The sequence below is a fragment of the Benincasa hispida genome, chromosome 8, assembly GCF_027475165.1.
Source record: "Benincasa hispida cultivar pf3 chromosome 8, pf3_genome.v1.1, whole genome shotgun sequence".
Classification (NCBI taxonomy): domain Eukaryota; kingdom Viridiplantae; phylum Streptophyta; class Magnoliopsida; order Cucurbitales; family Cucurbitaceae; genus Benincasa; species Benincasa hispida.
The window spans coordinates 27,268,664-27,340,752 of NC_143485.1; the positions used below are offsets into that span (position 1 = coordinate 27,268,664).

The window sequence follows — 72,089 nt, forward strand, 5'->3', positions numbered from 1 at the left end:
GTCAATGATTGAATTAGACTAACCAACATAATTCCTCAAGATCTTTTAAATTGAAATCTTAACAAGAATTCCTTTATGCTTTCTACTATAGTCTCTTACAAAATTCATATAAATCATAGTCTTAGTTTTACTTTGTTTCTAAAAATTCAACCGCCTCCCCCAAATTAGAATTCAAGAGTCAAGTTTGCTAGTTAAAAGAGGTTCCATAAGGATTGACGTCGTGCTTCCACTATTATTACGTGTTAGTTTTAGTAGTTGTACGTATTTTACAAATTTTATTTGTTTAAGGCTAAACTTGAAACTAACGACATCATTTTTGGATCAAACAGGGAGTTACGTTAAAGTTTTGCTAAAATAAGTCCCTTAATGTGGAGTTATTTTTAATATTATATTAATACAAATAATATTAATATAATATTTATAATATGGTTAACTAACCAATAATAACCATCCTATATACATTTATAATCATATTATAATGCAACTTCCTCTTATAACCTATAGCTTTAATATGAATGAGATTCATTTTAAATTTTAATCTATAGTATAAATCCTATTTATAATATTTAAATCTCATTCAAATATTTTTCTCTCACGTATTATATAGTTTTAATTATGAATCATATTTATAATAAACTATATATTATAATGCATCAATATACATTATACATTATACATTATATTAATCATATTAATATAATTAATTACTTAAATTTCCATAAATAATTTGAATAATTCAAATTATTCAAAAAAACAATTATTCCTTGTTTTTATCCGAGTTAACAAGGGGACCTTTTGGACCTACAGATTAGAAGCTCTGATGATAGGAGATTAACCAAGTAAACTCTTTAATTAGATTAATCAACATTCATTAACTGTTGGTCACTCCTCTAAAGACCAACAACTGCATTCTTTGCCTTTTGGACCTACAGATTAGAAGCTCTAATGATAGGAGATTAACCAAGTAAACTCTTTAATTGGATTAATCAACATTCATTAACTGTTGGTCACTCCTCTAAAGACCAACAACTGCACTCTTTGCTATAATAATATTTTTATGTCCATTGGATATAACCAATCAATAATAAGTTGATCATTCACAAATTGCTCATAACTACAACGGGTCAAAATTACCGTTTTAGCCCTGTAGTTACATTTAACTCCTTAAATGCCATTGATTTTACTAATGAAAAACAGTTAGCCCAACTATAAACTAATCCCTCTTAGGCCAATGAGAAGGTGATGTCTCATTGTTCAAGATACAGAATCAACTATTAAGGGAGCAATTTATCTACTTTTCCTAACTACGAGAATGAGTGAATTCCATCTTGTGTAGATGTGTTCCCAACTCCCTACTTGGACAATCCCCAAAATGGTAGATATTTTAAGTCGACGAAATTGGCCACTTTCACTTATACAGATCAAAGGATTGCCCTCATAGACAGAAGTTCACAACTCACTCAGGATTAAGGTCAAGTTACCTATGGCCATCCTAGTGAAAAGTTAGTTTCTTCAAGCAACGGTGTTATACTAAGAAACTAATCGTTTCTTGGTCTGGAATTATATAAACTCTTTATACAGGATACCTTAACTCATATGTCTCCACATGGACAATTTGTATCATATTGTCTGTAATACTTACAACTCATTTAACAATTACAGAGTGGATCGTATCTACAGTATCACCAAGATAAGGCACCCAACCTTAACCATATACTGTAGACCTTTTAGGTTATCTCTTGAACATGATCCATCTGTACGTCAACCACATAATGTTCAAATTTCATTAAACAATCTCGAATCTTAGTTTATTGGTTTGAGTTAATATTATCTAAATGTCAAATAAAATACTTCTTATTTTATTAAATAAATAATTTCCTTAAAATGCATTAGTTTGGGTCTTAAGCTAATTTTAGGATATATTTGGATAATTTATGGATAAAGGTGCTAAAACTCTTAAATATTTTAGGGTTCAATAGAATTCAAGATGGTTATAGTTGAGGTTATGAGTTGATTAGGAATTATTTGAGTTAAATAATTGTTTAGGGAGTATGCCTGAACTTGTGATATGATTTTCAAGCCAAACAAAGATAGGTGAGGCATATAAGCACAAAGGAATAAGTCAGTGACTGTTAGTGACTTTGTCTTTCAACATAAGTATCTTCAAACAATGGGATTTTAATGATTTTTAGCTATTATGAATAAGTATGCCATGTTTTAAGCACGATAAGCTTTATTAAGCTTTTATAGCATGTTCATATATGTTTTATAATTATAAGATATGTTTGAAATGGTTAAAAAGTGTATTGATCTCTAATCTATGATTATGAAATCATGTTTATGATTTACCTAAAGCAAAAAATGATTATGTATATACTATTTTAATGTTGTGAAAAATTGTAGTTCAACCCATTGTACTTTGTACCCTATTTGTGTTTAATCTGAAAGGATTCCCAGTACTGAAGCACAAAATAAGGTACTTGGGGAGTCCAATATTGAGATTATTACAAGTCTTGAAAACACACCTTAGCACACACAAAGACTTTGGGCTATGTGTTGGGGTGCTAAGCCTTTTGAGGTGAATCTGCATGCATATATGATAATATCGATGTTGAATGTATCGAGTTTAATCTACATCAACTAAGGCTATTGACATTAAGTATATTGAGCTTGCTTTACCTCAACTCAAGTTTAGGTATGTTTAATGGAAACGTACTGGATTCTGAATGCATATAGAAAGTTTTACCATGTTTTCACCGTTTTTGATATTTTATTGCTATGCATACATGACTTATGAAACTCTTAAACTATGAGATGTTTTTCTGATTAGAGAAAGGTACTTTTTGAAAGAACTCTGATTCGAGATCCTTTGAGTAGCAGAAGTGGATCGTTCCAAATTCTATTAGAATGAACACAAACAATTACAGTCTTAAACAGAAACGAACAGATTATGCATAATTAGAAAATTACAGCATTCTTCTTAATAAATAACAAAGGGATAGAGTATGCAAACCTTTGAAGAATTATTCTTCAAGTATCCATCCACCGTTCTCCAATGCGTCCAACAAAGCACTCGAACGCAATGAACAGAACATGATCTCAACAAACATTTGAATGCACCTCGAGTCCAACTGAGTCCAACACGATCCTTGAACAGAACAGAAACACCATCACAAGTGTTGCCTTGGTATTATCGGTGTGAGAATCTAGAAGTTGTGGGCTCTGTATGATCTTGGATTGAGGAAGACAGGAAGTAGACAATCGAGTAAGTGGGAGATGAATACTGTCTATCGTATAGACGATGTACTTGATCGTTTAGAAGATGAAGCCTATCGTATAGACTTTGCTACTCCATCGTGTAGCAACGATCAAGCGAGTAACTATCATATAGTAAACTCGTAGCTCAATCGTGTATGTTCTCAATATTATCGCTTAGTAAAAACACTTTTTACTGATAGCCTTTTTGTGAGATATTCCGAATGAATCATCTTTCTAATTTTGAAAAACCATTTTCCTTTTATCTCACAGTTATCATAACTTCCAATAACCTCCCACTCAATTCGATTATTAGAGAAAAAGAATAATTAATTATCATATAATTAATATATTATAAATAAATATGATAACCAATTTGTCATATTATATTTATAACCTATAGTTTTAATATTTCATCATATGAAACATATAAACCATAGTTGTTTTTCTATTTTATGGTATTCAATATAAATCATATTTATATTAATTTCTCCTAATTAATGTATCTAATACATCATATCAATTATATCACATATAATTGGATTTCCTCTTGTTAATTTGAACACTTCAAACTAACCCAAAATCTGATTCTCAACTTGAACCATTGAGCTACCAAGGGGACCTTATGGACCTGTAGCTTGAAGCTCCAACGATACGTGAATAACTGACTAAACTTTTTAATCATGAGATCCATCATCCGTTAATTGTTGGTCACTCCACTAAAGACCGACAGCTGCACTGTTTGCACTACAGATATATTTCTGTGTCCATATGACCAATCAACAGTGCGATGACCCTTCATAAATCGCTCGTAAGTACAGCTGAGCCAATTTACCATTTTACCTCTGTAGTTACATCTAACTCCTTAAGTACCACTGATTCCTCTAATGAACAATAAGTCGTAGCCCTACTATGACTGAGTCCTCTCTTCCAAAAAGAGAGTGCGACCATTATGTTTAAAACCCAGAATCAGCCCTTAAGGGAGCAATTTATCTACTTACCCCTGCTTCAGGGAAGGAGTGAATTATGTCTTGTGTAGCTAAGTTTCTAGCTCCCTAATCAAACAAATCCCCAAAAAGGTAGGCTTGTTGAGTTGACAATCTGGCCACTCTCACTCGTACTAATCAAAGGACCGCCCTCATGAGTAAGAGTTCCCAACTCACTCAGGATTAAGGTCATGTCACCTGTGGTCATCCTCAATTATCAACGACGTTATATAAAGAGACTAATCATCTCATGGTCCGGTCTTATACAAACTCTTTGTATAGGATAACCCCGCTCGCATGTCTCCACGTGAATGGTTAGGATCAGACCATTTGTAGCACTTTACAACACTTGTAACATCTACAAAGTGGGTGTATCTGTAGTATCACCAGGATAAGATATCCCTCTTTTATCCATCTACTACAGACCATTTAGGTTATTACTTAAGGCATGATCCACTTTTATGTCTCACATACATGCTTAAGTTACATAAAATAACCACAGATCTTAGTTTATTGGATTTTAGTAAATGCTTATAAATAACATTTATTTTATTAATGAACAATATGTTTATAGAGGTGTTTACAAACTATGAGACCATCAAGAGAATTAAGACACCAATCCTAACAATCTCCCATTTATCCTAATGCCTCGGGAGGCTAATGTACAATACATAAAACATTACAATATACAATAAACTAGGACATACTCTATACCCCAGTATCATCTCCCACTTACCCTAGACAAGGTGTCGCATGTTCTATAGACCCAGACTCTCTAGACAACCTTCGAACACTTTAGCCATGAGAGCCTTTGTAAACGGGTCAGCAACATTGTGCTCTGACACGATCTTTGTGACTATCACATCACTGCGATGCACAATCTCCCTGATCAAGTGATACTTCCATTTAATATGCTTGCTCTTCGGTGACTCCGAGGTTCCTAAGAATTTGCCACAGCTCTGTTTGTTATCAAAATAGAGTGTGGTCAGCAAAGACATATTTGGAACAACTTCCAAATTGGTAAGGAACTTCCTAAGCCAAAAAGCCTCTTTAGCAACTTCACAAGCAGCTACATATTTGGCTTCCATAGTGGAGTCTACGATGCTTCCTTGCTTGATGCTTCGCCAAACTATAGTCCCTCCATTCAGAGTGAACACTGATCCTGATGTCGATTTTCGAGAATCTCTATCAGTCTGAAAGTCAGAGTCTATGTATCCTATAAGGATCAAATCCTTATCTCCATATACGAGCATATAGTCCATCGTTCTCTGAAGATACTTGAGAATCGTTTTAACCACCGTCTAGTGATCTAATCCTAGATTGGACTGGTATCAACTGACAACTCCTACTGCATAGCAAATGTCAGGTCTAGTACATAAATTGCATACATGATTCTTCCAACAGCTGATGCATAAGAAATCTGTCTCATTTTCTAAATCTCTTAAGGTGTCTTAGGATATTGCACTTTAAACAAAATAATTCCATGCCCGAAGGGTAATAAACCCCTCTTGGAATTCTGCATCAAGTACTTGATCAACATCTTGTCAATGTATGATGTCTGAGACAAGGCCAACCCTTTGTTCTTACGATCCCGAATGATCTGGATCCCTAGAACAAACTGCGCCTCACCCAAATCTTTCATTTAGAATTGGACGACTAGTCATTTCTTAATTCAGTCAGAAAATCTACATCATTACTAATGAGTAGAATATCATCCATATATAGTACCATGATTTTCTAGTTTGAGCGAGATTCTGTTAGAATTTCGAGTGAGATTTCAAGTTCAAACGAGATTTTGAATCAAGTTTGAGTGAGATTTTGATGGAAGTCCTAGCAAGATTTCAAGTTCGAGCGAGATTTTGAATCAAGTTCGAATGAGATTTCAAGCCAGAAGCGAGATTCTGATGGTTTAAACGAGATTTCAAGCTAGAAGCGAGATTCTGATGGTTTGAGCGAGATTTCAATGAGCCATCAAGAGATCAAGTTTGAGCCAGATTTCAACATGGAGCGAGATCATGTTCAAACCAAGCGAGATCTTAGTCCATCAGTGAGATCCGGCTTATCCAAGCGAGATTCTTGAATCGGTTTAAAAAGATTGACTGGTTTGACCATTTTCTTCAAACTTGACCCGGTTCATTTTCAAAATTGTTTTGATTGACCCGGTTTAGGTGGTTCACATCCGGTTCAAGCATTTTTGGGTCCGGTTTGGAGCTATTCGAGCGGTTAAGAAGCAATTTAGAGCCGTCAACTATTTTTTGTAATACATATGTCTTTGTTTACTTAAAAATGCCATAACTAAAACCGCATCAGTATATGTTTAATTTTTTATGCATGTGATGTATGTTATAATTAAATAAATCTTGTATGTACATACAGTATGTCATATAGATTTAAAATCCCACAGTAGGAAGCATGTTACATGCACCGAAAGTATGTTATAAATTGTATATATAGTATGCATGTATAGGGTTTCTTTTAATATAAATGTTATATCAAATACCTTTGATGATTGTTGTGGATGTTTAGTATGTCTAATTTTTGTAAGTTGTTATAAAATGTAATTAGATTTTAAAATCCATAACGAAGATATACAGCATGCTCACTTAAGTTAACAACTAGTTTTAGATTGTTAAAATAAATTATTACCTTATAAAATTTTGTTACAAACTCAAATTGGTTCATAAACCTATCTAAAGCTGGAGAAACTTAAGTTGATGGTTTACGTAACACCTCCTACCTAGGGATTATGACCGAAAGATTGAGCGTTGTTAACTGATTTTATGAGCTTGCGTGAGTAGTGTGAGGTTTAAAACTAGTTTAAACACTTAGACATCGTAGGGTTATATCCAAATATAAATGTTATACTTGGATAAAAATTATATGGCGTCGCTTTAAGAGATGTTTAGGCAACCGTCATCCTCTGTTCGACATGAAGCCATTAGGTAAGTCTACAGTTCTCGCATGAAAGATGGTTCCAACGTTAGAGAACATGTTCTCGATATGATGGTTCATTTTGATATTGTTGAGGCTCATGGAGCGATGATAAATGAGATAAGTCAAGTAAGTATGATATTGGAACCTCTCCCGGAGAGTTATCTGTCTTTCAGAACCAATGTTGTTATAAACAAAATTACTTATAATTTGACCACGTTGTTGAACGAGTGACAGGCATATCAGTCTATGATGAAACTTAAGGAAAAAGAAGTAAATGTTATTTCTCGACTTAAGAAGTTTTTTAAGGGGTCGACGTATGGAATAAGACCCGCTGATAACAAGAAGTCTGCACCTTCTTCTTCAAAAGATAAATCTGTACAAATGAAGAAGAAGGGTAAAAAGAATACGAAAACCACTGCTAAGAAAAAAAAATCAAGACTCCCAAATGAAACAAAGTGTGAGGTTTTATTCCATACATGTTTGGCTGAAAATGAAAGTGTTTCCATTGCAGAGAGGATAAGCATTGGAAGCATAATTGGCCAAAGTGTTTGGCTGAAAAAAAAAAAAGCGGAAAAGGTGAAACAAGGTAAATCAGATTTACTATTAGTTGAAACATGTCTAGTAGAGAATACTCACTTAACCTGGATATTAGATTCAGGCGCCACTAATCATGTTTGCACTTTTCTATAGGAAATTAGTTCTTGAAGAGAACTTTCTGAACAGGAAATGACTTTCAAGGTGGGAACGGATGAAGTCATCTCATGTAGTGGGAGATGTCAAGCTATTTTTTGGAGTCTTTCATCTTACTTAGGAATGTGTATTATGTACCTAAGATGAAAAGAAATTTAATCTCCATTTCCTGTCTGCTAGAAAATGTACATAATAACTTTTGAATCTAATGAAGTGTTTGTTTTTTCAAAAGGTGTTCATATTTGTTCTGCAAGACTTGAAAATAACTTGTACATATTAAAACCAACTGAAACAAAGGTCATTCTAAATATAGAGATGTTTAAAACGACTGAGACTCAAAATAAAAAATGGAAAATTTCTTCTAATGCCTATCTTTGGCACCTCAGACTTCGTCACATTAATCTCAACAAGATTGAGAGATTAGTAAAAAATGGTCATCTAAATCAATTAGAAGATAATTCTTTACCTCCATGTGAATCATGTCTTAAGGGAAAAATGACAAAAAGATTTTTTTGTGACAAAGTCTTCATGCCAAAGAGCCTATCGAACTTATACATTCAGACCTATGTGGTCTGATACGTGTAAAAGCACAAGGAGGCTATCAGTATTTTGTCAATTTTATTGATGATTACTCGAGATATGGCTACATTTACATAATCAGACACAAGTTTGAAACTCTTGAAAAGTTCAAAGAATTTAAGACCGAGAAAAAAAATTTGTTAAGTAAAATAAAAACACTTCGATCTGATCGAGGTGGTGAGTATATGGATTTACAATTCCAGAACTATCTAGTAGATCATGGAATTCAATCCCAACTTACAACACCTAGAACACCACAATAAAACAGTGTTGCAGAAAGGAGAAATTGAACCTTGTCAGACATGGTCTAATCAATGATGAGTTATGCTCAGTTACCTCAATCCTTTTGGGGGTTTGCAGTGTAGACTGCTGTATATATTTTAAACGTTGTTCCTTCAAAAAGTGTTTCAGAAACACCGTATGAATTATGGAAAGGACCCAAAACTAGTTTACGTCATTTCCGCATCTAGGGTTGTCCAGCACATGTGTTGGTACAAAATCATAAGAAACTGGAAACACGTTCAAAGTTATGCCTCTTTGTAGGATACCCTAAAGAAACAAAAGGAGGATTATTCTATGACCCAAGAAGACAAAGTGTTTGTATCGACAAATGCTACATTATTAAAAGAAGATCATACTAAAAATCATCTACCTCACAGTAAACTAATATTACTAGAACTAACCAAAGATGCTACAGAAACATTAACAAGAGTTGTTGATCAAATTGGTCCATCAACAACTGTTGTTGTCCCCTCACATCCGTCTCAAGAGTTGAGTATGCCTCGATATAGTAGAAGGGTTATTTAGCAACCTGAACGCTATATGGGTTCAACAGAAACTCAAAACATCATACATGATGATGGATTAGAGAATCCATTAAGCCTTTAAAAAGGCAATGGAAGATGTTGACAGGGAATAATGGATAAAAGTCATGGGCGTTGAAATGGAGTATATGTACTTCAACTCTGTCTGGGAACTTGTAGATCAACCACATGGGGTTAAACCTATAGGTTGAAAATGGATCTACAAAAGAAAACGAGACCAAAGTGGCAAGGTGCAAACCTATAAAGCCAGACTCGTGGCAAAAGGTTTTACTCAAAGAGAAGGGGTTGATTATGAAGAAACCTTTTTCTCCTGTTGCTATGATAAAATTGATTAGAATACTTCTATCCATTGCCACATATTATGACCATGAAATATGGCAAATAGATGTCAAGATAGCTTTTCTGAACAACCGTCTTGATAAAGTATTTTTATGTCTCAATTAGAAGGGTTCACGAACAAGGACAAGAGCAAAAAGTCTGTAAGCTTAAACGATCCATTTATGGGTTAAAATAAGCTTCAAAATCCTGGAATATAAGATTTGATACTGCAATCAAATCTTATGACTTTGAATAGAATGTTAACGAACCTTGTGTATACAAGAAAATAGTCAACAAGACTGTAGCATTCTTAGTTCTTTATGTTGATGATATCTTGCTCACTGGGAATGAGACAAGCTTGCTTGCTGACATAAAGAGATGGTTAGCAACACAATTCCAAATGAAAGATTTGGGTGATGCTCAATATGTTCTAGAAATACAGATCTTTTGGAATCGAAAGAATAGAACCCTAGCACTATCTCAGGCATCTTATATTGATAAAATGTTGTCAAGATATAATATGCAAAATTCCAAAGGAGGTATGTTGCCTTTTAGACATGGAATTCATTTGTCAATGGAACAGTGTCCTAAGACACCTCAAAATGTTGAGGAAATGACAAGAATTTCATACGCATCTGCAGTTGGGAGTTTGATATATGCAATGTTATGTACATGCCCTAACATATGCTTTGCAGTTGGAATGTCAGCAGGTTCCAATCCAATCTAGGACACAGTCATTGGACTGCTGTAAAAAACATCCTTAAGTATCTAAGAAGAATGAGGGACTATATGCTTGTGTATGGATCTAAGGATTTGATCCTTACAGGATACAATGATTCTGATTTTCAGACTGATGTAGACTTAAGGAAATCTACTACAAGATCAGTTTTCACTCTCAATGGAGGAGCTATAGTTTGGAGAAGCATTAAGCAAAGTTGTATCGCTGACTTCATAATGGAAGCAGAATACGTAGCCGCATGTGAAACCGCTAAAGAATTAATATGGCTACGTAAATTCTTGACTGATTTAGAAGTAGTTCTAGATATGCACCTACCTATCACACTGTATTGTGACAATAGTGGTGTTGTTGCCAACTCCAAAGAACCAAGGAGTCACAAACATGGAAAACATATTGAGAGAAAGTACCATCTCATTAGAGAGATAGTACACCGAGGAGACGTGATCGTCACGAAGATAGCCTCTGAAGACAACCTTGCTATCCATTTACAAAGGGCCTCTCGGCTAAAGTGTTCAAGGGCCACCTGGTTGGACTAGGATGCCGAGCAACATAATCTAGGGCAAGTGGGAGAATATCTATGGTATTAGAGATGTCCTAGTTTATTGTATTTTCCCTTTATGTTTCTCAACATTGTATTGTATATATTTGTTCTCACTGGAGTTTTAGTCCAAGTGGGAGATTGTTGAGAATGTCCTAGAACTCACAGTTCGTAAATTTGTGTTAAACATTCTATTTATCAATAGAATGCTATTGAGTATTTTATTCAATAAAGTTGTTGATTTTGCATTCTATTATGAAAATCCAATAAACATATCCATGACTTTAGTATGAATACTTTAACTTTATGTGGTGACATAAACAGGATCAAGTTAATATTATATAGCTTAAATGGTCTATAAGTATATGAATGAAATTGGGTATCTCATCCTGGTAACACTATTGGATGTGGCCCATTTTGTATAGGTAATACAAATGGCGTGATCCACAGATCATTCATATAGAGACATGTGAGTGGGGGCATCCTATGCAATGAGTTTGCATATAGACTGGACCACAAAATAGTCACTTTTTTTTATAATGACCGTTTACTTTTAAAACTTACTATTTCATACTTAAGAAACCTAGGATAACTCGATCTTAATCCTGAATTAGCTATGAACTCCTATTTATTCGGGATTATCCTTTGATCTGCATGGGTGAAAGTAGTCTAACAACATTGTTCAATAAGCCTTCCATTTTGGGGATAAGACTGGATGGATAGTTGGGGACATAGCCTTGCAAGATGGAATTCACTCCTACCCATTTTAGGGTTAGTAGATAGGTTGTTCTCTTAAGTGCTGATTCCAGGTATTGAACAATCGGGGCCCCACCTTCTCATGGTAGAGAAGAACATGATTCATAAATAGTATTATGAATCGAATTGTTCATTAGAGGGTCAGTGGGTACTTAAGGAACAAGATGTATTTACAGGGGTAAAACGGTAATTTTGACTCAATTGTAATTACGAATGATTTGTGAAGGATTGACTTACTGATTATGTGAAGGATCGACTTATTGATTATGGTTTATATGGACAGAAATATATCTACAATGAGGAGAGTACAACTATCGAGATATAGTGGTGTGTCTTGATAGTTAACGAATAGTAATTAATTCGATTAAAGAGTTTTAACAAACTAGTTACCGATCGTTTGAGCTCGTGATCTGTAGATCCATTAGGTCCCTCTACTAGCTCATTAATTTGGAATAACAAATTGAGTATTGATGTATGAAATTAGGGTTATGAATTTGAAATGTTCAAAATCATTTTTAGGGTTTTCGATTGATTATATATGATACAATTAAAAACGTTTAATTTAATTGAAATTAAACGAAATTAGAAAATCAATTAATATTTAAATTATGATTTAAATATAAAATTGATTTATTTGTGATATTGATATTTTATTAATTTAATATTTAGATATTAAGTTAAATATTATTTTATTAGAAAGTTTAATTAAAAAATCAATTAAAATTAAATTTATTTAAATTAATTTTATAAAATTAAGTTAAATAAAATTATTTTTGAAATCATTTTAGGTTAATGGGTTTTTCAGTTTTTGGGAAAACCCCACTAACATGTTTGATGGAATATCATCAAATTCCAATTGCGTGTTGGTGATGATCTTCAAGCTGGAGCTGGCCACTATGCAACTCTATACATTTGCATGAATTCTACCTATATAAAGAAGCTTCATGCATGAAGAAAGCTAGAGCGTTCTATGTTATACTTGCTTAAGTGATAACTTGAAAACCCCTGCATACCCCTCACTGGTTTTTCATCAATTCAACTTGATTTAGTGTTTCCACCATACGTTCCAGCTTAAGCATGGCAAAGAAGATCTCAATGGTAGTCCTTTTGAAGTTTCAAGCTCTATCTTAGTGGGTTTCAGCTGAATTTGTGAAGGATATCTTCAAAGGTAATATGTGTTTCAAACCCTCTTTTGAATAACATATGAACAGGATGCTTAAAACTCAAACTAAATGTAGTTTAAGTGCTTATTGATTCTGAAGTCTTCCGTTGCATTATATTTCATTCCTTCAGATCCTCTCCCCATCCCCAATCGGGGACCCGATTTAAATTTTCGATTTGACCTCCGTCCCCGGTCAAACTGGGGATTAGAAACCCTTACCTTTGAAGAATAATCTTCTTCACGTGGAATGCCTCCTTTTGCAAATTGATCACGATCCAATTTGATCTCCAAATGGCCACCACCACGAAAATGACCTTTGTAGTCTCTGAGATGAGAATCCAAGGAGTTGTGGGCTCTTAGGAAAATTGGAAGAAAGGGAAAGATTGAGAGGAGATTGAGTTCTGAAAAAAAAAAAAAAAAAAAAGCCCACACACTCCTGAGATTTTTTTTTCTTTTTGTATGTAGAAGAAGCCCCCCTTACCCCACCCCACTGGAAAAACCAACCACCCTCACACGTAGTGAGTTGAAATAGGGTCCCTAAAATTCAAAATTAGCACCCTCACACATAGTGAGTTGAGAGAGAGAGATTAGGGTCCTTAAAATTCAAAATTATAATTTATAAACTAATTATATATATATAACATATAACATATGGTTTTATATTGTATCATATATAATATAACCTATAGTTTTAATCCTCTCATTAATGGTATTTAATATAAATCTCATTTATATTAAATTCAGTTATATAAACCCAATTCACATAATTAATATTTGAATCATATTCAAATATTTATTTCCTCTCAAATAAACTTTATATTATAATGTATCATATACATTATAGAATTATATCGTATATAATTATGAAAAACTAATTATATCATATATAATTAATTCCCTCAATTAATTTGAACAATTTAAATTAATCCAAAATTGATTCTCATTTAATTCTGTTGAGCTAAAGAGGAGATCTCATGGACTTGTGGATTGAAGCTCTAATTGTACTTGAATAATTAATTAAACTCTTTAATTATTCAACCTTCATTAACTGTCAGTCACTGCACTAAAGACCCACAGCTGCACTCTTCGCACTATAGATATATTTTCGTGTCCATTGGATATAACCAATCAATAGCGCGATGATCCTTCACAAATTGCTCATAAGTATAGGTAGGCCAAAATTACCATTTTACCCATGTAGTTACATTTAACTCCTTAAGTACCACTCATCCCTCTACTGAACAATAAGCATAGTCCAACTATGACCAAACCCCTCTCGGGCCAAGAGAGGGTGTGGCGCCACATTATTCAGGCCTCGGAATCATCCCTTAAGAGAACAATTTATCTACTTACCCCGATATTAGGGAAAGAGTGAATTCTATCTTGTGTAGTTGTATTCCCAGCTCCAATCACACAAATCCTCAAAATGGTAGGCTTATTGAGTCGATGATCTGGCCACTCTCACCCATACAAATCAAAGAATTGCCTTCATAGGAAAGAGTTCACAACTCACTAAGGATTTAGGTCATGTTACCTATGGTCATCCTGGTGAAATGTAAGTCTCTATTATGAACGGTGTTATATAATGAAACTAGTTATTTCGTGGTCCAGTTTTATACAAACTTCTTTGTATAGAAGACCCCCGCTCATATGTCTTTACATGAATGATCAGGATCAGATTGTTTGTAGCACTTTACAACAATTGTAACATTTATAAAGCGAATCATATTCATAGTGTCACCAGGATAAGGTACCCAACCTTATCCATCTACTACAGACCATTTCGGTTATCACTTAAACATGATCCACCTGTATGTCTTTACATACATGTGTTAAGCTACATATGATAACCTTGGATGTTAGTTTATTAGTTTGTGGGTTTAATGCTACTAAATGTCAAATAAAACTTCTCATATTTTATTAAATAAATGAATTATTCGTACATTAAAATTATAAACTACATGACCCAACGAGATTTAAGGCATCAACCCCAACACTTACGACAGTTCGTACACTAGCATCGAATCATACAATTCTTTCAGTTAATCATTGTTAATCAAGTTCATTATGTAAGTACAACATTTCATATGTAATAATTTACCATCTAAAATAATAGGCTTCTAAATCTTTAGTTTTTACTTCATATATGAGATGTTCAAATAATTTGAAGTTGGATTATCAACAGTAATTGAAAAAACTTTATCAATACCTCAATCCAATAAAAAACCTTCAATTACTTTACCGATTCTTTCTCTTGTGATTAGGAACTGGACAAAAATTCAGTATTCTTTTTTGTATATTCCATTCGGAATCAACAAAATATGTCGTGATAACCATGTAATTGATGTTTTGTAAGGAAGTCCAAATATTTGTGATAAGGCTCATCTTTGACTGCTTTTCATTAAAGTTGATTTCAACAACTTTTTTTCATTCACATTCATCTGATAAAAATCTCAAGCAATTGTGGTTTCTGAAGGAATATCAAACTTAGGACATGCAGTATTACAAAATTATTTAAACCCTTTCATCTCCACAAATCTAAATGGTATCTCAAACAATACTAATATATTAGCACGTGCATCCCTAACTCTTTGTTGACTAATTAATTCATATTAGCATCATTTTCATGAGGCCAAAACTTGAGAATGGTTTGCCCTTTAGTTTGCTATCTAAATAAATATTTTTTGTATTGTTTTCTCAATTGCTTCCATAAGGTACAAGTTTCACACGAAGAAGTGTCACAAGCATAATATTATCATGAAGTTACATTTGCACTAATTACCTTCGTTGTTAAACTTTTCCATCTTTGTAAAGTGATCACATACTAAAGATGATGGTCTAGTTGGTTTTCTCTTACTAGTGATTATTGTTGCCGATGGTTTAGCACATTCCTCTAAAAGATTTATAGGTTGTGATTATTGTTGCATACCTTTCTTATTAATTTTAGTTCTAATTTCTAATATAATTCTTATAAAAGAAACAACCAAAATCATTCATATTGCTAAGCTAGACTAGGTATTTATAACTTTTACAAATTAACCTATGTGTCATACTTCATGCAATATTCATTCATTACTATATATAACTTTTATATAAAACACCACCACAATGGCTACCACCACAATACCAAGGGGACCTTATGAACCTGTAGCTTGAAGCTCCAATGGTACGTGAATAACTGGCTAAACCCTTTAGTCATGGGATCCACCATCCTTAACTGCACTCTCCTTACTACAGATATATTTTGTGTCCATATCAACCAATCAACAATGCGATAACCCTTCACAAATCGCTCGTAAGTATAGCTGGGCCAATAATCGTTATGCTCCTATAGTTACATCTAACTCCTTAAGTACCACTAATCTCTCTAATGAACATAAGTCATAGTCCTACTATGACTAAGTTCTTTCTTCCAAAAGAGAAGTTGTGGCCACTATGTTCAAGACTCGAAATCAGCCTTTAAGGGAGCAATATATCTACTTACCCCTACTTCGGGGAAGGAGTAAATTTCATCTTGTGTAATTGAGTTCCCAACTCCCAAATCAGATAAGTCTCCAAAAAGGTAGGCATGTTGAGTTGACAATCTGGCCACTCTCACCCATACTAATCAAAGGACCGCTCTCAAAGGCAGGAGTTCCCAAAACACTCATGATTGAGGTCGTGTCACCTATGGTCGTTTAGGTTAGATATAAGTCTCTAGTATCAATGGCGTTATATACAGAGTCTAGTCATCTTATGGTCTGGTATTATACAAACTCTTTGTATAGGACACCTCCGCTCGCATGTCTCCACATGAATGGTCAGGATCTACCATCTTTAGTAGTTTTGCAAACCTCTACAAAGAGGGCCGTATCCGGTCACCAGGATCAGGGATCCCACCTTAATCCTTATACTACAGATCTATTTAGGTTATCACTTAAGGCATGATCCACTTGTATATCTCATATACATGCTTAAGTTTACATAAGATAACCATGAAGCTTTATTTATTGGATATGAGTAAATACCAGAATGAACTAACAGTTATTTTATTCATAAAACAATATGTATAACTACAAGTAACAAGACTCCGGGAGAATTAGGACATCAATCCCAACACTTTCATGCACCTAGAATTTACAAATTTGATGAGCATTATGATCATTAGGCAATACTCATGGGAATTTTTTAACGTTTAAATGAGTATTGGAGATTGATAGAAAATGGACCTCCTATCACAATAGAAGGTGTGGTTCTCACACATGCACAATATAAGAACATTGATGATCAATGGTCCAAAGATTTGAAAACCAAAAATTATTTATTTCAAGCTTTGGATCACTCAATTTTAGAGACAATTCTAAATAAAGATATATCCAAGAGTATATGCGATTCCAAAGTAGAAGTATCAAGGGACGAATAGGTTCAAACATGCACATTTACAATCACCCTAAGAAGGAATTTAAAATCCTATAAATGAAGGCAGAGACTTTGTTAATGAATATTTTGCTTGAACTCTTACTAATGCCAACAAGATGAAAGTTGTTGTAAACAAGGGCGATGCTGATTTTATTAAAATTTTCTTTGAGATTGATGATTCCTAAATTTAATTATGTAGTATATTCTATTGAAGAGTCCAAAGAAATAAACACTTTAATCATTTATGAGCTGCAATGCAATTTGTTGATGCATGAGTAGTGTATGAATGTTCAAGTTGAAGAAAAACATCTCTTGAAGATCACTCATGATGACAAGTCATGAGATTGAGGGTGTGGAAGAGGATCATGAAGACGAGGACGAGGTTCCTAATCTTTTAACAAATTCACAATTGAATGTTATCTCCATCACAAATTTGGACATTTCAAGTAGGAATGTTAAAAAATGTCCAAATTTGTAGAAATGTGCAAACTTTGCTGATATCAAATATGAATTATTGTTGATGGCTAGCACGAATATGAATAAAGACAACAAATAAGATGTGGGTATCTTGACACAAGTTGCAACAACCATATGTGTGGTATGAAAGAGTATTTCTCTAAAATTGGACAACAAGTCCAACATGGTTTTTTGAAAAAGAGGAACATTAGATTGAAAGTGAATGGAACTATTAAATTATCACTTGAGTTTCTTGTGTGCATAAATTGAAAAATAACCTATGGATTATTGGCCAATTGTAAGAGAAAAGGCTTGCTATTTTATGTTTCAACATGGTACATGATAGAAGTTGTTTCTCAACCTATAACATATGTCTATTTTAACACAATTACTGAGGATATGGTATAAGATTCACATTGTATATATGGTCATTAAGCTTTTCTATGTCTCAAAACTCTTCAAGAAAATGAAATAGTGAACGATGTACTACAACTTAAAATTCCTTTCAGAATATGCAAAAATTGCTTAATAGGAAAATGACATAGGGATTCATTTTAAAAAAAGGAGCACTTGGAGAGCTTCACAAATTCTTCAATTACTGTGAGCTGATATTTGCGGACTAATAGCTCCATAAAAGTGTTAATTTAGACCAAATAAATCGTGTTCAGTTTAAGTTTTTTATGAGCTTAAATAGTTTATTTGTAGGGAATAGATAATAAGGAGTATTTCAAAGGCGTGGAGGGAAATCAAGGTCAAATAAGAGTAATTAGAAGTGGAATTGAAGGAGGTAGAAAGACCAAATTGCCCCTGCTTAGAGCATTGTAACGCACAAGATGACACTCAATAGTGCATGAAGACAACAAACCAAGTGTCGCAACTCTCTTCAGGATGAAACATAATGCAACATTATGGTGCATTGGGGGCAGTGCTGCAGCTTTGCAACACTCTCATGATGTACAAAGTGTTATTTTCCTTTTAGATCAAGTGTGGAGTGTTGAGGATCAAAATAATTTTAGATTTGCCCGATTTTGGCCAAATCCCTTGTCTTTTACCTTTTCTTGCTTTATAATTGATATTATAGAGTTGGGGATCGAGTTTTTTGATGGTCAGCTAGGCTCGAGATGCCAACTTAGAGGTTGGTTGAACTTGTACCTGTCCACATCCATCCCCGCCCTACCCCACTCCGTCCTGTGGACATCTTTATTTTGCTATTAATATTGTTAAGTTTTAATGATAATTCAATATCAGTATTATAAAATTTATTTGGTTGGTTAAAAGACTTTTGACAAGTATTTTTTGGCATGTCACAGATTCGTCACAAAATCAGCCTAAATCAAATCAGATCTCCATTATTTTCATCTAGATCGATTAGAGCTGCAAGGAGTTTTTATGGGAAGCTTAGCCCTTGGAAGTCTATAAAATGCAAAGATTTCATCCCTAAGGACATCAAGCTTCAAGCCACTTAAAAACTCTTTCATTTTTCTGGACTTTTTCTTTTTAGTTTTATGTAAGAACGTTTCTAGGGAGTTGTTGCTTGATCCTCTCTTAAATTGTAAATCTCTTTCGAGTACTTGATTCAAAAGAATAAGTGTAAGTGCTATTGTTCAACTCGAAAGAGATTTGACTTAGCTAGATTGAGAAGCAAGTTGGATAATAACTTTTCCTTCTCTTTCTTGTACTTTTTATTTTTAGAATAGTTTAGTTTATGGTTCTAGTAATTACTTTTCACTTATTTATGTTGGAAAAAAAATTTGTATTATTTTCCATTCATTAGCAATATGAGTTCTTTCATTATTTACTTCTTTTGTTCTTTATTTTTCATTACGAACTAAGCATCTTCTTGGGATTCAAAGATGTGGATATCTTGAGGATGGACTAAAAGTTCCATATGTGTTCTGTTACTTTTGCCCACCACTTGGTTTACGTTTGCTTTTACTAATTTTTTGCATATTGTTAACTTAGCTTGATCACATAAGTTAGTAGATAATGTTGAGTATGATATAGAAAGAATTAGATAATAAACCCTTTCATAAAAGTAATATAGAAAAAAAAAACCTTTGACATATGATTTCACTTTACCTTAGAAAAGCCTACACATTTATAGTTTCATGTTTTATAATGCCTATGGAATCATTAGATTTGCAAGTTTTATCTAAGTTTTAAATTAGCTACAGAGATATGTGTTTAATTGCTTACTCTCGTAACGGTGGTTCTCTGAGAAAGATGAATAAGAGTTGAATTCGATTCATGTTACTAAGTATCGGTTAGGTAGATTGCGAGAACAATTCGATTGCATACAACTTAACCCACTATTGACTTGAAAGAGCAATTTGCGTCGCATGTCAGATTGTGTTTGAGACTCTGAGTTTAGTTGAGCAAAGTAAATATGAGTGCATGTTGGACACAATATTCATATGAAGGTAGAAACTACTTTTGAATTCCATCTTTATCTTATATCTTTTCACACCATATCTTTCTCAGTTGTTTTCCACCATTTATTTTCTTTACTTTATAAGCACACTACAACTCAAATCATTTTCTTGGTTGCCACTGCAAACTTAGAGGAGATCTTTCTTTCGTTGAAATTGATTTATCATATTTCATTCCTTAAGAATTTGATACTTGGACTTGTCCACTTTATATTACTTGTTTGTAGTGTATACTTACAATTTACACCTAGAGATGTTTGATCCAGAGCCTATCATGCGTCTATTTGTTCAAACATGACAATGAGATCAATCGTCAATACTATGGTTTGTGTGCAAGGAAAGCTGCTTATCGGGACGAGAGGGTTAATAAGCTTAGTGAAATTAAGAGTCAAATTTCCAAACTAATCTATGTCGTTCGTTAGTTAACTCAGGAATTGCAAACATCGGACACATGCAAAATATGCTCTTTTCAAGTACCAACTTCTTAGGAAAAGTTTCACAAATTGACCCAAAAACCAAAAACTTTTCTACCAATGACCTCTTCCTAAAAGTTTTTCTACCATTGACCTTTTGTCCATGCAAAATTCCAAAATTACCCCAAATTTTAAAAAGCCTTTAGACCGTTTGGTATCCGCACACCTCTACGAATACTTTACAATGATATGCTTTAGTCTGAAGGTTTTTTAAAAGTGGGAGTAAATTTAGAATTTCGCACGGACTAAAGGTCAGTAGTCGAAAAGTTTTGAGAAAGAAGTCGTTGATGGAAAAGTTTTTGGTTTTTTAATATTTTGTGAAATTTTCCAACTTCTTAAGCACGTCATAATGTTATTATTATTATTATTATTTTTTCTAAAGTAGAAAGAAGAAGCCAGCGTAATCACTAAAATTACATACGGTACATTTATTATTTTTACTTTAATCTTATTATTATGTGTATATATATTAATCAGATATCGATTTTGAAGGGCCAGGATTTAACGGAACGAGAAGGAAGGTCCTGGATGGAGACACGTGTTCAGAAAAAGCCATCTCTGTTAATAAGACGAAGCCAAAAAGCATTTTAGAGGGAAGGAGATAAGAATTTCCCAATTTTAATTTTTCCCCCGAAACGGATCGGACGCCCCACCGTGACGCCAGCGCCACCGATCCGACTGATTTGATTCATGGAGGGCGTTGGTGCCCGACTCGGCCGGTCTTCAACTCGCTACGGACCCGCCACCGTCTTCACTGGCCCGGTCAGGAAGTGGAAGAAGAAATGGATCCACGTTGCACCGTCGACCACCGCTTCCAACAACCATTCCCACTCTCAGCGCCACACTAACCCCAACAACGTTACCGCCAATGCCACTGCCAACTCTACTACCAACGCTTCGCATCTTTTGCTTTACAAGTGGACGCCTATTACACAGAGTCTCAACAATGGCAACGCCGATGAAAAGAACGCCGGCAAAGAAGAGACCCCGACGGTCACAGAGGAGCCTCCTCGCCGGAAATTTAAATACATACCGGTACCCGCCTTTTTCTTCATCTGGGTTTGTTGAATTTTAAAGTTTTGAATGCAAAACGGTAGCTTTGTTGGATTTAATTTACTGGGCTTTTGGTTTTGTAGATTTACGTGAGTGTCTGAATATACTTGTAGGCGATTGGCAAATGTGTAGGTACGAATGTGGACCTTTGTAATGTCGTGAGAATTTGGAAGCGCCGCACTTCCTACCTTAGCCACGTAGTAAGGTGCATATATCCTATTTAGGCTTCCAGTTGGGGCATAACCCTAGGGCTTGCTTATGTTCGGATCCTGTGCTTGTGAAATTTCTAAAGTGTCCATCGTGGAATAAAGATTTTTTTAAGAAGTGTGGTGGATTAATGCCACGCGTTTATTTTCTCTATTAGGACAATGGACTTTTCCAAATTTTTTACCATTTATGATGGTTTGATTATGATATTGTCCATTCGTATCTAAGCTCCATAACTTAACTCTTAGTTTCACCTGTAGGCCTTGTAGTACCATTTCTTTTGGATAGAAACAACTACTTTCATGAAAAAGCTTGTCAAATTCTTACATACCAATGATACCATAGGTTTTCTTTTCTCTACTTGGACTATGGTTCCATCCTGAAAAAACCCTTGAGCCCTCCCTCCTCTGTCCAATCTTTACCACATCAAGAGTTTAATCTTATCCAAGTTAGTTATTTTTTTTTTTCAAAACACAATCTGTTCGATAGGGCTCACCTACATATCAAATTGCGAGATAGTCGACACCTATCGCTCATTGTGGCATAGCACTCTTAATAATCCTCCCTCCAAACAAAGTTCTATTGAGTCTCCTTCCAACGATCTTTGTTTTCGAGCATGTTGCCTTTACTGTACAGATCCCAATTGTTAAGATAAACTATGGCCCCCTATTTTTTGTTAGGCACCTTAGAATTTATTTATAATTCCACATAATCATGTCTAAGCCTCGACATGTTGTTTGACATATGAGGATTTTATTGATAGGATCAAATTTGTGGCATGACTTTGATAAGACGTGTTAGAATAATGGATCTTTCCATATCTCTATAATTGTATTATATTATTGCTTTTGGATTAAGCTCTCATGATTTTGTGTTTGCTTGGTTATTTTTTTAAAAGGAAACAAGTCTCTTTATTAATATAATTAAATGAGACGAATGCTCAAAGTACAAAAGATATCTACAAAGAGCATAAAGCATAAAACCTAAGGATTAATAGGCGCACTCGGACATCTCAACTAGTGACACCCCCTTAGTGTCCTCATCATATCGTACAAATTAATCTCAACGAAAAAGTGCTCGATGCTAAAAATAGTCCTTGCAATGAACCAGTAAAGAAACAAAAAGATAGCTTTCGATCAAAACTTCTACAACAAAATATAAAAAAGAAGAACAAACATCCAAAAGCAAGAGCACACTATGCTGTAAATCTGAATCTGAAGTCTTCAAACTTTTGTCAATCCTCATGTATGAAGGCCTGGCAATTTAAGCTTATTTCTTGTAATGAGTAAGCTGCAAAGGTTGTAGAAAGAGAGCACCACAATGAAGCATTAAGCCTAGCAGCCTCGAAACGAGCAAACCAAGGAGTTTCCTTGTCATGGAACACTCTTTGGTTTCTTTCAAACCAAAGTTCAACGAGCAAAGCTTTCAAAAGCGTTGTTCTTCCTCCTCTTGACAGATTATATCTTCTCCATTTATCCAATTTGTTCTGCAGTTTATCTATTACCGGCTGCCAAAACTCCACCTTTTTAGGGTAGCCACCCAATGGAAGACCAAGATATAAAATAGGGAGGGTGTTCTATTTTGCAGTTTAACCTTGAAGCTACTGCCAGCAGCTTGTCTTCTTCAACATTGATTCCACAAAGGGCAAACTTTTCCCAATTAATTTTCTGTCCAGAGCACCACTAAAAAATCGCAAGAATTTTCCTAAGCTTATCAATCATTTCATCCTCATATTTGCAAAACAACAATGTATCATCCACAAACTGAAGAATGGAAATGTGAACTTTATCTTTTCCCACCAAAACCCCTTCATATTTCCACTTTTCATGAATTCTAGCAATTAAAGTACTTAGAACTTCACTAACTAAGAGAAATAGGAAGGGGGAGAGGGGATCCCCTTGCTTAATTCCCCTTGCTCTCTCCCTTGGTCTTCCGTTAATGAATATGAAGAATCTTGGGTTAGAAATACAACCCATAATCCATGTAATCCATTGGGAATGAAAGTTTTTTTCCATGAAGAACTTTTTCAAGAAACTCCCAATTTACTCTATCGAAGGCTTTTTCTCGATCAAGTTTTAATATCTAATCTTTTTTCTTCTTGGATCTATAATCCTTCACGGTCTCATTTGCAATAAGAATTGGATCTAGAATTTGTCTCCCTTCAATGAATGCACTTTGTGTAGGGGCTATTATACTTGGCGTGATCTTTGTAAGTCTCTCCGCAAGAACTTTGGCTATTATCTTATAGACAAGAGTGGTTAAGCTGGTCTATAATCCTTCACTAAGACTGCATCCTCCTTTTGAATTAAACAAATAAAGTTTTCCTTAACACGAGTTAAGCTTCCCATTACTGTAAAACTCCTCAAATATGTCCATAAGACTGCCCTTTAGTAAATTCCAGAACTTAAGGATGAATTCTATGGTATAGCCATCCGGTCCAGATGCTTTATTCTTTCCCAATGCCTTGATTGCACTTTTAATTTCTGATGGACTAAATCTAGTCACCAACTGACTATTTTGCTCAATAGATACTCTTGGCCAATCCAAATTTATGGGGATAGATCGAGTACCCAAACATTTTGAGTAAAGAGTGGAATAATAACCCAAAATAATATCTTCAATTTCTCTAAACGATTAGTTGGAATGCCTTAATCATTAGTCAGCTCTGAGATTAAGCTTTTTCTCCTTTTTGCTGCTAGGAAACGAGGAAAGAATGCCATATTTTCATCTCCCAAGTTTAGCCAATTTAACTTGCTTTTTTGCATGAGATTTCTTTCCTCTGACTGATAAAGATTCATCAAATCTGCCTTCAAAGAAATTCTTAAATCTTCTTCCACCGAGAAATCTTCGTAGCATTCAGCTTGCTGGTCTCAACTTGTTATTGCTGGTCTCAACGTTTTAGAGGTTATTGATGCATTTTTTTTTAGTGAGGGGAAGGAGGTCCAACTAGTTAGTTGGGAGATTAGTGTCCTGTCAGCTGCGACAAGGGTGGGTTAGGCTTTGGGAACTTGGAGAAAAGAAATGTCACATTCTTAGCTAGGTTTTGTGCTTACCTCTAGAAGTTGATGTTGACACTTTGTGGCATATACATATATTTTGTTTTATTATTTTTGGTAACATACAGTAAGACATTGTCTTCCTCATTTTAACAATTTTGTCAAGTCCTCCACGAGCTTCACTTCCAATTTTGGAAAAACCATTGGAATCGTAATTTTTTTTAATAGAAACAACTGCGTTCATTGAGGAAAAAAAATGAAAGAATACTAGGGCATACAAAAAGATCCGAGCCCACAAAACCCTTAGAAAAAATGGCTTCCAACTAAGAAAAATATTTCCTAACGAATAATTACAAAAGACCTTTGAAACCGAAGTCCAAAGGGGGACGTGAAACCTCACAAGGGATGAAACCTCATTGGGATCCCTTTCCATGCCACGAAATGCTCTATTGTTTCTCCCACCCCAAAGATCCCACAAAATCACACATACCCTGCATCCCAAAGAAAATGACCTTTCTCTTTGAAAGGTGGATGGAGGAGGAACTCCCCGATCATCAAATGAACATCCCTCTGATGAGCGAGCACAAAATCAACTTCTTGAAAGAAGTCATTACACACAGATCTAGCAAATTGACCCTCTCAGAGAAGGTGATCAAGGTTTTCTTCCGCCGTTCGACAAAGGATACTACACCAAGGGCCATAATGAAACTCTATAACCTTTTCCCTTGACTTTAATGCCATTCATTGCAAAAAGATGCCTATGTTAATTCTGTCTATTTGTGGATTGAAAACTTTCCTTGCTTTATTTTATAACTTGCATATGAAAGAACTTTTTGACCTTGAGTTTGAATTTGCAAACTTATATTCACTGCCCTTGTTGCTGCATTTGGTGCCCAATGTCTCCAAATCCTGGTGACTTTCGTATTGAAAATCTTTTATGCTTGTTAGATTGGTCGATTTTCCTTTTTGCCAAATTCTGGGAGACTAAAACGTCTTTTTATTTATTTTTATCAGAAACTTGTAAAATGTATAACTCAAAAGCCAAGGACAGTGTACACTGAGGAAGAGAGTTCCCCTTCGCAAAGAGAATTAATTCTCTTTCAAATTGTTTCATAATACAGTCTTGTATAATCTACTGCCTCAATGACGTTGGAGGTATGAGATGATTTTCGTTTGGCGGGGAGCTAACGGACATAGCAAAATCATGGATTCTCATGTCAGATGTATTTCTTTCATATTTGGATTGAATTGTCATCTTCCTCATAAGAGTTATGGAGGTTGTCAGGAGCTGTTATTTTGATTGGAAAAGTTTCTAGTAGAGTGACATGTCTGCTTAGCATTTGGTCCCTCATTTATGCCTTACTTGAAAATGGGATTTCTTGATTAAGAAATTGTATGGACATGCATTTTGTTGATGTCTTTTGAATTTAAAGTACAATTCATATACAATATGATTTTTTTTCTTACCAATGAAGTAACATCTTCATTGCTCAAAGGGACAAACGTGTGTACATCTCCTGCTTATATGGGCCAAATGGGGCTTTCATACACGAGTTCTGATTGTAATTATTCGCTAGGCAACAATATTTAGCTGGAGCCCCTTTCTTTAAAGGGGTCTTTTGTGGGCTGGTATTTTTGTATGCCATTGTATTCTTTCATTCTTTCTCTAGTTCTTTCTTAAAAAGAAGGGAGTTCTAGTTCTTTATTGTTGTGTGTGTTTGGGTTTGGAGGGGCACTGCCCATAGACGTTCCTTGGGACTTATCTTGCAGTGCCTTAAACTGGTATGGTACTCTGGATCTAAGGTCAATTTAGTGCTGTATATCTGTGGTAGTTGCTACGAAGCTAGTTGGGTTCAAGATCGGTCAATTTCTTTGGAAGAGTTTGTAAATTTATGTCCTCAGTTTAAGCTTTTATAGTCTGAGAATTTCCTTTGGTCACTTCTGCGTCTGCCAATACCCATCTTTAACATCCATCAAGAAAATCTTCAGTAGTAATTGAAAATAGCGAAGGTGTATGGGCAGTTGGTCTTGTTCTCTTGCTGGATAATACAGCTATTTCTTTGAATGTCCAATCAACCTTGTATTGTTTTCTTCCTTCATGAATTAATTGTTTATTAAATTTACATGAAATCTAAGTAGGACATGTCAAGCAAAAGCGTCATTGTCTAAGACACCATATATATTGTTGTCAATTGTCAATAGACATCAAGTACAGTATCACTATTTTCATTATTTAATTTAGTCAACCTTGTAAGGTCATGAGTGTTCCTTTTTGTTTCTTTTCATTTTTTGAACTGTTTAAATGTTTCATTGATAAGATGATATATACAAAAGGGACGACCAGGTCTTGTATTTTTGGTTTGGAGAGCTTTCTTGATTTATTTGGTTAAGACCATGTGTGGATCCTTTTCCGATTTTAGTAGGCCTTCTTTTTTTGATGTTGGTCAGCATCTTTTGGCCCTTCTGTTTTCTTTCAATTTTCTCCATGAAAGTAATGACAGTTTAATTGTTTGATTAAAAGAGAAAACAAAACAATGAGGGGGCAACCCCAAACAAGAAGGGACCATAAGAAAACCTTCCAGCTCATTAAAAGGTCATTTGAGCTATGATTTTTAAAGGAAGAGAAGAACATTTACACCAACCAAGAGCTAGAACAAGAACACTATCAGCAAAAATTTGATATTGCAAGTCCTATTGTTCCTTTCCATCCAAAAAGCTCCGCAGAATGGCCCTGACTGTTTACAGGACCTCTTTATTCTTCTTGTTTGTAAGATTGTGAGTTGGCTTTGTTTTTCGATCTAATGCATTTACTTGTGCTTGATAAATGCTTGATACTTTCATTTCCGATAATTACATTGTTGTTGATGGTACTTCACCTTGATTCGTTAAACTTTGGTGGTTTTGATTGAGTTAGCACATGCCAAAAGTGCCTCTTAAATGAAGTGAGGCCCCCTTAGTGAGCGCGTGCCTTGGAGCCTCACATTATTTTAATTAAGAACTTGAAATTATTCTCCTAAAAGCCACATTTCTCTGTGGTCAAATTACAAGTTCAATGAATTTTTAGGTTTATGTCTATTTGTTCATTGAACCCTTTTTTTGGATAAGAAACAATTTCACAAAAGTGTTTAATAAGTTTTTAAACTTTAGGTTTGTGTTATTTGATTCTTGAACTTTAAAAAGTATCTAATAGGTTTTTGAATTTTTAATTTTTTATGAAATAGATTCTTAAATTTTCAATTTTGTGTCTAATAGGTTTTGATTTATTCAATTTTTATTTTGATTTATTATTTTAATTCACAATCCTACTACACACAAAATTAAAGTTTAGGGGCCTATTAAACATAAAATTAGATTTTTATATTCGATAAGTAAGTTGATTTTAAAACTTCCAAACATATAAGGAATGCATGGACACAAAATTGAATGTTTGGGGACCTATTAGACACAAAGTTGAAAGTTCAGGGATCTTTTAGACATAAAACTTGAAAGTTTCATGAACTACTCTAGGAAGCGGATACGATAGGACACAATGATGTGCCAATTTCTAAAAAAAAAAAAAAAGGATACAGATATGTTGTAGATACGCTATTTTTTTAAAACTTTTTTGGGGATATATGTAAATTCGACAAAAGGTACTAATTTAGTTGTGCATATAATTTAAATTTAACTTTTCGATTGGATTCAACTCATCTTGCCTCCTCATGATGTTCTTGTTCTTAGGCTTTCTCTAATTATTCCATTCAAGACATTTGTTTGAATTGGAATGCATTCATTTTCTCTATTTAAATTAGTTTGTATCTTTTATTTGAACTTTTATTTTCAGTTTTTGCTTTGTTGTATTTTGAGCATGAGACTCTTTCATTATATCAATGAAAGGACGTGTTTTCTTTTCAGAAAGAAAAAGAAAGATGATAAAAGAAAGAGATTTAGAAAGGGAAGATGTAACTAATAAGTTAATTAAAGGAGATTTAAAAAAAGAAGAGAGGAAACAGGGGAAAAATCGTGAACAATGGTGGTGGCAAAGCTAAAGGGAACAAAGAATGATGACAGTGGTGTTGGTGGCGGTGTAGTGAGGATGGTGCTTGGTTGTGAATCGCAGATGCAACAATGAAGAAAATGAAAGTCTGCTAGGTCTGTTGTCTGCAATAGTTAGGGACTCAGGGTTTTTAATTTTTAATTTTATATGTTTTCTCTTCTTATTTTTGTTTCTCTTGGGCTAGCGCAACTGTGGGCTTCTAAATAGGATTGGGATGTGGGCTTTAAAGGGGGGAAAAAGAGCTCCATGTGTCCCCTTCACATATCTCGTGAGGACACGCATTTGGTTTTATTTTTTTAAAAAAATTGGGTTACACAAGTTCACTTATTGGACACGTGTCTAGAGTGTATTTGGACGAATTCTTATTTGACATGTATCTGATAAAATTTTCTACCCCAAATGAAGAATTCGTGCATCATAGACTAAACTTTTTTTGTTTTTTGTTTTTTGTTTTTTTTTTTTAAATTTTGATATTACAACTTTCATTGAGAACACATGAAAGAATACAAGGGTGAAAAAACTAGGCCCACAAAAATCCAATCAATGGAAAGGGGTCCAACCAACTAAAATGTTACATAAAGAGTAGTTGCAAAAGGTCTTCGAAATCAAAGTCCAAAGAGAGACATAAAACTTAACCTAGTCACATGTCACTAGGGTTTCTCTCCAACCCTCTAAACACTATGTTATTTCTCTCTCCCCATAAAATCCATAACAAGGTGAAGGTGCACACACCCTTGCTTCCCAAAGAAAGTGGCCCTTCTCCCTAGAAGGTGGATAGAAGAGGAACTTCCCGATCGAGCCACTAACACTTCTCTATAGAGCCAATGTGAAACCAAACTCTTGGCAAAAGAAATTCCACGTCGACCTCACGAACTCACAACTCTAGAGAAGATGATTCAAGTCTTCCTCGTCCTTCTGACAAAGAATACAACGAAAGGGACAAACTAACGAAAGTAACTTCCTCGTAAGCTGATATATCGAGTTCACACAACCTAGTAGAACTTAATAAGAAAAAAACTTAACTTTCTTTGGAATCTCAACCCTCCACAAGGCATCAAAGATGGACTTACTAATGGGAGAGGTAAAAAAAATGAAGGTAACTTCCTCATAAGTCGGTAACAAAGGTAAGGAAGGTATCACAGGGTTTAGGGACCAACTAACGAAGGTAAGGAAGGTATCATAGGGTTTAGTGACCAACTAACGAAGGTAACTTCCTCATAAGCCGACTCATCTAGTTCACATGACACAATAGAACTCACCAAGAAAAACTTAACTTTCTTTGGAATCTTAATCCTCCACAAGGCACCAAAGACAAACTTACTAACGAGAGAGGTAAACTTGTAATTTAATCTCACTCTAAAATAGCCTCCTACTAAAGATTTTAAGATAGATCGATGAAGAGGTATGGGGAATTTTCCTCCCTGATGGTGGGGAAAAGATTTGTTTGTTCTTAATATAATTACCAACATTAACCAACATGGTGTTGACCTAGTGGTAAATAAGAGAACATCCCCTTGATAAAGGGCTAAGAGGTCATGGGTTCAATCCATGGTGGCTACCTACTTGGGATTTAATATTCTACGAGTTTCCTTGACACCAAAATGTTGTAGGGTCAGGCAAGTTGTCCCGTACACTCACGGATATAAAAAAAATACCTACACTATAGTCTTGGAATAACTTTTGGTGGGTGGGGGTGGTTCTTTCATCGTAATAAGGAAATCCTTTCTAGCCAGATTGTTATCTTCTTGCTGGCACTGTGAAGAAAAGCTTCATGGCTCCGCAATGGAGTCTTATTCCATATCTTTTTCTATTAAAGTACATGATTGGAGCTTTATAACTTTGGGAAAGAAATGTAGAATAGACATGAGATGGGCATCATTAAGATACCACCTAGCCAGAAAGAAGAACCTAGTTCGAGAGAGATTAGATATAACTCATGAGGGTGGGCATTTGGTGTGCAGGTCCAACAATTAAGCTTGGGATGTTAAGCATGTGGTTAAGCTGGTTTAGAAAATTTTTGTTTAGAGTGCAGGTTCAAGAAGTCTGTATTTGGGGTGTAAGTTTAAAAAGCTTGGATTTGGAGTGTAGGTATAGAAATCCTGAGTTTTTGTAATATTTAATTATATTAGACCAATTGTTAGATTTTAGATTAGTTTAAGTTTGTCATTTTAGTTATTAGTTCAAATTGACAACCTTAATGATGTAAAAAAATTGACTGACTTCAAAAGAAAACACATTAAGTTGTTTAAAATGACCATGTAAAAGATAAAGTATGTTATTCTAATATGATTAGTTTTAAATTGAATGTATGCTACTCTTGAAGCTTGGGTGAGCTTAGATAGCCCCCTCATTCCCAACCCATGGGCCAAACAATCCCTAAAATGGTTACACTGTTGTCTAGAGACTTCTTTTGGGGATGTGAATATGGATACTTGTAGCCATTTGGTCATTCAGGACTCAGGAGTGCTTCCTTATAAATGGTTATGAAATTTATCAAATGAAGTTGATACTCTTTTGATAAAGCCCCCAGTAATATGATTTACTTAGGCCCTCTTTCTCTCAAGATAATCAAGCTTAAACTAGCTGAAGCCTAGGGTTTATAACAAAATCTCCTGAAATACTCCTTAGCTAATTACTATACTCCAATAACACGCCTAATTATATTCTACTAGCACCACTAGCATAAGGCTAGGATTCTGATGGGTAACTTGTCAACAAAATTGGTAATTTTTGGAGGTCTCACAATTGAGACTTAAGGTGGTGGACTCATTGATTAATGGATGGACAGTCATTTTTTAAGAAATTCTTTTTGAGAAAACCTAGTAGTGGAGATGGTGCTGCTTGGTTGGCCAATTTTTGAAGAGGTGCAACTTTGCTCATTCCGTGTGGAGTTATTTTTTGAGGTGTATGACTTTCCGTTGGCCCGCTATAGAGACTGATTGAGATGATAGAGGAATTCCTTCTCCATTTTCCTTTAGGGAGAAGGATCGTTCTTGTGGCTTTCAGGGGGTGTGCACTCTTGTGGAAGTGGAATCTTTGGGTAAGAGGAACGATAATATTTAGAGACTTGGAAAGGGACTTGGATGGTGTGTGATCCCTTGTTAGAATGTGTTTCTCTTTGGGCTTCAATTACAAAGGTTTTTTTTTCCTCTTTTGTTCTTTTTTTTTTTTTGGTAATTAATTGATGGGTGTTGTTTTATAGGATTGGGGGTCTTTTCTTTAATGGTTTTCCTTTTCTGTGTGTTGTTTTTTTGTTGTCCATGTATTCTTTCATTGAAGTTGTTTCTTAATTAAAAAAAAAAAAGGACAATGGAAGGCTAGTCTCGACATGTGTTCTTTAGGGGGGAAAAAACTTTCAATAGTCTATAGACATGATGAAATTTGGAGCAATGGACAACATGATTTCCCCCTTGGCTATGAGCACCATATCAAGCTTCTCTTATAACTTTTTCTCCAAATAATTGGGCACCTCATCAAGGACCTTAAAGAGGGAAAAGTAGGTTGGAGAATTGGACAAGATTGCCTGGTCAAGGGAAAAGCGGCAGTCTTCGTTGGTAAACGTAGAATCTTTTAGCTGCCTGATGAATACAAAACATTAGAAAGTACGTTGGCTGTCTATGAACTTTATATTGTTTTAATGAACACTGTTAACAAATAGATACTTCGTTGACACTTGCAACATTTAAAGCTTTGTAATGCAGTTATAAACTCTGTTTTTCCCCCTCTTCTAGAAAGATAGGATGCCTCTTTTCATCTTATCCCAAAAAAAACTTTTTTTTAATATCCTTTTTTTGGTAGGGCATATATATTAGAGTGTTACTGATTACTCCGCTATTTTAATCCCAAGACTTGACCGTTTCTTTTCACAGTTATTATCATTTTGTGTAGGGGGGCTATTTATCTGATCGATATCTTCACATGGAAAACGATCTTTGGTTGATTTCCTCCCCTCTCTCCTCGACTTCTCTTTGTTCCTCCGAACTCCAGAAGTTGAACTCTAAAGAAGATTCAGATTTTGTTCTTGCCTTGTTGTCCTTGGGAGGATCATTCGTTTAGACTTTGTTCAAAGAGACTCGTTGGCCCCTATAAGTGTATCTAGCGTACACATCTTGCTGAAGATTTGAATCACTTTGTTACAAGTTTTCGTTTTGCCTTGCTTTGCTTCCAAGGTGTGGGGTCATCTGTGGCCAGACATTTTTGTATATCTTTGGATTAGAGGATGAATCTGAGATGATTAAAGGAAGGTTGTTTTGGTATAAAGACTGTAGCAAGTGATCTGTTGATGTTTTGTTGGTTTTCATAGTTAAGAAAGACGACTTTTCTTTAATTTAGGTAGGTCCTGGGAGGTGTGGAGTTTTGCACATTATACCATCTCTCTTTTTAGGATACTTTTCACTTTTGTTTGTTTGTTTTTTTGTTTTTTATTATTATTTTTTTTTTGCAATTACCCCCCTAATATTGATCACCAACAGCTGGGTTTTCTTGAAGGTATTTCTGTTGCTTTGGTGTTTGTGCAGTGTGCCCCTTTTGTATTTCATTGGTACCATTTATCTTAATGGAAGATGGTTTTCCACAGGGAAGATCTGTTATATAAGAAGCTTCATAATTATGATTTACGTCCGCCCCAATCTAAATTATAAATAAGTGGAATGTTTGGAGGCTGGAAAGTTTATTTATTTGTCTTCATGTGCAGATTGCTGTGTTAGAGGAGCAGAAAAACGAGGCTGCAGAAAATGAAGCTGCTGATAATGTTGAAGATGAAGCTATCAAATCAAATGATGTTGCAGTAGCAACCAAGGGGGAGGTTCAAGACGAGAAACCAGATATTAATGATGTGCCAATGGAAGAAAGTCAGGTAACTTACTTTTTGTAGTCGTACCAAGTATTTCAATCCGCCACTGTATACTTGTTTGGGCTCTTTAGCAACTTGAGAGTAGTGAACCTTTCAAAATTAGTTGCACGCTATGCTTCATGTGCTCAATGTAAAAAGGATGAGCTATACAACACTAACTTATTATTAGTAACCCCTCGTAACAACTTGAATCTTTCCTCTCGGCCCCACAAGAAATTCACCACTCTCCCATAACTAATTTCCCTTCTCCATTATTTACATTTAGTTCTTCTCCTCTCTTTCTTTTTCTCATATATCTTTTAATAACCAGGGGTCTATCACTACTCGTCCCCAAAAAACCACCTTGTCCTCAAGGTGAAAATCAGGAAATTGCTCAGCAATATGTAATCTGTTTTGGGTGTTTTTGGGTGTTTATGGATAAATAGAGTGCTTTGTCGGATAAGGTTGGAGTTTAACATATACCCAATCCAAGATTGCAAATTCTACTTCCCTTTGTTTGGTATACACGAAAGCCGTCATGCATTGTTGTGTTCTCTAGTGTAGCCTTTAAATTCCTCAACATATCATCTCTCTCTTTCAAAGAGTATTGACCGCACCTACCACAACAGCTTCGTTTTCATAAGATATAAGTGGTGGAATTGGTCAACCATATACCACCTCGTACGGAGATTTCTTTAATGATGTGTGATAAGAGGTGTTGTAGTTATATTCTGCCTATGCAAGCCAATTTGACCACTTAGTTGGTGTCTCCATAGTAAAACATCGTAAGTAAGCCTCTAGTCCTCAATTGACCACTTCCGTTTGACCATCAGTTTGAAGATGATATGAAGTACTCCGTTTCAGTTGACTACCCATTAGCTTACATAATTCTTCCCAAAATAAGCTTGTAAATACCTTATCTCTGTCCAACACAATACTTCGTGGCACACCGTGTAGTCTTACCATTTCTCGGAGGGACACTGTTGCCACAGTGGCTGGTGTGAACGAATGATTTAGAGCAATAAAATTGATGTAGCCTAGGAGATAAAAGGAGAGAAATCTCCAATAATAAAATCAAAGTCTTTATTATGAATCAAAAGTTGCCAATACAAGAAGACAATCTCTCTATTATGGAGAATTGGAAAGTAAACTAATTCTAATTCTAATTAATGAAAGAAACTAATCCTAATCCTAATTAGTGAAAGAAACTAATCCCAATCCTAATAAATCAAGGAAACTAATCCTAATTCTAATCAATCATGGAAACTAGTCCCATTCCTAATCAATTATGGATTTGACCATAATACCCTAACTTATCCTAATCCTACTACAACATTCTATCCCTAAAAAAAAAAAAAAAATTGTCCTCGAGTTTTAAAACGAAAATGAAGATAAAAATAAAAAAGTAAGCCACTTGAACGGACACATCTCTGAACATCGGCGTCAATAACAACAACCAATTTTCACAAGCCACACCAATATATCAAATATTTGATTCTTGAAAGGGAAAATTATTTCCATCAATACTATCATCAATGAACCCAAGAATTAAGTTAAAAAAATCATTTGTTAAAATATATGCAGACTCCTTAAGGAATGGTGGAAATTTTTTTTCAATTTTATTCAAATTAGGCTACCCATGAGTATCTTTTTCTTCCATACTTAGAATTCACATCCTCCCAGTACGTCCTCTGATATAACCTTGATCTTGGTTGTTCTTGAACGATTCTGGATAAATCTTGGACATTTTTTCCATACCATAGGTGTTGTCGATTCTCTTGTTGTCTTTCTTGGTGTTCAAGACTAATTTCCACTCTATTCTCTTGTTGTGGTGGTAATTGTGGTTGGTTGTGTGGCTCAGTTAATTGATCTGACCAATTGGACACATTCGGTTTCATCTTCTTGAACATCTCCATCGTTGATTTCATCAATTAATAGTTCCTCATCACTTGGTTCGAATTGAGCAACCTCCGCGTTAGTTCCATCGATTTTTTCTTCTTCTAACGCAAGCTCTTCTTCAATTGATTTTTTTTTCTTCTACTCCGTTCATTTTTTGCGCAATTTCACAACCCATTTGGATGAGTTCTTGATCTTCTTTAGTGAATAAATGTTATTCTTGATGGTTTCTTGAAAAATCTTGAAGATTATAATTATGCCTTTCTTGAATTTTTTCCAAAAGAACCCAAATTTCATGCATTCTCTTCCGAAAGTCCTCTTGATAGATGTTTTTATTTGAATATTTTTGTTTTCTTAAAAATGTTTCGACCTCTAAATTTGTGTTGTATTGATTCATGAGTGTTCTTTGATGTTGGTGATAATAATTTCTTTCACACTCTGAATCATCTAACTCCCAATTCTTACGTCGATCTCTTGATAAACCAGTTTGATTGGATCGTTGTGCTCTTTGTTGATAATATCGCCTGGTTATTCATTCCAAATTGCATTAGAATTTTCATCGGAATTGCTAGAATCACTATAATCAAATTTCAAATGTGGGTAATGATAGGTTCTTTGAGAAAATCGAGCATGAGCGGAGTTATTATGTTGGAATTCTTCTTCTGAATCACTTGAATAAAAATTTCAACACTGCTTTGGGGAGGAAATTTGACTTTCTTGCCTATACCAATTGCTATATTTTTTTTTTCGTCATCTTCCTTGATCGGTAATGGTCCATTCTAGTAAAATCTTGAAAAAAAAAAAAAAAATCTCGGTATCTTCTTTCTTTTCTAAAATTTAAAGGATTCCCCCTGTATAGGCGTGGACTGTTCAACAACGAGCACAACTCACGAAGCTCCCTTTTGCAATCGGCATCGCCAAGAGTTTTCCGATCTTCCACCGGTGGCAGTCAATGTTGGTCCAGACGGCTGCTCTGAGACCAAATTGATGTAACCTAGGCGATAAAAGGAGAGAAATTTCCAATAATAAAATCAAAGTCTTTATTATGAATCAAAAGTTGCCAATACAAGAAGACAATCTCTCTATTTATATAGAACTGGAAAGTAAAACTAATCCTAATCCTAATTAATCAAAGAAACTAATCCTAATCCAAATTAGTCAAAGAAACTAATCCTAATACTAAGAAACCAAGGAAACTAATCCTAATTCTAATCAATCTTGGAAACTAATCCCAATTCTAATCAATTAAGGATTTGACCATAATACCCTAACTTATTCTAATCCTACTACATGGGCATACTTAGATAATCGATCCACCACCACCAAAATTGCATTGTATACTTCGGATTTCGGTAGCTCATCAACGAAGTTCATAGTGATGTCATCCCAAATTATTTCCATTACAGGGAGTAGTTGTAATAATCCTATCAGTGCTAATGACAGATACTTGGACTGCTGGCATATAAAGCAGTCACCCACAAACGATCGTACACTAGATTTCATACCTTTCTAGAAGAACTCCTTAAGGCGTTGATACATTTTGAGGGTTCCATTATGACCTTCGACTGGGTGATTATGAAATTCTTGAAGCAAGAGAGGGATCGATCGTGGGTGATATTGAAGGTAGAACCACTCTCTGTTTATAGAGCAACAAATCTCCCTTCACGGAATATCCTTTCCTAGTTGAGTCTCCAGCTTGTATAGCTTGTCGGATTTGCTTCGATTTTTCATCTTGATCAATTTGATCACTGAATATTGCTGAATTTAGTCTGTCCACGCAGCTCAAAGTGCCTAGTTCCAAGAAAGGCCATCAGTTGTCGAGTTTTCCAAACCTTTCTTATATTCAATCACAAAACCATACCCAACCAACTTAGCCACCCATTTTTAGTATTCACCAGCGATAATCCGTTGTTCCAAACAAAACTTGAGACTTTTCCGATTTGTTTGCACTGTGAATTTTCGCCCCAATAAATACGGCCTCCACTTTTGCACCGCCAAAACTATTGCGATTAATTCTCGCTCATATATCGCCTTCAAATGGTGAGTGAAGGGTAAAGCATGACTGAAAAATGCAAGGGGGCGACCTGGTTGCATCAACACAGCCCCTACTCCCACTCTCGAGGCATTTGTTTCTACCATGAATGGTTGCTTGAAGTATGACAACTCCAAAACAAGAACTTCTGTCATTGCTTGCTTTAATGTCTCGAAGGTGGTTTGAGCCTCATTGTTCCATTGGAACTTGTCCTTCTTGAGCTGTTGTGTGAGTAGAAAAGCAATCGAGCCATAATAGCCATTAATTTGCAGTAATAACCCGTCAACCCAAGGAAGCTCCATAGATGTTTAATGGTGGTTGGTACTGGCCACTGTTTCATAGATTCAATTTTCGAAGGGTCAGCTGGTACCCCATCTGTTGATATCAAATAATCGAGGTATTCAATTGTTGATGCCGCAAACGTACATTTTTTAAAATTTTCCACTAGCGTATCTTTTTATAAGATTATAATGTCATAAAAGAATCAAGTAAAAAGGATCCTCTAATTGAAATTAGGAATTCGTTAATGCTTGCAGTACCAAGGACAAGTGGTTTATGTGATCATGAGCAGAGGAGCTATAAACCAATGTCATCAAAGAAAATCATAACAAATTTATGCAAATAGTGGCGTAGGATGTCATTCATTATCGATTGAAAGGTTGATGGAGCATTGTGCAGCTTGAAGGGCATCACTAGAAACTCGTAATGTCTTTCATGGGTTCTAAAAGTCGTTTTGTAGACATCCTTTGCTGTTACCCTGATTTGATGGTACCTGGATTTGAGATCAATCTTAGGGAATACGGTTGTCCCCGTCAGTTCATCAATGATCAGAATAGGAAAGTGACATGGGATCTTGCTTGATTGAGAGCACGATAATTGACACAAAACCTCCATCTACCGCCTTTTTTCTTTACTAATAGCACCAGGCTGGAAAAGGGACTGGTGCTTGGCTGTATAACCCTTGCATTCAGCATCTCTTCCACCAAGACGTTCAATCTCATCCTTCTAGAACTGTGGGTAGCGATACGGACGCACGATTACTAGACCTTCCCTAGGTCTCAGCTCAATGGAGTGATTGTGATGTCGCATAAGTGGTAGACCCTCAATCGGTTTAAAAACTTCTTGATATTTCTGTAGGACCACCTATATTTTCGGACTTAGGGTGGTTTGATCATGATTGAGGTGAGCATCATTTATTTGAGCCACTATTGCATTCAACTCTGGTAGGATCCATTGGCCTTCCTCCCTCACGAACTTCATTATGGATTTCAGGGAGACTTAGGATTTCATTAAGCTTCTGTCCCCTTTGAGTTGCACCTTCCATTCACCAATTTGGAAGTCCATTTTAGATGTGCCCCAATCACATTCAACACGACCCAATGTCTTAAGCTAGAGAACACCTAAAATAACATCTACACTACCCAACGACAAGGGGGGAAAATCATTAATAATAGTTAAATTTGGAAGGTTAAGAACCACACGTTTGCAAATGCTAGGGGTGTACATAAAAGCATCGAAAACCGATCTGACCGATCAAAACCGACCGAATTAAGGACGGTCAGTCGGGGCTAGGGGTCGGTTGTTTGGTTTTCGGTTTTTCTGAAAAAAAAAATTTGAAAATCGACCGACGTATATATATATACATATAATTTTAGCAAGCTCATTACCACCAACCTAAGTCCAAACCTACTATTTTAGTATTGATTTATTATTATTTTTTATGTTGCCTAATTTCTCAAATCCATTACATGATTTATTTAAATTTTTTCATAAAAAAATGATTGATTTAAAATTAAAAAAGTTGTTAATTTTATTAACTTAACAATAACACTTTATCAATTCATCTGGCTTTTCTTAAAAAAAAGAGACCAAACTGACCAACCGATTGACCTGACTGATGGTCGAGTGAATTTCACTTTTTTTTTTTTGGTCGGTTTTCGGTGTTGGTTTTACCGACACTGACTGATCGATGTACACCCCTAGCAAATGCCCTTTTTCTTTAATAGAATTCCCTGTTCCTAGCATAATTTCGTAGCTTGAGGTTGGAGATCGCGACAGACAGTGTATTTATCAGTTATTTGTTGATGAAGTTGTGTGAGGCTCTACTATCGATTAACACCACCATGTCTTTATCTCCCACTTTGCCCATAAGCTTCACCGTTTTGGGTGTGTCAATCTCTGCCAGGGAGTTGAGAGATAATTCAGCAACTTCCATTGGATCCATAAGCAGAATATCCAACGTATAGGGGGAATTTCATCGACTTTCTCAACTTTGAGGTTTCCTTCCATGGTGAGGTCCTCGTCCTCGTCATTATAAAGCAATAGATTCAACCCTTTTTTATAGCGATGACCTGGAGTATACTTTTTGTCGCAACGGTAGCATAACTCCTTGTCTCGTTGGCTCTGCATCTCATTGTTCGATAACCACTTAAATGAACCGACGGTGAACGATTTTTCCATTCACATCGCTTAGGGTCATCAAAGTCGATGAACCAGCCGTACTTTGACTAGGGTTAAGGGAGATAGTTCTGGTTGTTGGGATACTCGAGTTTGTCTGACTGAAGTCGAATTGGTGCCTGATGATGTAACAGATTCGCTTGCCTTAGTCGATGGGCTTGGGCTTCCTTCACTCCATTTCGTTCTACGGGCTTCTTCAATATCCTTAATCAATTGGGTCATCTGCATCTTCTCCTTGATGCCTACCAATTTGAACATCCTCATCTCCACTTGGATATCCTCCTTCAGCCCACTCATGAACTTGCTCTCCAGCGTTTCATCAGACAGATCCTTCAACGGCCCAAATGTTCAAATCGGCATCGATATGCCCTCACTGTTCCCTCTTGTTTCAGGGTGAGGAATTGAGCTCATCGATCTTCCTCTTTTGTTGGTAAAAAAACAAAGCAACATCTGCTCTTTCAACTCTACCCAGGTGTCCATCGGCATTCATTCCTTCTCCCATTGTTGCCATTCCAATGCCTCCCCTTCTAAACAGAATACAGCTGCCTCAATCTTATCCTTCTCCGACACCCCTTCTAAACAGAATACAGCCGCCTCGATCTTATCCTTCTCTGACAATCAATTGACGACAAAGTATCGTTCCACTCGATGGAACGATCCTAGTGGATCATCTCCTATTTTTCCTTTGAAAATTGGTATCTCAAGTAATCTTAAAAGCATATCGAATAAAGGTACCTCTCTTTTCTTTTTCTGACGTACTTCCGTTCTGCCTCCTCGACTGCCGGTTGTTTGCCTTTTTCTGTCACTATTCACTCGGATGAAGCTGATTTCACACCGTCATCTATCGTACCTCCTCTCCTTGACACGCCTCAAGTGCTGCCAGCATTCCCTGTTCCATGATCTCTCCCATCGCTTCAAATCGAGCTGACATGGTGTTTTCTGTCAGTTGTTGCATCTCTGCAAGCTGTTGCTCCATCCGAGCTTCCATACCCACCTGTAGCAAGGTGAGATGTTCTTCAATCGTAGACATTCGAGCCTCCATTTTCTTCACAACCCGAATCTTTCCTCTCAACCCCACGACAAATTCACCACTCCTCCATCCCATAACTAACTAATTTTCAATCTTCATTAATACATTTAATTCTCCCCCTCTTTCTTTTTCTCATATATCTTTTAATAACCGGGTCTATCATAACCTTTGACACTAAACTTCATCTTTATCTTATGTTAAACATGTATAATGGTTGGGCTTTTGATTTCATTGGTCTCAGGACAACGATCATCCAGTGCGTCAAGATTTGAACGAAAGCACTTTGGATTTAAGTCTGAACTTGAATGCTCTCGACGATGGTGGCGAAGCTAGTTCAAAAGCTGATCACGTTAGAGATGGCAAGAGGAAGGGCTAACCTTAGAGTGTGTGGATTGCTTGGACCTGTCATTCTACATTTGAGAAGCAGCTGCAGTTTCGTCCTTACCAATTCAATTCTCTTATTGGAACTGAGTTACTTGACATCCCACATCTCTGCTAATCCCGGAAGTATATGGTTCTCTCTAGTATGATTGCTTATTTGAGCTAATTTGATTTGTTCACAGAAAATATACAGTATCAATTCTTTTATCCTTAAAATTCGATATCAATGTAAGAAACTGTAACGAGAGCCCGAGGAATTGTGTACCAATTATCCACATGTTGAGATTTTAGTTTTATTTGATTTCCACTGTCAAAATGATTGTCTAATGGACTCACAATCCCTGCTATTATAATGACATTTTTTTACTCCCATCTCTACTCCATGCTCTGTTCTTACCAAGTCTAGTTTTTATTTTCAATTTTGGCTAGCAATTGTTTCTTTCTGTTCCATCCATGGGAAGAAATGAACACGTATGCCCTTTGTTGCAAAATTGAGGAAGCATCAACTACTTCATAACAAATTAGATGAGAAAACCATCTAATATAAGGTCTTGTTTATGTAGGAATGAGAATGTGTTTCGAATCAAAATGAGAATGTTATTCTTTCGTTTTTACTAGTTGTCTATATTGGAATAAGAAGTTTATTGATGATGTTTACTTTGTGGGGACTGAAATGTGAAGATGGAGATTATTCTAGTCTAAGGTTTGGTCCGTTATTTATTTATTTTTCGTTTAGTTTTGGACTCGAATATTGAGTTTTTTAAATAGGTTGCCTAATTTATCTGAATAGATACGTTAAATCGTGTGTCAAATACGTATTTGGGAAGTATCTAGAAGTATCGGTATTTGATAAATGTCTGATACTGATTCTTTGCCTCACATGAAGTATCTGTGCTTTATAGATGTTTACTACACTAAACCGTTGGGAGTTGATATGGGTATTAATTATATATACTAATGTTATTTGCATTTGCATATGTTATTTATTGTGAAAGCTTCATTTTCATAAAATAAATATTTAACAAATTAAATAGAAAATTTGATTCTAAGAAAGAATAGATAAAGATGTTTTTTAAAATAAAAAGTGAATAAGAAACAAAAAAGATTGTAATCTAATCAATTGGTCTCAATTTATAGATGGAAGGATAGGTATGTAAAATAATTAATTTATTTAGGTCGTTTGGATATTAAGTACAAGTTAATAACTTAAGATATACATGTCTAAGATGATAAATGTTGTATTATGCCTAAGATGATAAATTTTGTACTTGAATATGCATATGATAATTAAATTTAAAAGTTAAATATTTGTATTTGATACTTTTGCTTATGACAATAATTTAAATCATTAAATCTTAGTTAGATAATTTATAGATGTTATTAATTAATTAATAAATAAATTAAAAAAAAACGTACACATCTATATTACATTAAAAGGGGTTAAGGAGGAAAATTTTTACCTTCTTGTTTTGCCCTTAATTTTTTAATATATTTATATTAAACCCTCACTTTAATAGTTAGTTATTAATAATTCTATTTAAAGGCCACTCTCCATAGGAGACGACCATTTGCCAATCCACCTCTCAAGTCAAATATCATTCTATACAAAATAATTAATTTTTTTTTTCTTCCATGCAATTCACGATTTCTACAAAACATGCAAAACAAGACAGTAATCCTACATTTATTTTGTTTACATTTTTTAGGAAATTTTGAATTTCTTTTGTTTTGATTTATATTTGTTTATGAACAATTTATCTCTTCTTCTTTCTTTTGTTTTGCTTTTTGTTTCGTATATACAAAGAGGTAATTAATCTTTTTCTTCTAGACAATTCAGCACTTCTACAAAAGGGTAAACTGTATTAACTAATTTATTTTTAGGAAATTTTGAATTTATTTTATTTTGATTTATATTTTTTTTTTATTCCTCTTCTTTTTCTTTATTTTGTTTTGTTTTTTGTTTCGCAACTTTTGGTATAGCGTTGTATGGGTTTTGTTCCCTGCATTTTTCTTACAGTCTAAGAAAAACATTATCAAGCACAAAAAAAAAAAAGTATACTTCAAAATTTTTCTTTAAATTCATGTTAGAAGTTTATTCTTAGAATTTTGGTTTCAAATAAGAGATGGAGAAAAACATGAGAATGATGAGGAAATTAGAGAGAGGAGATTAACTTGAGAAAGGAAGAGGAGTTGAGAATATTGTGAATTTTTTTATCAGCTCAAGATAAAAGCATTATCAAGAAAAAAATAGATAAAATATAGTCTCTATTTTGATCGAGAAACACGTGATAATAGTGAGAAAATCAAAAGAAAAATCAACTTGCAAAAAATAGGGAATAAGGAGATATGGAGGAGGGATTGAGAATATTATGTGTTATTTTATGTGTGTTTCTTTTCTACCTTTTTTCTATTCAATAGCATCTACCAAAAACCATTCTCCAGAAAAGAAAAAAAATGTAAGTCCTTTAGCATACTTTATTTTTTCTAAATTCACATCGGGAGTTTTTACTTTTTTGAAGTAATTTAAGGTAAGAGCTTTATTTTGATAGAAAAATGCATAATGATGATGAAAAAATTGGGAAGAGGAAGATCAATTTGAGAAAATTAAGAGAGGGAGATATGAGAAGAATATTAGTGAGATATTAGGTAAAAATCGACTTTTTAATTTTAATTTCATCTCAAATTTAAAAGTTATATCACTGTGATTCAATAATAATGATTTTTCCCATTTAATTTCTTTTTATAATTTTATAGATCAAACAAAACATTTGAAATAAAAAAATTATCTATCCAAATTATACTTTTCTCAAACTAAAAAATATTAACATAAATATTAAAATTAAAATTTCAAGATTTGTGACAAACTAGTGCACAACGAAATTACAATTGCTTAAAGAATCTTTACGATTTAAATCACGCAAGAAGTCCATAAAACACTGAAATTCCATTACCATAACTTGATGATCCATTCAAAAGCAATTAAAGTTATATCATTATCTAACTTTTAAAAGTTATAGAATTAAAATGTAAAACAAATCTATATATTATTTATTTATTACATGCTCAAAAACTAATATATTCTAAAATTTATAATTAAAACAAGATTTCATGAATATTTGGCGTGTATTTTAACTAGTTAATTAAAAAGTAAATAACTAGGAATAATCTAGTAACTGAGTAATCTATTTCCTCTCTTTTTATTCATTTCCAAAAAGGTCACATATGCAAGTAGAATAATAAAATTTCTTGGTTCATTGGATATTTTATCTTAGATAATAACTACCTAGATTTCAAAATGTAAACATCTATAAAATCTCAAAAACTTGTGAAACAAATAAAAGCCTTTATAAAATCCCACCAATCGATTTCATTCCTGCATTTTAGAAATCCAATCAAGTGGGAATAAACTTTTTATTAACATTTTTTATTCCCATTTTCTTGAATTAGATTGCTTATATTCTCCATCAAGTTCAGATGGCCATTGAAATTTGAACCTGCATCTTCAACATGAATGTTACTAATGCACAATTTCCATAACTCATTCATTAAGAAGCGTTTCATTAGAGGGTGATGTTGCCTAAATCAAGATCTTATTTATTTTGTAAGAACAGTTTCAAGCATAGTTGCATAGCTACAAAAGTAAAATAAAGAAGATAAATTGATTCAAAATAAAGGGAAAGTCATGGATCCTTTGGTATAAGGTCAGATTAGGAGGGAGGAGCATGGAAAAGCAAGGGAAGTTCTGCTCATCAAAGAGGTAATTAAAGAATATTTCGTCATCATTCTTTGGCAGCAGCTACTTCCTCCTTGGAGAAATAGTCGTGCCTGATACAAAACATATGCGAATGATATGTAGAATTAGTAAAGAGAAAAGGGAACAATCACAATCTACCCTCCCAAAAAATCCAAAAAAGAACTCAGCAAAGTTTCAAGGTAAAATATAGTGGTTATAGCTTTCAAAACTCATTTTTCTAACAAGTAATTCTTTTAATTATGCTAATGAGGGCAGCCTTTTGTAATAATTGTTGTAGGGGTTAGGACACCACCTAACAAGAAAGCTCCACGGACACAAAGAAACACAAGAACATTCGAAGATAGAAATATATTGCAATATAAGGAAATTATAACATAACAATAGCCTCTTGAGGACTATCTCTCTATTCCAAAATCCCACCATGAAAACTCCTAAAACCTTTCCTACTTTGCTCCCAACTTACTCCTTTTATTTATAACAAAAACTCTAACAAACTCCCTATCTAATTACTAAAATATGCCCTTTCTCATAAACATAATAACAATCCTAACTAGGGGTCTCTCAGTATGATGTTTACTTTTTATACCATTATTTTGTGTGAATATATTAGGTTCACATTCAAGAGACTGTGAATGCAATGCAATGTATTTTGCAGCAAGCATGAAGTTGGCCTCGATGAAGTTGAAAGTGATTGGTTGCCATGAAACATAATCGCATTGCAGACCAACATGTCCTTAAGGAGGGTTCTTCCTTAGTTTTAAAAGGTTTCGAGGACTTTAATATTCAAAATTATATTCTATAACTATTTGCAAAGATGCACATGATTGGTGCAAAAGATCAAATAAAGAAGTTGAAAAATGCAAATAGCATATTTACTTGAAAATTAGGCTCCAAGTTGAAAAACGTTGATAACTTAAACGAAAAGCTTGTATCTATCCTAATTTTAGATCACAACAAAATCCACACACCCCACCAGGACCATGCTGAGAGATGTTTTTCTTTATGAGCCTAAAGAAGTGATGACTTACTGTATTTTTCTCGTCAATTGGTAGATACCAGTCCCTGCCATTGCAATGTTGACACTAAAAAGATTCCAGTTCTTCTGCATTTTTTAGAAACAAAAAAGATGTTCAGAGCTAGAAATTGTAGCCATTAGCTAAGATAAAATTTAATCCTACTAGTCGATCAACATACGTACAAGGATAATAGGAATTATGCATCAATTGACTTTTAATTTAATCATTTATTGTTTACATATGTTTTTTAACTACTGTCAAAGTCAAACACATAGTATTTGAAGACTTCTTTCTCTAAATCTACGATCTCTACCTAACCAAGAACCCAATCTGGCCAACCCTCCGACCAGGAAATAACCTCTGATGGTTGCTCTTCAATGGCTGGTGGCCCCTACCAAAGTCTTTGTCCTTTGAAAGGAAGAAATTTTCCATTGAAACCGACCAAGCTTACAAAGAAGCAGAGTTAGACACCAAAGATACCGGTCTTTCTCCTCTATTCAGTGGAGTTTCTAGCCTGGCTTTTATCTACCCTCAATAGCCTCATGGAATCCCCATTCAACCAAAAAATCTTTAAACAAAGGATATCATGTGGGTTGAGAAGTTATCGAACAGAAGAGGGCACTGTGCAGAGATTGCTAAGCTGGAAGGAAATGGGTGATGCACGAAGTTGATTTTTCTGGCAGTGAAAACAGGGAGGTTGGAGTTTTTTTTTATAGATTTCCCCCCCAACCACTACACTCACCTCCATTAATGCCCCTTCCCACAAAACTTTCTACAAATCTATCCTACCGACTGATTACCTACCACCATGCACTTTTGAGACCTGTGCACCACTAATATTCTTTTTCCTTCTGATCTTGATATTTCATCCTCGACTGAGAGCTCCCACAATCAAATGAAGGATACTCCCGCCATTGCTATGGGTCCCACCCTTTTAGGCTTGTGGCCAACAATATCTCACTGGCCATTAGCCAAGCTCATAAACCGATACCCATTCCACTAAATATACTTCGCCCAACTGCCTTTAAAAACCCACAATAGACCTCTCAATCCCACTGAACTAACCATACCTCTCTACCCTCCACCCAATTTGTCTTTTCAAACTCATACCCTGGCCCATCTCATTTCATAGAATAACCGTTTACCTGCTTTACTCAATCGAGCCTAGTTACTAATCACTTAACCTTACCAGACCCACTCGATACTGCTTTTGAACCTTAAATAAATAAATAAATAGGAAAAGAAAGAAACTATCTTCATTGAGTGGAAGAATGCCTATTTGTTACTGGGGACAAAGCACACCACTTCGAAGGAAACATATCAATTACACCCTAACAATCAGCCCTTTGACCCACATTCAGGCACTGTCTCTTCGCATTAATCTCCTTATTGCCCATCTCCTCAATCCACCATTCCTCCAAACATTTTTGGTGAGGATATGGGTTTTCATAGCTGATTTCCATCCGTATTGAAATAGGTTACAAACTGATTCAATCCCCCAACCATTGAGGACAATCCAATTTTGTTGATGAGATAGAGGACAAAGACCAGTCTTGACAAAGCCTTTGCAAGATAAAGCTTTGGAAGCAGGGCCTTTGTATAATGTCTATTCCAACTAAGTCTAAGCAAAATAGCTGTCAAGGCCAGCATGCTCATTAGAGAGCTAAGGAACCTTACATTTTCTGTTAACTACAAGGCCCATCTCACCTTGCAGTAGAAGCGTGCCCAGTCCACGATGATTATCCTTTCCTGGAATGCTCATGGCCTCAGCTCTTGGCATAAGAGAGCCCTCATCCAAGACTCTCTCCTCAGAATTAATCCTATTCCTACTTTTGTCCTCCTCCAAGAAACTAGAAGATGCGGTTGGTACGCATTATGTTAAATCACTTTGGAGTTCACGTCGCATTGGATGAGCTGCTTTGAATGCTTGTTTGGTTGGGGTATTTTTATTATGTGAAATAATCCTTCTACTGAGGTTATTAAAGTTATTGAAGGTCTTACTCCCCTACCCTTCATCTCTCCCTTTAGATGGTTTTTTGATTTCTGGCTTATTGGTATCTATAGCTTGAATAAGTTAGTCAATAGAGCATCTCTTTGGATTGAATTATATGACCTCTTCTCATCTTTGAACTCATCATTGGATTTCAAAGGAAGACTTCAATATGAGTGGATGGGCTTCTGAAAATTCGAAGGGTAAATCGAACATTAAGAGCATATACTTTATAACACCAGTACTCCGAAGAAATTGGCCTTTCTCCCCAAAAGGCGGATTGAGGAGTTCCTCGATCATAGCACCGACGTCTCTGTGACAAGCACTGGACATGCTGAAAGTTCAGAGAAAAGAGGTTGAAAAGAAGGATGTTATCATCTCCAATTGAGGGTCATTTGTAGATAAAGAGTTACCTCAATGAAGTCGGTTAAAATCCACTATGACGACGACTTTGAAAAACTTTGTTTAATAGGTTGTACAGTTGTGTCTTTGAGTTTTGAAGTATGTGGAAGGCAATTTGCCTACTTTGCAATTCGGTCTTGCAGCTGTTGTGATAACTGTTTGATTGTCTAAATTAACTCCAATTAACGCTGATTTTTTCCAATTTACTTTTTGTCCCGAGCACCATTCAAACAATTCTATGATTTTCCTCATATTATCAAGCATTTGTACATCATATTTGCAAAAAATCAAGGTATCATCCACGAATTGTAAGATAGACACATGATTAAGGTGTACCTAATAATAAAAAATGTCAACAGATGCCGTCTACAGATCCCCTAAATATTTTTCTTAAAATATTTTAAGAACGATGCAAGAAGAATTTACTATGAAGTAAAAAATGATTACTTCACACCATTAGCCCATTCTTTTGACTCCTGGCTCACAGAAATCGGGTCCAAGATACTTCAAGTTATGTGGATGGTGCACCACTCTTTCGACCATGTTCTTAGAAATTGGTGGGATAGCAATCAAATGAATGGATGGCTCATTCATGCTTTTATGCAAAAGTAAAGGCTCTAAAGGGAGTGTTAAAGGAATGGAACGGATCAAACTTTGGCTGCATCAAAGCACAAATGACAGAATTGGCAAATGTGTTAAAGGCTATTGCTATTCAAGCAGAAAATGAGAGCATTGATCTTTGCTATCGCAGGGGATGAGAAATAGCTTCTTTCATAGATTGATAATCAAGGAGAAAAACACTGTGATGGAGATTCTTTCTAGACAGTTTGGTAACAAATAGTGAAATTTGTATCCAATCGCAAAATCATTGATGCTTCTTTATTATCTAATGAGCTCATTGAAGAATACAAGAGCAAAAGAAGAAGGGAGTGATTATCAAGCTTGATATAGAAAAAATGGTTCGTTGACAATTCTTTGATAATATTTTGAGAGACAAGGGTTTGGCCATAAATGGAAGAAATGGATTCAAGGTTGTTTATCTTTGGCAAATTACTCTATTTAAATAAATGGGAAGATAATAGCTACATGGGGCCTTCACCAAGGTGATCCCTTGTCACCATCTCTTTTTATTTTAATGGTAGACTGTCTTAATAGAATGTTATCACAAGGGGAGGAATTTAAGACATCAAAGGTTTTGAATTAGATGAAGATAATTTATCAATCAACCATATTCAACTTGTAGATGACACCATCTTATTCTCTTTGTGTGACCATGAAAAGCGTACATCCCTTTTATCTACCATTCACGCTTTTGAAGAAGATTCTGGTCTCACTATAAGTCACCAAAAGACATAATTTCTTGGCATCAACATTCCATCAATCTTTTTATCCTCCCTTACTGCAGATTGGGGGTAGAGTAACATCATGACCAACTGTCTACCTTGGTTTGCCTCTGAATAGTAAGTAAGCTTCATTCCAATTCTTTTTGGGGGCCTATTATTGAAAAGGATGAAAGAAGACTCATGGGTTGGAATGAACCACATAACTCTCTATCCAATTTGCCTATTTACCTATTTTTGTTCCCCCTCCTTTCCAAGGCAGCAAACATTCTTGAAAGATATTTTTGTCATTCCTTATGAGTTATGGTATGGGTGCCAAGACAAGAAAAGGGTACATTTCAAAAATTAACACATTGTGAAGCTGCCTTTGAAGGAAGGGGGGGCTTAGTTTGGTTGACCTAAAGCTGAAGAATCAAGTTCTACTGGTAAAATGGATTAAGCATTTTTACAAGAAAAATGCAGGCTATGGAGGATTGTTAGAGCTGTTAAATATGGCACCATACACTTTGGATACAGATCAGGATCCAGTCAGCTTGATTATTCTATTGGATCTTGGAGATATATCATAAAACAACAAACCTCTGACAATATACCAATTCTTGTTGGTGATAGAAGTTCTACTCTATGGAGTGTTGTTAGTACCTTGTGGGACTTGGGTCTCAAAAGAAACTTAACAGATTTGTATATGATGCATGCTTTTGATTTGTTATCGTGCCGTGGTCTCCACCCTCTTGATTCTTTGAAGCAGTTTGATTCATTGGTTCATACACTCATCATACTTTATCAACTTGTTAATATAGGTACCAAAGTGACAAAATGAAGTCTCTGGGACTAGGAGTGATAACAAAACGACTGGCCTTCTTCCATTTTCTTTTAGAGTCTGTACCTCTGTTTAGACTTTTCATTTGAATTGCAATGTGCCATCGTCTGAATGAGTGACGATATCTTCTTTCATTTTCATATTTGATGATAAAAACTTGCATCCTCAAAGCAAATGTGATGTTAATGTTTGAAGGGTTTGCCATTTTTTCCAGTATAATTGCATCTGCCTGTTGTTGCACGGAAAAAAAAAAGGAAAAAAAGAAAAAAAGAGGAAAGAAGAAACCTAACAGAGTAGGAAACTGAGGAATGGGTTGTGCTATCATCTTACCTCCCACGCCTCACAGTAAGAAAGTATGCTGACTATTGGAGATGGTGCATAGATAAAAGCAAACCCTTCCTGGCAAAATCCCTTGCTAAAATTCACATCTTCGGCAACATACCATCATAAAGCAATCTAATCTCGGTTCTTTCCCTAAGAAATTTAAATTCTTCAATTGGGAATTCAGCCATGAATGCCTTTGCACTGTTGACATGATCACTCTTCTTGAAGCAGTCCTAATCAGTCACCCATTTAGCAAGGGAAAGGAAGTCCTATGGAATTGCTTCATTGAAGCATTTCTTTGGCATGCTTGGAGAAAAATCATCACATATTCGAGGATAAAGCTACCACTTTTGATGACTACATTTTTTTATCATTTATCTTACACAGCCCTCTCTTGGTGTAAACTATACCCCATCTTTCGTTCCTACATGAAAAAGAGATCCCTTTGAGAATTGGAGAGATCGAAGAAGGTAGCTTTCATATGAAAAAAGCATCTCAACTTCTGAGAGAACAACCAACAAGCAGAAAACTATCCAACAAAATATACTTCAAACGGATCATAAGGAAACCAGGTGCCACTGAACGCTTCTAGCAATGCGCTAATAGCCAAATTAACAAATTCCTCCTAAGAAACCTCCACTAGTTCTATCAAAACCAACTAATAAAACAACTGCGAACTCAGATAGACTAATTAACCCAACTCGATCAAATGAATTCTTCTTATCCAAAGATGAGAAATGTGGCAAACAACACAAAGACAACTTCCATGTAACACAAGCCAAACAAACCAACTACATCAACAATGCTAAATCCAAAAACTCCATACATGCAAGATCACGTACGACATAACAAGATCACTTGTCTTCTAAAAATTACAACACCACTGATTTCATGCACAGTTTTTCTCCGATGTTAATGGGAAAATTTCACGAAACTGCAAACCACTTGTTTCTATAAGAGCTGAGAATTTTCCAGTTACTAAGGATGGAGGGAGAGGATTTCCTAAGATCAGAATAGTGCCCAAAGATAGGTTAGAAGGAGAATTATCCTTTCCAGTCCCCTATTTATCATCTACGTGAGAGATACCAATGTTGTTTGAAATATTGCACATAACAAGGAATAAGTTGTTCACAAAATCCGCCCACATCCTCTAGATACACATCTTCTTTATGATTTACATTCTCAATAACATTTTGATTAATTGGATACTCCAATTTCAAACTACTCATACTCAGTGTTTTAAAAGGCGCGGCCGGGTGCATGCCTATGACTTTTTTTTTTTTTTTAATATAACTTAAATAGCATTTTAATATAATATATATATATAATTTTTTTAAACCTAATTGACATCATTATACTACCTATGTATGAATGACGGCTACACAAAAAATCAAATCTTATTGGACGGCTTGCTTGTTGCTTCTCCTTCATGGTTCCATCTCCAAGAATTCAGTAAGTCTTTTCTTCTTCTTCTTCCTCATCCTCTTCTTCTTTCTTCACCAAATCTTCTTCTTCTTCTGCCTCCTCCATTCACAATTTCTTAAAAAAAAAAAGCAGAACTTTTCTTCTCTTCTCCTCCTTCTTCTTTGATCCTTCATTCATGGTGGTTTCTTCAAAAGAAAAAAAATCAGAACTTCTCTCCTCTTCTTCATTCACGATTTCTTAAAAAAAAAAAAAAAAAAGGAAAAAAAAAATCTAGACTCTCTTCTTCTCCTTCTTCTTTGTGTAAATAAACATGTATGTAGTATATATATATATATATATATTTATATTTTTTTATATATAGTGCGCCTCACGAAAAAAAGCCAGCACCTTTTTGTGCGCCTTGCACTTAGGCTCTAGAGGACCATTGCGCCTTAGTGCGCCTTGGGCATTTTAAAACACTAGTCATACTAATAATAGACTCTAAAATTGAATCCTCTACTCCAGTCACGCTAGAATTTGTTCCAATTTCTTTAGTCAAATTAATGACACCAAAGGATAAGATAGGAGACAAAAAAGAGAAGTATCTTTCCCTAAAACTAACAGATTTGAAGTACAAAGATTATAATCTTTTTTTGGATTTTCCATAAGTGTTGAAGACTCCTTTTTTCTTTGGAAAGAACTCAAAGGACCCATGCATGTTTCTTGAAGTAAAGCAGAATGTGGAGTTTGCAAGCCCTCAGAAACTGAAATCCTTAAGTTGGCAACACCCTTTTACGATTGTAGACAAAAGGATAAGCTTTATTGAATGAATTCTTAATCTCCAAACACATGGAGGACTTTCTTCTTGGGCCACGGAAGCCACCTTATCCTTCTCAAAATTGTTTAACCAAACATCCTTATTCTTCTCACAATTGTTCAACCAAATTCTGAACAATAACAATAAAACTTTGAATATATGCCCATTGACAATTGAGAGAGAATGTTCATGATCATTAATCAAACATTGTTTAATCAAAGATCAGAGAAGTTGGAAGATAAGGGCTGAAGTGAAGGCACATCATAGACCTTAGTTTGAATGAAAACACTTCCGAAAAGTCCCTTCGTAATTTCAATTGAAGTTAGAACGAAACCACAAAAATTTCCTCTAACTTCAACTTTCAACTTAGCCCAGCCCCCATAATGATGTAGATCTACTATGTTTCTCTACTGCCCATCTTTCAACTTTCATATGAAAAGAGCCAATATTTTCCAGTGTCCAATATCCCTAAAAATCCTCCCATCTTCCATTTGAAGCAACGCTTTATCATCCATAAAAGGGTTGATTCAGAGTTCCACATGAATCCTCAAAGGTACTATATATTTTTCCTAAAATATGACATAAAAATTAGTGATAAATACTATTACAGCCACATGTTCACACCAACAATCAATAGAAAACCAACCAAACCTTATCCCAAAGTAAACCTCAAAAATATCCACCTCAACTGGTAACTAATTACGAAGAGTGTCCTTTGAATTACAGATGTGAAAGTGATGGCCACTTTTTTCTAGCTATCCTTTCATTCACCATGTATGGTGGAAAATTCTTCAATGTTTCCACATGAACCTATCCCTCCTCTACTTAGAGCAGCAAGGATCGCACCCTTTCTTATGTGGCTCCTTGTTAAAAGACAAAGACAAGGTCATATGTCTCAATGGTATGAAAGCCACTTCTAAGAACATTTAGCTTACACCGAGGATGGTATCGTTTCGGATTCTTCCCCAAGGAGTTCTTTATCTGGAGTTGTGACTCTACCCCCTCCTCATTTCTTCCAATTGGGATCCTTTTAATAATTTGAATTCCTTGGAAGTTCAAATATCATTCACAATGATAAAATCATAGTTTCTAATCCTTAAAAAGAAAATAATAATAATAATAATAATAATAATAATAATTATTATTATTATTATTATTATTAATAATAAATTAAAAAATATTGAACCAACATGAGTTGAGAGCCTAACAATCTCTGTAATAACTATATTAAACAAAATATGGGTCATTCATATGGTCATATTATTATCACTATACATTTATGCGTTCATTCATCAAATCATTTCTTCAACTTACCGGTGTGATCACAGTACTGTAACGTGACCAGATAACTCCAGTGGCGGTAACAGCTGGATGCATATGATATGAAGAACCAAAGTCAATAAAGGAATTCTTCTAACTCAAAATCAAACTACAACAGAAAGGAAAATATGTTAAATTATTAATGTTCCTTCAAAATTGCAATACGAGTGCATGTGAGAAAAGATATAGGTGATAGAAAAACTAAGGAGGTACGAACTTTGCATGGTTTGAATGACCTTTTTTATCCCTTTGAATATCCAATGCCACAGAGAACGCACATACCTATTTGCTGAGGATAAGAAATTTTTTCTGGTGGCTTAGAGAAGTCAGCAATATTGGCTATACTGATACCCCACTTAAAGGTTGGTGCCCAGAAGTGAACTGTGTTACAAACATGATTTAGCTCGTAGCAATCGTGTACAGATGGCATATTTAGTTTAAAGAATAGACTGAAAAAATTGCATATCGATAAGAAGATCTAAATTATTACATATAAAAATTCCAGAGGAGCTACAGCAACAATAATATTACAAGACCACAAAAGATGATTGGTTTTTCTTTTTAATAATAGATAATATTATTAACAAAGAACAAAAAAGCAAAAGGACTGGGGCTGCGAAAAGAAGCAACCCTTCTCAAAAGAGATATTACAAAAGAAAGCCTTCCGATTGAGATTAGTAAAATATATTGTAATTAAAAATGAACTTTTAGCGACGGGAGCATCACTACATGGCCACAGAAGTTAATTTCATTCTAATACCACGCATTCCTACTAGAGATCATGCAATAAAATTTCTAGGTATGTCACAATAACCTTTTTAGATTAATGTAGGTATTGAACCACATCCTATTATCAAATCCAGTAGGTAAATCTCCCAATAAGGAAACATACCATGAGACATCAATCGAAACAAGGAAGAAGTCTTAACTTTTGTTATTTATTTATGAGTAAGAAACAATGTTATCAACTGAAAAAAGTACAAAGGATGTCATTATACTGCGATGAGAAGAATAAAGTTTCTTTTGATCCATATTATAAATAAAAATTCATGATTCAAACTTCAGATTAGGTAACCACTTGAAACATTTTAATACTACTTCATTGAAAATCACAAAATAGAAGGAAGATCTTGATTATATTTTGTGGGGTTGCTTGTTACTCCCTTTGGAGTCCACGCTTCAGTGTGTTTGAAGTTGTGGTACGTACTAGGGATTGTCCGCTATCGTTCTATGATCTTTGGAGATACTGATGATCTTTCCTCTTTGGGATAAAGGGACTCCTATGGTAGGCCTTTTTTTCCTTTTCCTTTTTTTTTTTTTTTGCTATCTTTTGGGGAGTGTGGCTCGGGAGGAAATTAGCATTTTTAAAGGAGTGGAGGGAGACTTTGGAAGAGGTGTGGGAGGTTGTGAGATTTAATGCATCTTTATGGGCATTCGTTAATTAGACTTCTTGTAATTATCAGTTTGGTATTATCTTTTGGATTGGAGTCCTTAGCTGATGACCCTATTTATGGGCTTGCCTTTTGTATCCCCTTGTATTCTTTCACCATTCTCAATGAAAATCTCTTACAAAAAATGACCAAGTAGAAAAATATGAAGGTAAAGGATGAGGCACAACAATATTACAAGCAAGTTCCACTCTCACGGGTAAATTTTTGAGTAAATTTCTTGAAAGCAATTTCCTAACTTGAGAATTACAGCCTTCGTGATGATGCATTGATGCCTACAGGTAAAGAACATGAAGAATGATGGCCAGTGGGCATTACGATGAGTTTCATTTATCATTGCTACAACCAAGAGCACTTAGTAACTTTATCCTCATCAAGAAGTAGAAGCTAAGAAACACAGACACTTTAGTTTTGCTCCAAAACTTGTTGGACGTACAACACACACTTGTTAGTTAGTGCAATAGATGTGTTAGATACTAGTTATACAAAGTCAAAGTAAGTTCAACATTTATTAGACATGCATTGAACACTTGCTAAGTATATTAAGTAAACACATATATGACAAAAATAATGATTTTTTAAAGTAAAATACATCCAACTAAATTTTTAAGTATACACATGTATAAGTTCATTGATTTTGAATTTCCTTCTTGTATAAAAATGATACATATTTTTCAAACATATATATTTTAATAAATGTGTCACTGTCATGTCCATGCCTAGATTTGAAAGAAAATGGCATGTTGTTGTGTCCATGTTGTATATGTGTCTCATATCTATATCCGTGCTTCTTAAAGCAAAACCACAATTCCCTATAAAACACATCCTCATCCACAAAACGATTTTTTGAGACTTTCATATCTCTTGATTTAAATATTTGCCTCTCCCTGAGATGTCATTATGCTTTAAATCTGCGCAAAGGTAATACGTTCATATCTAATCAAAGGTAACATTTTCCTCTCCTCGAGATCATTCACGAGAAACATTTGGGCTATGCTATGGATTCTAAATACAAAGGTAATAGGACTAATAGGGAATCCAGTTACATCCACGTAATAATTTCACCTTGACTGACTAATAGTTGCCAGAAACTCGTTTCGGATTTGGCACTAATAATTCTATTAAATTCTCTGGGCTTCATCAGCATTTCAAACCACCTGAAAATAAATGAACATCGGCTATCCGACCAAAGAATACATAATAAAATTAACATCGCAGCGTTACACTTCCAGATTAATTTAATCAATCAATCATATTGAAAATGGATCTATGGCGACCCAAATTCTTTTTAGAAAATGAGATGGTATGAGGAAAATCTAAGACTATGAGGAAAAAGGAGATACCATACTCCAATTTGATCCGAAAAGAACAACAATTACAACATCGATTGTGAAAGGTCGAGCAAACTAACTGGTTTTAGGGCCAGCAGGGTGGTTCCACAATGCTTGGAGCTTCGAAGCCGCCATAAATGCTCTTCTGCTTTATCCTCGTGCTCAAAGGCCCTTGCCACCAGCTTGAATTTACGTCTGAATCTGTTCAATCAAAAGAATAGTCGTTTTATAGAACTGGATTCTCGAGGCGGCCCAGTTGGTCAACGGCTGGGCGGGGTTTTGATATTCATCTATTGACTTTTTTACCTTTCTTTTTGTTTTAATATATGCTAAATTAATGAAAGAATGAGAATGCCTTGGTTAAGAATATTTCTAAACTTGTTAAAGGATGTTTGGCTCCTAACCTGAAAGTGTTTGACCGATCAACTTTAAATGTTGGTAGGGTTGAGGCAAAATTTAATGTTTCATTTGAAAAAATAACAAAAATGTTTTAAAATCATAAAAATAGCAAAACTAATTTAAATAATAAAAAATAATAATTAGTAAATGACAAACTACCCTAAAAACAACTAAATTAAGTGTAAACAAGAATTCAAAGCAATGCTTCAAAAACAATTCGAATACCACAAATACATTGTATCTAAACATTCTAGAAACATGTATTAAAAATCACCTCATATGATTCTTCATGCTTCTAGCTGTCAATAGGATGCGTGCATGCAAGGGAAGCCTACGACCAGGCGATAATGGTTGTCAAAAGCTTATGAATATCGACAACGATGGACTTCCTCCAAGGTGAGAGGAGAGGTGTAAGTTGTTGTCAAGGGAATATTTGAAGAAATTGCAACCTTTGGCCAACTTGACTAAACAAAGAGAAGACAAGCTTAGAAACCCTATTAGATTCAAGATTATGTTTGACATCAATCCCAGAATGTTATTATTGAAAACGATGTTCAAAGCATAAACAAAAGTAAGAAACATGCTTGCGAGAGACCAACAGTAACCTGATGGGAATGGTCGTTAGAAACTAACCGAGATGATGAAATTCAAGGGAGGATTGATGAACCAACGATGATAGACATGAAATTGAGGAGAAGAGAAAGATTTGATGAAAGGGACAACGACTAACTAAAAGAGAGAAAAAAAAAGAGATGAGATTTATGGGTTTTTGTTATTTTATTTTATTTAGATTGTTGAATAATATATATATATATATATATATATATATATATATATTATTGTAAGAAATTGAAAACAACCAATATTTTGATCTATATATTATTAGATTCAGTTTTATTTTTTCTTAAAAAAAAATACATATGCCTAGTTAAAAAAAAGAGATTTAACTAATTTATATTTACACAAATAATATAATTGTAATGCATAGTTATGAGATTTTTACCAACATATATTGTAATTGTAATATAAAATTATAGGTTATAATACACATTGACACATACAACGTAATTGTAATGTGAAGTTATAAGTCATCATTTTTGTGATTTTGAATTATAACAGAATTTAATATCTTCCTGATTTTTCTCTACCAATATATATTCAAATATATCTTTTGTTAATTAGATTTATTTTATTTTTCGATTTGCTTATACATTTTCTTATCACGTTGTAACCTTCTTTTGATTTGATTCAGTTTCATGTAATTCTTTTCAATTTTTTTATAAATTTTCTAAATTTTTGGATTTGAAATTTTTTAATCAATAAAAGTTTGGAATTTGTAAATTTTGAATTTGAGATAGAAAAGGAATAAAGTATATATAAATATATATATATAAGAGAATTAAACAATTAATTTCTTTTTTTTTTTTTTTTTGAAACCCATGCGTCAGAATAAATTTAAATAGAATTTTAAATTCTAGATTTCCTTTTAAAATCTAATAAATTTTAATAGAATTTAAGTCAATAAAAAAAGTTTTTACATATATAGACACACACTAAAATAATAATAATAATATATCATGAGATAAACGTGAAAATTTTGGAAATTTGAAATAATTTATAATTAATTTGATAACAATATGTATAGAATAATGTCTTTTTGGATTGATATGAGAAAAAGTGTTTAAAAAAAATTCATTTTTATTTAAACACTTTTGATAAAAATTGATCAAAATACACTTAAAAAAACTTTTTAAGTAATTGCCAAACACTCAAATTTCTTCCAAAATGATTTATTTTTAAATTAAATACTTGAAAATGTTTTCCAAACACACCTTAAAATACAATTAAATGTGGTGACAAATATTTAAAATAATTGTTGATTAGTAAGATAAAATCAAATTTGATAATAAAAGATAAATTCAAATTTAAATTTGGGAGAGAAAATAAGGAAGATATTGGTTTATTTTGAATCAATTTGAGAAGTAGTTATCAAAATCTAGTTTGATAATAAAATATAAATTCAAATTTCAAAAGGAGCAAAAAATTCAAAATGGTGCTCATTTTAAGTTTTGGCAAATCTATTAGGTTATAATATGTTAATTTACGCTGGACCAATTACACTGTATTTTTATCTCGGTTGTTAATCAACCTCTCCACTTACACTGTATTTTTATCTTGGTTATTAATATTAGTGGATTTGATTTCCCACCAAATCTAAAGATATATTATAAATTAAAATCAAAATGGTGATAAACAAGTTAAAGATGGATTAATTCGGAATATTTTTTGAAAAGTGGTTAAATCAAATAAAATTTGATATGAAAATGCTCATTCAAATTTCAAATGGGAGAAAAACCTGACACTTTTATCTCCTAAATCCGTTAGGTTGAAATCTCAGAACGATTCCCATTGTATTGTATTTCTATTGAAAATTGATATAGGGTCTCATAATAGAAGATTACATTTACACTGTATTTCTATTGAGAATTGATACACGGTATAACAATTACATAGTAATTTTTAAAGTTGTTATGTGACCATACTAAGGGCAATTTGTGAAGGAACACTTAACGAAGAGCATCCATGAGCGCGTTCGGATCTTTCCGATTTTATTGTGACCAAAATACAACACATACATTCTAACAGATAGTTATGCAATTTAACACTAATTAACGACATGCTTTGATAAATAAAATACAAAGGATTGAGTTCACATACCAGTTGAAGACTCTCCTCAAACTCGAACTCAACGCAGCAGAAGAACCTCTATGAACTCTATCGTCCAGCAAAATAGTCGGCTACGCAGCATGATCGTCTACACGAATGATAGCAACACGAACAAGCACAAACAAGTAAGAAGTGGGGACGACACCACCAGTTGGAACCCTTGGTATTCTCGGAGTAAGAATCCAAGTCTTTGGTGAATTTGGTAGAGGTCGGAGGAAAAGCTGATTGTGTACACGATAAACAAGTGGGAGAGAAAGCTATCGTATAACATAGTGCTTATCGTTTAGACAAAGCTACATGATCGTGTAGGTTTTACTAAGCGATTGTCTAGTAATAGGTAAATGATTGTTTAGAAAATGCGGCATGCTAGGCGATTGTTTAAGAAAGCTAAGCGATCGTTTAGAGAAACGTGTGCGATCATTTAGACACAGGTGTGCGATCGTTTAGACGATGAGACTCTATCATATAGGCTCTCAGCTAGGCGACCGATGCTTTTTCACGTTGATTGTGAATTTTTACTAACATTTTGCCAAATGAAACAAAATTTCATTTTATTTTTCGGTTACCATAACCGAATACGACTTCTCCCATTAATGCACAATTGAGGAGAATATTTTGGCCAATTATCTCATAATTAACCAATTTAATAATAAATGAATATAATCATATTATATTCTTACCCTATAGTTTGATATCACATATCTACTATAGTAATTTCTCCTCCATTTGATATAAATCATATTTATATCTAATTTCCTCCAAAAATAATGTATCTCATACATTTATCCAATTATATCATATATAATTAACTAGTTCAATTATATCATATATAATCGAACTCCCTCTTGTCAATTTGAACATTTCAAACTGATCCAAACACTGATTCTCGACTTTATCCAAGCTACCTAGTGGACCTTATGAACCTGTGGCTCGAAGCTCCAATGGTACGTGAATAGTTGACTAAACTCTTTAGCCACGAGATCCACCATCCGTTAATTGCCAGACATTCCACTAAAGACCAATAGCTGAACTCTTCTTACCACAGATATATTTCTGTGTCCATCGGATATAACCAATCATGAGTACGATGACCTTTCACATATGCTCATAAGTACAGTTGGGCCAATTTACCATTTTGCCCTTGTAGTTAATCTCATTTCTTAAGTACCACTGATTTCTCTAATGAACAATACAATATAGTTCAACTATGTGTGAACACCTCTCAGGCCAAGAGAAGGTGTGTGGCGCCACATTGTTCAAGCCTTGGAATCGGCCCTTAAGGGAGCTATCTATCTACTTGCCCCTGCTTTGGGGAAGGAGTGAATTTCATCTTGTGTAGCTAAGTTCTCAATTCCCAAATCAGACGAATCCTCAAAATGGTAGGTTTGAATCGGCGACCTGGCCACTCGCACCCATACAAATCAAAGGACCACCCTCAATGGTAGGAGTTCCCAACTCACTCAGGATTGAGGTCATGTTACCTATGGTCATCCTAGTGAAGTGAAGTCTCTATCATGAACGGTGTTATATAATGAGATGTTAACACTTCATGGTCAGGTCTTATACAAACTCTTTGTATAGGACGCTCCCGCTTGCATGTCCCTATACGAATGATCAGGATCAGACCATCTGTGACAAGTCACAACTCTTGTGAACATTCCACAAAGCGGACCGTATCTGTAGCGTTACCAGGATAAGGTTTCCCTCCTATATCCATATACTACAGACCATTTTAGTTATCACTCAAGACATGATCCACTTGTATATCACCACATACATGCTTAAGTTACATACAGATAACCAGAGATTTTATGTTTATTGGTTTGTAGTAAAGCAAATAAAATGTGAAGTAAATATCATATATTATACAACACAAGCGTTCGTACAAACTGTTTACAAACTACGAGACATGAGACTTTAGGGCATCAAACCCAACAATCTCCCACTTGTCCTAAAGCGAAGTGGGGTGTACATAAAACTAGTACAAAATAATCAACTAGGGCATAAAAGACCAGTACAAGAAAATCTTCCACTTTCTCTAGTATAGCCGTAGGCAATCTTGTAGACCCATGCTCTGTAGGTGACTCTCAAACACTATAATCATGAGAGCTTCCATAAATAGTTCAACAACATTGTGCTCCGAACCAATCTTCGTGACGATCACATCCCCTCGATGCACTATCTCGCGGATCAGATGATACTTCCACTCTATGTGTTTGTCGCGCCTGTGACTTTTAGGTTCTTTGGAGTTTGTCACTACCCCACTATTATCACAATAGAGGATAATGAGCCTAGACATATCTGGAATAACTTTCAGTTCTGTCAAGAACTTCTTGAGCCAGACGACATTCTTAACAGCTTCGCTAGCTACATGTACTCCACCTCCATATTGGAGTCGGTATTGCACCCCTGCTTAGTGCTCCGCCACACTATAGCTCATCCATTAAGAGTAAAGACTGACCCTAATGTGGACTTGCGAGAGTTCTTATCAGTGTGAAAGTCAGAATCCGTGTATCCAGTAAGGATCAAATCCCTAGATCCATACACGAGCATGTAGTCCCTCATCCTCCGAAGATACTTGAGGATGTTTTTCACTGTGGTCCAGTGACCCTGGCCTGGGTTAGATTGATACCTACTGACTATGCCCACAACATAGCAGATGTCTGAACGAGTACAAAGACTCGTGTACATCATCAAACTACCAATGACAGACGCATATGGGACTCGTCTCACCTCCTCAACCTTCTGAGGTGTCTTAGGACACATGTCCTTAGACAAAGTGTCTCCATGCCTGAACGACAGTAGGCCCCTCTTGGAGTCCTGCATCGAGTACTTGAGCAACATCTTGTCAATGTACGATGCCTGAGACAGTGTTAGCATTTTGTTCTTACGATCCCGAAAGATCTGTAGACTTAGAAAAAACTGAGCCTCTCCCAAATCTTTCATTTGGATTTGGGTCGCTAACCAGTTCTTAACTGCAGTCAGTAAACCTACATCATTCCCAATAAGTAGTATATCGTCCACATACAACATTAAGAAGACTATTGAAGCGTTGATGATCTTCTTGTGGACACAAGGTTCATCAACGTTTTGGTAAAAACCATACGACTTGATCGCAGTATCAAACCGTATGTTCCAAGATCGAGACGCCTGTTTCAACCCGTAAATGGACCAATTCAGCTTGCAAACCTTTTGCTCTTGACCTTGGGCTATGAATCCCTCGGGTTGCACCATATAAATGGTCTCCTCAAGATTTCCATTCAGAAAGGCTATCTTGACGTCCATTTTCCAGATCTAATAATTATAATAAGCTGCAATGGACAGGAGGATGTGGATCAACTTTAACATGGCAATAAGCGAGAAAGTCTCTTCATAGTTGACTCCTCTACCTGGGTATAACCCTTTGCCACAAGTCGAGCCTTGAAGGTCTGTACCTTCCCATCAGCACCCCGTTTGTGCTTGTAGATCCATTTACAACCTATAGGTCTTACCCCATCAGGCTGATCTATAAGATCCCATACTGAGTTGAAGTACATCGACTCCATCTCAAGATCTATGGCCTTGACCCATTCATCCCCGTTAACATCCTCCATTGCCTTCTAATAAGACAATGAATCCTCAACGCCGCAATCTGGTACCATAGCAAGGATTTCCGTGAAACCCAGATAGCGAATGGATGCGTTCGCAACCCTCCCACTACGTCAAGGTTCCCTCAACTCTTAAGGTGGAACTGACCTACTAGGTGAACTCCCATCAATAACTCTTGCTGATGTAGCATACTTTTCAACAACTCTTGTTGAAATTTCAGTAGTTTCATTGGAAAGCTCACGCAACATGACTTTACTTTATGGATTGTTCTCCCTTATATGATCCTCCTCTAGGAAAGTAGCATTTGTTGAAACAAACACCCTATTTTTCGATGGATCATAAAAATAACCCCCTCGTGTACCTTTGGGGTTCCCTATAAAGAGGCATAACCTCGACCGTGGTTTTAACTTCTTGGGATTAGCCTCAAGCACGTGTGCAGGGCAACCCCAAATGCAGAAGTGACGTAAACTAGCTTTACGCCCGTTCCACAACTCCAAAGATGTTCTCGCAACACTCTTGAAGGGAAGACAATTGAGTATGTATACCGTAGTCTCCACTCCGAAATTCCAAAATGAGTCCGGTAAGGAAGCATAACTCATCATCGAACGAACCATGTTCAACAAGGTTCTATTTCTCTTCTCTACTACACCATTCTGCTGAGGTGTACCCGGCGCTGAGAGTTGGGAAACGATTCCATGTTCTATCAAATAGTCCTGGAATCTCGAGTCCAAAAACTCTCCTTCTCGATTCGATCAAAGTGTTTTAATCCGTCTATCCAATGCTTTTTTTTTTGTATAAAGAAGTAGATATGCGATAATAGATAATAATAAAATGATGAAAGTTCATGAAGTAATGATGCAGGAAAAAGGATATTCAAAAGGGTCGTGTCCCTGATGAGGTTGAGTCATATATCAACTCAGGGACCGCTTATTCCAAGCTGGGCTTTTTACATCCACTGCGACTTTTTCTTCTTTTCCTTTGTCCTCTAGAATTTTGACTGCTTTAATCCGGAGCTTTTCCCCATTAATGTTCATCACAATCTCTCCTTGCGTACATCAGTTTGAGCGCGACTGGTCGAAAGGAATGGTCGTCCCAATATGATGGGCGTATCTTCGTCCGCTTTATAATCCAAAATGAAGAAGTCTACCGGCAAGATGAATTTATCAATTGAGATTGCAGAATTTTTCAACTCTCCTTCAGGGTGTATTTGAGATTTGTCCGCGAGCAGGAGAGTTTCCTTTGTGGGCATGAGTGTAGCAATATTCAATCGTTTGAAGATTGATAGCGACATTATGTTTATACTCGCCACAAGATCGCATAGTGCTTGGCCACTGTAGACTCCTCCAATTGAACATGGTATCGTGAAGATTCATGAGTCGCACATTTTTGGTGGGATCATGACATTTTTCGTTGCTGCCGCTATTGCGATCTTATCTTCATCATTTTGTTTTTCTTTTAATCCTTGCGGGCCTGATGGTAGCTGGACTTCTTCTGCCTCGTGTTTTAAAGGATCAGGGGTAGACGCAACTTCAGGGTTCATCTCCTCGGGCTTCTCTACATTGTAAGTCAATGGGTCCTCGGTTGTCACCGCATTCAAGTTGGTCGTGATGGGTTCCTCCCTTACTTCCACAGTCATTTTTTCGCTTAGCAAGGAGACTGCTAAGCATTGTTCGTTCCCGATAGCTCCAGCATTGCGAGGAAGCTCAGTTGAGCTCGACAACGCTTCTTGTGGTCGATTTTTTAGCTCGCCTGCAATTTGTCCTAGTTGAATTTGAAGATTTCGAATGGATGTTGCTTGATTCTACAGCACTGATTCGTTCTTCTCAATGTATTGCTTCAACAAGCTCTCTAAGGACGAAGATTGCGGTGTTTACGAGCTGCTAGCTTGGTTATGCGTTGGACCATTTGTTTGCGGGAAAAATCCGGGTGGCCCTTCTCCTTGCGCCACTGGTTGGAAGTTTTGTTGTTGATTTTTTCATGCAAAATTTGGGTGGTTTCTCTACCGGGGTTGTATGTATCGGAATAGGGATTATTCTTTATGAAGCAGATTGACTGCAGATTTTCTGGGCATTCTGCCATCGAATGAGCATCTCCACAGATGAAACAACTTGTGGTTGTTTGAGCAATTACATTGACCTGCCCTTTCTAAGCTCCCGTGCTGTTAATTGCGATACCTTGTATCAAACTCATCATCGCAGCCATTTGATTCTGAAAGGATGCGATGGCCCCGTCATTTGAGTCATTGTCTTTAATTCTTAATCTTTGATCACTTTCTTGCCAATCCTCATGATTTTTGGAAATGCGATAAAGTATACTTTTGGCCTCCTCATATGTTTTGTCAAGCAGGCCACCAGCTGCTGCTGCATTGGCAGCGGTTTGTGAAGCAGGGTTTAGTCCTTGGTAAAGATCTCCATCTGCAGGCAGTCTGGTAGCCGCTTGAACCTCGCCCAAGTATCGCTGAGCGATTCGTCATTTTTAGGGGTGGAATCGATTCGGTTCGATTCGGTTTGATGACCAAATCGAACCGAACCACTTTTGTATATACATGAAACCGAACCGCACCGTTTGTGCGGTTCGAATCGAATCGAACCAGTTCAATTCGGTTCGGTTCGGTTTCAAGAATTGGTTTGACCCTTTTTTTAAAACTTTTTTTTTGCCTTTTTTTGCATTTTTTAAAACTTTTTTTTTGCCTTTTTTAAAAACCTTTTGTTTTTTTTTTTTGCCTTTTTTTCTTCTTCCTTTTATTTTCCTTTTTCCTTCCAAGTTCCACTCTCTTTTTTTTATACTCTAAACATAATTTAAATATCAATCCAGTAATCCACAATAAGAGCATGCCACATAGCACAAATCTCTAGCACAATCGAAATGACTACAATAAAAAAGTTAAAAACTAAAAGTTCTCCAAAGTACACATAGCACAAATTTCTTAAATATCAATCCACATACACAATAACTCATAAAAACATATCAATCCACAATAACTCATAAAAACATATCAATCCACAATAACTCATAAAAACATATCAAATCAATCCACAATAACTCATAAAAATATTTCAATCCAAATGACTACAATAAAAAGTTAAAAACTAAAAAGTTCTCCAAAGTAGAAGTACACAATACACAAGTCACATAAAAGCAAATAACAAGCTAAAACACTAGTGCTGAATTCCAAAAGTTCAATCAATACAAACAAATTTATTCGCTTGTCAATCATGATTCTCCTTGTCCTTGTTTTTTGCCGCTCCATTCCATCCCGTTATGAAAACTAAGAAACAAATCATAAACTTGTTAGTAGTTACTATAATAAATATATGAATAAATATGTTAATATATATATATATATATATGTTTAGAATATACGAACCTTCCTCTTCATCTTCAATTTCCTCCAAGTATTGTCGTAAACCAGTGCTAATTTGTTAAGAACGTAACCAATTTTGTGCACATATAAGTGCCTCAACAGTGGTTGGAGATAATGAGGTACGAAAAGGATCAATTACTTTCCCACTAGTGCTGAATGCGGACTCAGAAGCAACTGTGGATACCGGAACTGCTAAAAGATCTCGTGCAATTTTGCTAAGAATCTTATATCTAGAAGAATTCCCCTTCCACCAATCTAAGATATCAAAGTCATCTTCACGTTTAACACGAGGCTCCAGTAAGTAAATATAAACTTCTGAATCCACACTTTGCGAATCATCTTCATCTAAATCTTCAAAATCAAAACGGAAAATCTCTGAAGCACTTGCACTTAAAGTTCTAAATAGAGAACTTTTAATGGTACATGAAGATTGACCCTTATTAGCAACTGATAATGACAAATTGTATTCATTGAACAATGCTCTCAAAACACCCTCTATCTTACTTCTTAAGCCTTTTGCCACATAAACATCAAATAATTGATTTAGGCAATTCAAAAGAAATTTCATCTTATAATGAGGGTCCAGAACGAAGGCAATATACAAGAATAAATTTGTTCTATCTCTTTTTTCCCAATACTTATCAAACTTTTCTTGCATTTTCATTGCCATTTCTTGCAAAAGCACATCATTAGGGATAGTTGCACTTGAATATTTTTTGATGCAATTCTGAAAAATACTAATCTCATGGAAGATTGTATTGGAAGTAACATACAAAGACTCTGAAAGCCTAACAGTTACTTCATAGAACACTGACAAGAATTTGGTAAATATTCTCACCATTTCCCAATCCCTAGTGGTTGGTTTTTCTTCCTCATTCATGTAGACTGTGTCGTAGTCTTCTAACCTCTCAAATGCCTTTTCAAATTTTACGGCGGCTTTAAGCATCAAATAGGTAGAATTCCATCTAGTTGGAACATCAAGACACAACATACTTTTACTATCTATATTCTCCTCTGTGATACACTTCTTAAATGTGACAAGTCTAGTAGGAGAATATCTAACAAACCTCACAGCATCTCGAATTCGATCCAATGAATCATTAATATCTTTTAGGCTATCGCATACAATTAAGTTCAATATATGTGCACAACATCTAACATGCAAGAACTCACCATCTAACACCAACCCATGCTTAAAACGTTTTTTCAAATAAGCAATGACAGTATCATTTGACGAAGCATTATCAACTGTCAATGTCATAACATTTTCAATACCCCACTGTTTTAGACATTTCTCAACCTCTTTTCCTATCGTCTCCCCTCTATGATTCTCAATTTGGGTGAAATTAAGAATTCTCTTATGTAATTTCCAATCTTTATCAATAAAGTGTGCAGTCAAAACCAAATAGTTCATATTTTGGATTGATGGCCATGTGTCAGTTGTAAGTGACACTCTATATCCTTTTTTCACAAAAATGCCCTTCAACATCTCTTTTGTAATATCATAAATTCCTAAAATATCCTTAGCAATTGTTTTTCGAGAAGGAAGAACAAAATTAGGTTCTACTAACGTCAAAGTCCCATCCACAAACCTCCTAAACCCTTGGTTATCCACGAATTTAAATGGCAACTCATCTATAATAATCATCTCAGCAAGTAGTCTATGAGCACTCTCAATAGTAAACATCTTGTAACTAAGGGATGAATATGATTGTGAATTATCTCCAAATCCCTCTTTGTTCTTAAAAACCAACTTAGTTTGTGTTACATCTAACTTAGACTTGTTAATCTGATAAGGATTTTTTTTACAGTAGTGTTCAATATGCATTCTCATAGTTGAATTTCCATTCCTTCTAGGATGACATGCATACACCATACCACAATAGTTACATTTAGCATGCGGACATCATCACTATATTCAGAACATTTAGTAAAGTGATCCCATATCATAGATGATTTTTTCCTCTTTCGTCCACTTGTATGCTTTGCAACTGTTTCCTCACTTTCGTTTTTTTGTGGTGGTGGTAGTGATGGCATCACAACAACATCATCATTGGAATCATTGCTCTTGTGTCAAGCTCATTGTGATAGACAGATGGTACATATAAAGGAGAAAATAGAGAGAACTTATTACCATCAAACAAAATCATTTACATTTTACTTAAACTAAAAATTCAAACACAACAACAACAAATTATTTATCTAAAATTTCAAAATTTCAACAAATAAAACCATCTACATTTCAATAATTTTATTTTAGTTATTTACCTTTGTTCGATGAAGAAGAACGGTGGTAGAAGTAAACTCTGGTGACTGGTTCTATGAAAGAAGAAGTGAATTTCGAACATCGACGAAGAAGAACATTAGACGCCCAAATGGAAGACGGCCAGACGAAGAAGAACCAGACGCCCAGACGGTCTGGTCATGGTCGAGTCGTCGACGAAGAGGAAGAACACCCAGACAGTGCTGAAGAAGGTAAAGTGAAATGAAAGAGGAAGAACGCCCAGACAGTACTGACAAAGAGGAAGAATGCCCAGACAGTGCCCATGCAGTGCTGATGAAAGAAGAACGGCGACGATGAAGAACTGAACGACGACGTGGCAGAAACCCTAGTTGCGAAATGGAAATGCGAAGTGAAATGCTGAAGGTGGAGGGCGGCGCTCGAGTCTCGACAGTGCTGAAGTGAAGAAGGTAAAGTGAGTTTAAATTAGGTTATTTATTTATTATTAAATAAATATTAATATTATATATATATATTTATATATAAACGGTTCGGTTCGGTTTAGAAATCGGTTTTCAAGCTTTGAACTGAACCAAACCATTTAAATTCAGTTTCACTAGCCTAATGAACCACACCAAACTGAAAAAATCGGTTTTGCTTATAAATCAGTTTGGTTCGGTTTGAGCAGTTTTTTTGTCCACCCCTAGTCATTTTCTTGTTTAAAATTTGTTATTAATTTCCTTCTCCTGGCATTTTTGGTTCGTGGGAAATACTTCTTCATAAACTTTTCCACCACTTGTTCCCACGAAGTTATCTCTCCCGGTTCGAGAGAATATGCCCATTTTCTTGCCTGATCACACAAAGAAAATGGAAACAGAGTTAGTCGAACTTCTTCAGTAGAGATATTCGGGAACACAAAAGTGCTGCAGATTTCTATAAAACTTCGGAGGTGGGCGTGCAGGTCCTCGCCATGCCATCCTCTGAATTGTCCTGCAGTCTGGATCATCTGCTGCATCACCGGTTTCATTTCGAATCGATTTCCATCGAGGGCACGCCTTATGATTCCTGGAGAGAAATCGTAGAGGTTTGGGGATGCATAGTCCCTAAAGGGCCTATTACGATCGTTTGCCAGTAGGATTGGATTCGCCATGACGTTGTTTTCGTTTGGTTCTCTGTTTCTAGGCTGCTCCGCCATATCTTCTTTATCTGACTGTTGTGGTTGGCTGCAGTTTCTTAGTCTCTGTCTGAACGTCCTCTCAATCTCTGGGTCATAATACGCCAGAGATTGGGAGTCTGCAAAGAAATCAGAAAAATTACCGTTAACACACTGATTTGCCGAAGTCCCCGACAATGACGCCAAAAACTTGATGTGTTATTTTATGAGGTGAAAATATGGAATAAAATGCGTTGAGCAATAAGTTTTCTCAGTAGAATCCAAGTATAACCCTACTGAGTTTCCTGGTAAGTCCAGGGTTGAACTCAAGGACTTGAGAAAATAGTATGCGGTGATAATTTTTCACGAAGACTTTGCGGTAACCGGTAACTTAAATAGTTGTTTGGTGTTGTTGGTTGTGGTAATGAAATAAATAAATGCGACGGGTTTGAGAAAATTTTGATTATGCGATAGATGCACTGAGTATGCGGATGAACGGGTGAGAAGGTCTTTAGCTAGCGTTACCTGGGAACGTGTCAGATTATGCGATCATGCTACACTCATGCACAACAAATAATTTTCCAATGCAAATGTGTTGCTCCTAAGTCTAGGACGCATGTGTTGAATGCAAAAGTGTCCATAGAGCTTATTCCTAAGTCTCTACTCTTTTCCTATGCGATGATGTAAAATGCACACAAAGACAAGGTGATAGCACACAATCATATCTTATCGCTAGGATGCATGCGATGCGTTGATAGCAAACAGTGCTTATTCCTAAGCTCCTATTTCTTTATTATGCATTTTAATCTGACTCTCCCGAGCCTAGATTCTAACCTGACTTTTCCAAGCCTAGATTCTGTTCTTAGACTACCCTCCCGAGTATCTCTAATGGACGAATGAAGCATACATAATACAAGATAATTGCATAGAATGAAGATTCCCAGTTATGCTAGCCTGCTTCTCAACCCATTCAACAGATTTAGCTACTCATGCATATTAAATAGAGAGTGAACAGATATAGAGAAATAAATTCCAATTCTATAAATGAGTTTGAGTACAAAATAACAATGGATGATAAAGGTAGAGAGCTTGGTAGCAATCCCTTGCTGCCTAAGGCTTTTACACTGGTGACTCTATTCGGTTCAAAAGATATTCCTACTTTCGTAGGAGCTGGCCCTCTCTCTAATCTTGAAGCTTTCGGCACTTTCCCAAGTT

At 35.3% G+C, this 72,089-nt stretch overlaps 2 protein-coding genes across 7 annotated transcripts; one reads left to right on the forward strand and one right to left on the reverse strand.

The window, feature by feature from the left end:
- Positions 1–21,029: 21,029 nt before the first annotated feature.
- LOC120083076 (golgin family A protein) lies at positions 21,030–41,828 on the forward strand. Its single transcript, XM_039038610.2, has 3 exons — positions 21,030–21,572; positions 33,523–33,684; positions 41,317–41,828. Exons 1-3 carry the CDS (start codon positions 21,228–21,230, stop codon positions 41,449–41,451), a joined length of 642 nt encoding a protein of 213 aa, XP_038894538.1. The 5' UTR covers positions 21,030–21,227; the 3' UTR covers positions 41,452–41,828.
- Positions 41,829–45,029: 3,201 nt separating this feature from the next.
- Positions 45,030–57,778, reverse strand: LOC120083109 (mitochondrial pyruvate carrier 4). 6 transcript variants are annotated; one of them, XM_090316526.1, is made up of 6 exons: positions 57,435–57,624; positions 57,157–57,269; positions 54,926–55,024; positions 54,638–54,690; positions 46,239–46,312; positions 45,030–45,281 (listed from the first exon to the last, which is right to left on the reverse strand). In XM_090316526.1, exons 2-6 carry the CDS (start codon positions 57,236–57,238, stop codon positions 45,236–45,238), a joined length of 354 nt encoding a protein of 117 aa, XP_090172652.1. In that variant the 5' UTR covers positions 57,239–57,269; positions 57,435–57,624; the 3' UTR covers positions 45,030–45,235. The 6 variants fall into 6 exon arrangements, with proteins under 6 accessions (XP_090172652.1, XP_090172653.1, XP_090172654.1 ...); XM_090316527.1 differs by having other exon boundaries at positions 57,440–57,608; XM_090316528.1 differs by having other exon boundaries at positions 57,157–57,248; positions 57,435–57,608.
- Positions 57,779–72,089: the final 14,311 nt, after the last annotated feature.

Excerpts from the sequence above, each read along its gene's own strand:
- LOC120083076 (XM_039038610.2), top strand. The coding sequence starts at position 21,228 with ATGGAGGGCGTTGGTGCCCGACTCGGCCGGTCTTCAACTCGCTACGGA. Across the intron at positions 21,573-33,522 it reads GGAAATTTAAATACATACCG|ATTGCTGTGTTAGAGGAGCA; the intron begins GTACCCGCCTTT and ends CTTCATGTGCAG. Across the intron at positions 33,685-41,316 it reads TGCCAATGGAAGAAAGTCAG|GACAACGATCATCCAGTGCG; the intron begins GTAACTTACTTT and ends CATTGGTCTCAG.
- LOC120083109 (XM_039038666.2), bottom strand. The coding sequence starts at position 57,304 with ATGTTAATTTTATTATGTATTCTTTGGTCGGATAGCCGATGTTCATTT. Across the intron at positions 55,025-57,156 it reads GCAACTATTAGTCAGTCAAG|TTCACTTCTGGGCACCAACC; the intron begins GTGAAATTATTA and ends TTTGTAACACAG. Across the intron at positions 45,282-46,238 it reads CAATTGACGAGAAAAATACA|GCACGACTATTTCTCCAAGG; the intron begins GTAAGTCATCAC and ends GTTTTGTATCAG.